This window comes from Thermobia domestica, chromosome 13, assembly GCF_964235325.1.
Source record: "Thermobia domestica chromosome 13, izTheDome1.hap1.1, whole genome shotgun sequence".
Taxonomy (NCBI): domain Eukaryota; kingdom Metazoa; phylum Arthropoda; class Insecta; order Zygentoma; family Lepismatidae; genus Thermobia; species Thermobia domestica.
This window is the reverse complement of record NC_137466.1, coordinates 141,614,475-141,686,563: the sequence shown is the minus strand read 5'-3', so window position 1 is coordinate 141,686,563 and position 72,089 is coordinate 141,614,475. Positions and strand designations below refer to the sequence as shown.

Here is a 72,089-nt window from a genome sequence, read left to right as displayed (position 1 = left end):
CATCGTTTGAAAACTAGGAAGTGGTTACTGTATAACGCTCAATTACAGCTTTTGACCCTTCTACAAAGCCCAGATGTCTTTCTTATCGAGCATTTGCGGGATTTCTGAGCAAAACATGTACAGAAACTCCATTCTTCGAGCAAGGAAGCACTACAAAAAATAATAAGAAGCTTTTGAACGGATGGTCTAAGATTCCCCCGACCGCTCTTTCGGTATATCCCAAGGCGTCGCGAGGCAATTTGTGTTAAAGGTATGCACATAAAATATTACAATCTTGTTTTTTTTTTTAGTACAGATTGTTAGAATTCGTTAAGATTTGTAGTTCATGTTGCTGTGTGAATACTTTTTAGTTAAGAAAGAACATTTATTTACTTTTGCCACCTAAAAATTTCTTATTTTCATATATTTTTTTTACGAACAAACATAGTAAATTATGCACGTTTTCACATGATTGTAACATCGTTTTTATTTAACCTTTATATGTAATCCTACCTCAAAAACTTTCTGTGTATGAATACTTTTTTGAGTCACTGTATTTGAAGAGATTTCGTAACGAAACCGTTTTGGAAAAAAAAAACTTTTCCAACCTATGTACCTTTATTGTTCTTTATGTGAACTAATTACTGTATCTGATATTAAGATAGTTTGGATGTACTGTCTGTTGGTTATTACTATTAGAGCGACATCCAAAATAAAGATGTTTACGATACTGTGATATGTTTAATTTGTAACACAAAATAACAAATGTTTTATTGTGGGAGTAAATTCCCGTTAAACATGTAAATGTGAAATCTATATTATAATTGAAAGTGACTATGTTTGTGACTCTTAATCTCTGGAACCGCCCGACCGATCTCGATCAAATTTTTGACATAGATTCAGCTCTCTCCTGGGATGTTTTTAGCTATTCATTTTGACAATTTAACTTAGGGGAGGGGCGAGGCGGAGATATAAAAAATAAATAAAACTTAATAACTCTTGAAGCACTAGACTGATCTCGACCAAATTTTCAACATAGATGAGGTTCGAAAGTGGGATGGATTTTATCATTTCATTTTGACGGAACAACGTAGGGACAGGGGAAGTGGGTAGAAAAATGTTTAAAAAAAATAAAAGTGATGTCTTTGTGAGTTCATCACTCTTGAACCACCAAAACGATATCAATCAAATTTTCAACATAGATGATGTTCAGACCTGGGATGATTTTGTCATTTTACTTTGGCGGTACAACTTAGAGGAGGGGGAGGGGGAGAAAATGTAAAAAAATAAATAAGTGACTGTTTATGTGACTTCATCACTCTTGAACTACCCGACCGATCTCAATCAAATTTTCAACATGGATAAGGTTTGCACCTGGGGTGGTTTTCATCATATCATTTTGACACTTGAACTTAAAGGGTGGGGAATAGAAAGGGGATATATATATATATATATATATATATATATATATATATATATATATATATATAACCTAATAACTCTTGAACCACCCGACTGATCTCAATCAAATTTTCAACATAGATGAGATTCATTATGTTTCCATTTTGACGGTAGAATCTAGGTGAGGAAGGGGTATATATATATATATATATATATATATATATATATATATATATATATATATATGTGTGTGTGTGTGTGTGTGTGTGTGTGTGTGTGTGTAATCAATTAAAACTTAATATCTTGAAACACCCAAAAAAATCTTGATTAAATTTTTAACATAGGCGATGTTCCGGTCTGAAATCTATTTTTTATTATTTTACTTTGCCAGTGAAACTTAGGGGAGGGGTGGGGGGAGATATATGTGTAAAAATAATAAAAATGAAACTTATTTTTTGTGACTTTTTTTTATGAAATGAAATTTTGAATGAATGATGAAATTTTCGTCATAGATGTGGTTCAGAGCTAAGATTGTTTCATCGTATCACTTTTACCGTGCAACACAGGGGTGAACGGAGGGGGAGGAACATTTATAAATGATCGAAAACGATCGATATTAGTGTCGAATCTATAGTTTTCGGGGTAGCTAATTGTAGTATAAAATATATCTTACTCTCTCTCTCTCTCTCTCTCTCTCTCTATATATATATATATATATATATATATATATATATATATATTTACGCCTCTACTAAGTAGTATCACTAATACTACTTCGGCAGAAAAAACTTTTAATTCCTCTCTATCCCACAGTCTTCCTCAAACTGAACTGTAAGAACAATATACTACATAAATAAAAAACAGAATAAAAGATTGTCTAATCAATCTTCTTCACTGGCTCCTCTCAAAAAACTTAATTGTCTAGGGTATGATTAATATTATTCTTATTACATCCGGGCACAGGGAAATTTTTGTTTTAAAGAACGAAACATTACTTAGGCTTTTATAATATTTTATTCGTAGACTAGATATGAGCAAATAAGTAAAATTTTCTATACGAGAAGCAGCAAAGGAGTTCTCTTTCAGGACTCTGAAAACTCTACCCGTGAGGGATCGAACTCTGAACCCATCACTACCTACTTAGATACGAATACATGCTAGTTTATGCTCTAATTTATAAGGGTCCTGTGGCATAAGTTTTTCTGCTCTCTCTAGCGGAAACAGCTCCACTCTGCCTTCACTTTAAAAGCAATTCCTTGAATCAAAAAAATGCTTGGCCTATCTACACAGGTCTCCAGAACTCTAGAGAACCTGCGAAAAGAAAACCCTGGCTAAACAACAATACAAGGTAAGAGGTTAAGTTAAGGTAACAAACAAGTCTCTTTCATGAGACTATAAACTGGCCCTTAATATGGACCTTGCCCTAGCCAAGTCTCTCTCTTTGAGACAATAAAATGGCCACCAAAATTTAGGCCTTGCCCTAATAAAGGTCTCGCTCTAAAAAAAGACCAGAAACTTATCTTTTTTACAAGAGATAATCACTAACACAGGATTAGGATCAGGAAACCAAAAAGGAAAACAATAAACTTTAACTTGAGAAACAAAGTTCTCATTCCAGAGGGGCCTCGAACCCAAAACCATTGGAGTTCGAAATTAGAATTCTTTAATAGACCTATCCAAAAGATTAAAACGTATCTCAAAATATAAAAACCTATTTAACCCTACAACGGCCAACCTATTTTCCTAACATAAACAGCCGAGGTGAGCCCAATGGACTCACACTGTTCACAATGGGTTATCAGACCTTATATTGTGATACGAAGTGTAATTCCGTATAGTATTTTTAAGTGTATTTGACGGAATATGTAAGTAAAGCAATCACGTATCTCTAAAGTTTTTACAAGCTCGTCAGTGTTGCCATCTGATGTAAAATTTTGGTGGAAATTTAAATTATTTTTCTTGTATTGTATAAAAGATAGTTCAATTCTAAATTTTAGTAGGGACAACTTTTGAAAACTAACGATTTTCAAGAAACTTCTCTTTCAAAATACTGTAAGTTATTAGAAACAATGTAAATAATGCAATTGTTTGTTTGGAATGTTCTCATAATCTTTTAGAACTACTGAAGAACATGCTTCGTTTTTCTTCTTTGTTGATTTACATTTTTTACAGTATCTAAGTACAGCCGAATGTTCAGAAAACACATGCTTTCTGCAGGTCATGCATGTTTGCCTTTGCATTCGTCCTTTTCGCGCATCAAACAAGTAAAAAAGTCTTTTTTTCTTTCTTTCTCCAACTTTACGTTGGTAACATCACTATTGTTGAACTCAGCAGCCGCAGACTAGATTGATTTGTGAAGACCTACAGCACGTCTATTATCAATATGTGGCTGGATAACACTTTCTGCTATTGCAGTAAGAAAATCCTTACTGGACATCTTCCGATCATGATGTAATATACTCCAGACGAAATAGGCTGCAACATCGCATACATCAGGCATATTCCTGAAAAAAGTAAATGGTCATATGTTGCTCTTTCTTTGGCATGAATATTCATGGGCCAATTGGTCTAACATGTCAACACCTTTAGTCTCATTATAATTCAATATTTTCTCTGGTTTGGTTGCTTTTCCTACGTCAATGTCTCCAGAATTATGCATGCTTCAGAGAAGAATTACAGATCTGTTTCTCTCAGGGACATAAGACACAAGTGTAAAATCTTTCTGGAAGCCAAACATTGGTGACTTTTCTTCGTTCTTTCTGTTTGGTAAGAATTCGGGTGGAACGTTGGTTTTTCACTGTTCCTGTTAGTGTAAGACCATTGCGAAGAAATGTTTTGGCTTGATAAAAATCTGTGAAATAATTATCACATTCGATATATCTTTTACTTCCAAATTTTCCCCAGGGTCATAGTGATTTTTGAAGCATTGGTTCTTTCTTTCCCAAAGTTTACGTATTAGCGCCAGTTTATCGTTGTTTCTTCTGTCACTTTTTGTTGTTTTTTCATCAAATTGGATAAATATGCACAAATAATTGAACTTGTTTTTACCCATCGAACCGCGAAATATTGATGGTCCATACTGTTTGTCCCATAGCAGTTTTATGTTCAGATCTTTGGTTTTGAGACGACCAGTAGTATACACAATTCCAAGTAAACACTTCAATTCTTTCTCATCGACCGGCTTCCACCGTTTCTGCATGTTGAGTTTTCTGTGTTCACATACTGCATCTTCATGGGTGTAGCGAACAATAGTCTTCAATACATCCTCTTGAGTAAAAATAACAGAGCCTCTAAGGGAGGATTTGTATTTGGAGAAAAGAACCTTATTGACTCTCGTCTGATGATGATCTGAGATTTCGTCTTCTGTTGTCGAGGAGGTTCATTATATCATGTGCTTCCGTCCTTTACATAGGCATCTTTTCATTACTTTGGTACCTATTCCCATCATCTTCAATCTCAGAATTACTAATCCTATCAGAAACTTCTAATGTTTCAGTTTCCCAATCACTTCCGCTATCTTCAAGTTCACTACACATAATGTCTTCGTCTTCATCCTCCAAAAACTGGCGAATTTCTTACATAATGTTCAAAGAAGCTGCCATTGCTGCACTTACGTTGGTAGTAGCATACACTAACAGTTCTACTACCTCCACCACAACAAGAATCAACTGACACAAACGTGTCATATACTGTAATTAATAATTTAATGACAAATGTACCGATATTTCCACTGGGAACTTAAATATATGATGCAAAGTAGCAGTGAGTCCATTGGACTCATGTTGGCCTTTTGTGTTACGAAATTAGAAAAATAATTTTAAAACATACCCTAATGTATATTTTTTCAATTCCGAATTGTATTCACACTTTACATTACCTACCTATAGCATATCTAGAAAGAGACATATATTGAGCAAGAAATAAATTGCAGCTAGATAACAATTATACGCGATGAGTCCATTGGACTCACGTTGGCCGTTTAAGGGTTAATAGATATCCTCACGTCCTCGGCGTGATTAAAATTGACCTATTAAACAAAAAAGAATTCTCCCCAGAAAACTATTCTTTAGTTATTTACGAAAGAAAAACCTATTCCCTATCCTTGGTCATTCCGAGAGACCATCCTAACCTGCCAGCCTTAAACAGCATAGCTTAAAAAAAAAAAAAAAAAATGGTTGATCCAACAGACATTAGGACCGTCGGTCGAACGTAACCATGTGGTCCAGAGCGTCAGAAGAACTCCTACCAAGCAAAACAGCTCGGTATATATACGATTCGGCTCACACGTGGCAGCATCCAAAAACGAAAAGATCTCCAGCTAAAATAAAGAAAGTTCGTTGCAACTTTGAAAAAACCGACGCTACCTACCCCCCCCCCCCTTGAAGTTCTAACAGTTAACAAGCACGTATCCGATCCTAAGACTATGGAAGCAAATGCAACAGTGTATCTATCTAAGCAGAAAGTCTTCAAAGGCAATCTCTCTAATGCTATATAAAAAAATATGATAAATATGATACAAATTATATGCAGATAAGTTATACAAATTATATAAACATTATAAACTATATAAATATATAAGCACCTAAATAATTATCCAGGCCTGGAATTTAATGAACTTAAAAACTATTAGATTATATATATCTATATTTAAACCAGCTATTCTTACACAGTTAATTTATTACAAGTAAGTGGATCGAAAATATCCACTTACACTAATATGAAAAGTAATACTTTCGATACCGTTTATTCCAAGTTCAGCCCCGCATCTTGGAAGAGGAGAGAAGGGAAATACATTAAACTGATCAATCACTAACTCATATTCTTATCGAATCCAAAGTTTTCGGGGTCGCTGTGATGAACGGTGATATTTCCGATGACGTGCACCGCAATATGGAGTAGGGGAAGGGGAAATATATATATAACAATAATCGAAAATGGCACATGTTAGTGTCTAATCCATAGTTTTTGGAATCGCTGAGATTAAAAGTGAAACTTCCGATCTCGTTTAAAACCAAATTCAGCCCCGCAACTTGGGGAAGGAGATTTATATCAAAATGACCAAAAATGACTGATATTAGTGTCGAATTCATAGTTTTCGCGGTCGGTGATATGAACAGTGATCTTTCTGATGCCGTTTAAATCGATACCACTAGAAATGGAAGCAACACATTTCACGGATACTAAACACATGAGCTACGGTGTTGTGCATTTGAATGTTCATTTTAACCAAGTGAAACGGGTAATCGATGCTAGTCTATATTATAAAATTGAAAGTGACTATGTCTGTAACTCTTGATCTCTTGAACCGCCCGACCGATCAAATGTTTGATGTAGACGCAGTTCCGCTCTGAGAGTGTTTTAGCTATTCACTTTGACGGTAGAACATAGGACAGGGGATGAAGGACCAAATAAAATAAAATAAATAAAACTTAATAACTCTTGAACCATCAGCTCGATCTCGATCAAATTTTCAACATAGATAGGGTTTGGGACTTGGAAAGATTTTATCATTTCACTTTGGCTAAACAACGTAGGGATGGGGAAGGAGGGGAAGATATATAAAAATCAATATAAATAAAAATAGAAGTGACTAGGTTTGTCACTTAATAACTGATGAACCATCCAACCAACCTCAATCAAATTATCAACATGGATGAGGTTCGGAACTAGAAAGTTTTTTTTATAACTTCACCTTAACGGTAGTTTGATGACAACGTAGGGCAGGGGGAGGGGGATATATATGTAAAAAAAAATGAAAATGAAAGTGACTGTCTTTCTGACTTTATCACTCTAGAACCACCAGACCGATCTCAATCAAATTTTCAGCGTCGATGGTGTTTGAATCTGGGATGGTTTTTATCCCATCACTTTGACGGTAGAACTTAGGGTCGGGGGAGGTGAGGGAGAAATATATAAAAATTAATAAAACCTAATAACTCTTGAATTACTCGACCGATCTCGATAAAATTTTTGATCATTGATAAGGTTCTGGCCTGGAAGTGTTTTTTTTTTTAATTTATTTTGAATGTGGAACTTACTGGGTGAGGTGAGGTATAAAATAAATAAAACTTAATAACTCTTGAACCAAAGGACCAAACCTAATATAATTTTGAACATAGATGAGGATCGTCTCTGGGATGTTTTTTTATCAAGTCACTTTAATGAAGCAACGTAGGGTAGGGGATTAGGGGAGGTATACAAAAATCGATGTAAATAAAAATAAAATTGACTATGTTCGTCACCTAATAACTTTTGAACCACCCTACCGATCTGAATCAAATTTTCCAAATGGATGAGATACGAGGCTGGGAAGTTTTTTTTTATCATTTAACTTTGACGGGAGAACTTAGGGGAGGTGGAGGATATATATATATATATATATATATATATATATATATATATATATATATATATATATATATATATAAATGAGTAAGACTTAATAACTCTTGAACCACCAGACCGTTCTGTATCAAAATTTCAACATGGATAAGGTTTGGGCCTGGAACATTTTTTTTCATTTCAGTTTGACGGTGCAACTTAGGGTAGAGAGAGGACGGAGATATATGCAAAAATAAAATAAAAATCTGACTGTTTTCGTGCCTTCATCACTCTTGAACTACTAGACTGATCTCAATCAGATTTTCAACATAGATGAGGTTTGGACCTGGTATAGTTTTTATCATATCACTTTGATGGTGCAACTTAGAGGAGGGGGAGGAGGGGCGGAGGGGAGGAGAAGAGACATTTAAAAACTATCAAAAATGACCGATATTAGTGTCGAGTCCATAGTTTTCTGGGTTGCTAAGTTGAATAGTGACACTTCGGAATAGTGATAGTGACACTCAAATCCGTGGTTTTCTGGGTTGCTGTAATAAACAGTGACACTTCCGATGCCGTTTAAATCTAAATTCAGCCACGCAACATGTGGAGAGAAATACAGAAATGATCGAAAATGACCGATATCAGAGTGTACTTTAGTAGTAGTAAAAAGGTACTGACTAACGGAATATATTTACTACTTTTTCTTAATTTAACCCAGCGAAACGGGTAATTGATGCTAGTATATAATAATTTGATGTAACTTTATTTGAAAATAAAACTTTATTTTGGGCTGACAACACTGTTAACCTGGTGGATGTATGTTAAAATTTGTAAGGACGACTTAATATAAACGGTGTACCCTACATATCTATTAACTCCAATGAATGCTACTATCAATAATTAACTTAAAATAAGGAAAAACTTTTTTCTTAAATATTATAATAGCTATAATATTGTAAACCATTTTATACACATAATATATTGTAAGTTATATGTCTCTTTTCTTTTAGTTTTTATTCGGATTAGAGTTACAGGTCACTTTATAGACATACATATGTTTATTTGTTTAATATATTTTCTATAATACGTTTCTGTTTTGGTCCATTACTATGTCTTCATGACAACGCAAAATGAACATTATACATACACGTACTTACATATACATTGTATGTTTTGAGGGCATTTGATTAATTTTACAGCCCAAATTACTTATGCATCGTACACACAGTATAGAAACATATTTAATAATCTCCTGCTGAGTCGTTATGTGTTCGTAAGGATCCATTACATTAATCCATAGTTTCAACCCTTTTCATACATATAAAAAAGAATTGTTTTGTTTGTTTTATATATGTATATATGAACTATATGAAAAGAAGAAAGACATGTTACTTCATAAATATTTTTATTCCTTCCAAAGTCTTTAACTTGTATTATTACGCTTCTTCATTAATACTAATGCGCTTTATTATAGTATATTTACTAATACGAGTACGAAATTTACGAATATGAGGAGGATTAGAAAAGACGTTGAACAGATTTGTGGAAAATAAATGAAACTGTATAAGTAGAACACTACAATATGAAGTGTCACAGATACAACTCACAATTCTTTAATATAGTCGCTAAGTCCCCGTAAGCAACGGTTTAAATGTTCCACCAATCATTTAATGCGCTGTCGGTAGAAATATGTTCCTCGATCGGGAAGCAACTGTTGAACTACCGATTAAAATTGTTCGTCATGGCAATTGATTATTTACCTTTCTTATTGTTCTTGAAACTTATTGAAAGCTTAAAAATCTCATTCAACCGGATCTGAACTGTAGGACGAAGGCTGTAATACTAATAATCTAAACCGTTAACACAAAGTCGAATTTCGTGAGGGAGAATGATCTCTTATTCAACTTACCTTGATGACCACACCTCTTCATGCTAGTGGCAGTTCGTAATCACAGACTAGAATACATACAGACGAGCAACTTCCTATATACGCTATTGAAATCAATTTGGATCGTCTGCACAGAGAAAGAACCAATCAACGCTCTCAGTGAGCGGGATCAGTGTCGTCGTGTGTGGATGGCGCTGCCATCGGTGTTGTCATCGTAACCGACAGATTGTTTTCGTCTGCATCGCATCTCAGTGTTAGATGTAGTGCAGAAAGATGAGATAAGCTAATGTTCACTTTTTCTTGTACTGTCTCTGGACTGGACATTCCTTTCCAACTTTTTTATATTAACAGATTTTTCTTTCTTTTAAAGAGTTCACTTTGAAAATATCTAAGTTCCGCGAAGTACGTCAACACAAAAAGCTGTTTCCCCAAATGCAACCGAAGGAACGAAAGAGTGATAGTTACTTTCGAAGTTTCCATGTAGGTGACGTCAGATCGACTGGTTAGTTCCGTCGTCGCGTGTTTGAGGCGCTACTCTCGCCAAGTTTCCAGCTTTTCGCTGAGTTTGCGGTCTGTATATTCTAGTCTGTGTTCGTAATGATCATAATCGTTGTGAATCTCTGCACAAACTCTGTGTAAAACAACCTTCCATATTCGAAGAAAGCAGTGGTCAAGAGATTCCCCTCCGAATGATCAATTTTACTTTTCTTCCGTATAGGTGTGTTTTATCCCATAGAGGTTCTCTTTGGTTTTCGGTGTCCCGACGTGAACTCGTCTTATCATCTGTAATGATAAAGTACAGGAACTCCTTCCCTTCTACAGAGTGACACGGCAAGAATTTCACAGAAGCCATTAATCTACCGCTTTTATGTCCGAGTATAAATGCAGGAGGAATCAGAAAAATGAAATGAAATCTTTGAATTTTACGTCTCACTTCTATGCCGGCTAGGCTAAAGGAGACGATGATGATGAGAAATGAATGAAATGGTGGAATGAAGAAATTGGAAAGAAACAGGAGAACCTTGAGGAAACCCACACACACGGTGTTTGTACACCACAGAGTTCACTTGGCGGGACCTGGTATTGAACCAGGGACTCCGTGCACCAGAGTTGAACTCTCTACCACTGAGTCACCGCGACCCTCAACATGCAGGGGGAATCGAGTACACGTACCGCTTCCCATGCTACAGGTCGCCTCCTGCAATGGTATTATCACTGTTCACTGAAATAAGTCCACCTGGTAGCTTCTATGATAATTACTCTGGGACTGGCACGAGTCATTTCTTCCAATTTCCTGATGATTCCGTTTGTGGTCATCGAGTATAGCTTAACCTCCCGATCAGTGCTCTGCAGATTTCTGAGGTTTCATTCAAATCATTGGAACCATTTTACTAGAGCAAGAAGATGCAACGTTGCGTTTGGTCCATATACAGCTGACAGTTTAGTGCAAACTTCTGTGCTAAGCCATTTTGCCCACGGAAAGCTTATTGTTTTGCGCACTTCCGATAGGAGTACGTTTTCAGTTGCTACATTCTTACATTACGATGCAACCCTGACGAATATGAAAGTACAGCTATATGTTCAGTCCGCACAGCTCTTACTTTTGTCTTACGATGCAACGGTCGTGTTTCACAATACACTTTGGTTCTGGAAACGTGTACACCATTTTTTTTTAAATCTCGTATTAGGTTTTATCTCTATTATACTATATAAAAAGAATTATAACCCAAACAACAGAATAACCAAAATAGTGGATTTTTATTCAGTCAGAAATCCTTTTTATTCTTTTCGTTTTACGTTTTCTTATTCACTGTTGTCGCAAGTATGAGACACTGCTTTGTGTAACGAAATTTACAGCAAATATTATTAACTAAATTTAATGACTTTTATTTCTTGGTTTTATGTTTCCAGTTCTTCTGACTAATCTAAACCAAGGATCTTCCTTAGGAGCAGCAAACAGACCTTTTGGATTGAGCTTAAACTCTTCTGGAGTACGATTGCAAGGATGAAGCTCAAAATGTGCCAGGATGTATATAAGCGCAACTTTAATTTCCATTAAAGCTAATGCTTGACCTGTAATAGTAAAATCTTATTAGTGACTTTGATGTTAAAAGTAAATATAATCTTTTATGAATTTTATTATTTACGAAACTTAGAGACAGTTAGAAATTTTGATTGACTACCGGAATTACATATTTTATAGTTCTATGAAACATTTCTTTAAGTTTGAGGCATCTCGAGAAATGTTCGAAAGAATGTAATACAGTAGTATTTGCGTCACCTGAGGACACTTTTTGGCCCCTGGGTCCCTGCCTCAGGACCCATGGTCCCTGGCCCAGGGTCAATGACCTAGGGGTACCTAGGACCACCCCCTCAAAATTTTGGCAGGGGTAGCATGGCCCACCCCCTAAATTTTGGCAGGGGTACATAGGACCACCCCCCTTAAATTTTGGAAATTGCCAAATCTAAAAATTTGATGTGGTAGCCTAGGACCATAGTATGTACCGCTATCAGTATTGGGTGTCTATGTCGTTCCCTTTCATGGGTAAAAAATTGCCAAAAATTCAAAATTCGGGGCTTTTTGACCTAATTTATCCCCTTTGATGAGGTATTATTACCCTATATAGTTATATGGGCGTATACAGGGGTCCATTACCTTTCAAAACATATGGGTATATTAATGCACCCCTTGAAAAATTTGGGAGGGGTACCTTGGCCCACCCCTTAAATTTTGGAAATTGACCAATTTAAACATTGGGTATTATAGTACAGGACCCTAATATGTATAATGATAAATTTGGGTGGTCCACCTCGTTCCCTTCTAGGGGTACAAAATTGCCAAAATATAAACGTAAGCAATACGTAGTACAACGTGTTTGGTTTTTGGTCGATTTTATCCCCTTTGATGAGGTGTTATTATCCTATATAGTTATATGGTCATGTATAGGGGTCCATTACCATTCATAAGATATGGGTATATTTGTGCACTCCTTTAAAAATTTGGGAGGGGTACTTTGGCCCACCCCTTAAATTTTGGAAATTGCCCAAGTTAAACATTTGGTATTATAGAACCGGACCCTAACATGTATTATGATAAATTTGGGTGGTCCACCTCGTTCCCTTTTAGGGGTACAAAATTGTCAAAATATAAACGTAAGCAATACGTTGTACCACGTGTTTGGTCTTTTGGCCCAATTTATCCTCTTGGATGAGGTTCTATTACCTTATATGGTTATGTATAGGGGTCTATTCCCTATCATAAGACATAGGTACATTTGTGCACTCTTTTAAAAATTTGGGAGGGGTACTTTGGCCCACCCCTTAAATTTTAGAAATTGCTCATTTTATATATTTGATATTATAGTACTGGACCCTAACATGTATTATGATAAATTTGGGTGGTTCACCTCGTTCCCTTTTAGGGGTACGAAATTGCCAAATTTTAGTACAACCACGTGTTTGTTTTTTCTCAATTTATCCCCTTGGATGAGGTCCTATTACCTTATATGATTATATGGTTATGTGTATTGGTCCATTCCCTATTATGAGACATGGGTATATTGATGCACCCTTTAAAAATTTGGGAGGGGTACCTTGGCCCACCTCTTTATTTTGGAAATTGCCCAATTTAAACATTTGGTATAATAGTATAAGACCCTAATATATATATATTACTATAAATTTGGGTGGTCCATCTCGTTCCCTTTCATGGGTACGAAATTGCCAAATTTTAGTACAACCACGTGTTTCGTTTTTGACCTAATTTATTCACTTGGATGAGGTCCTATTACCTAATATGATTATATGGTCATGTATAGGGGTCCATTTTCTATCATAAGACATAGGTACATTGATGCACCCCGGGATGGGTACCATAGCCAATCACTTAAATTTTGGAAATTTTTCAATTTAAGCATTCGCTATCATAGTACATGACCTCAATATGTATCATGATAAATTTGGGTGGTCCACCTTGTTCCCTTTCATGGGTAAAAAAAATGCCAAAAAATAAACATAAGCAATATGTTGTATCACGTGTTTGGTTTTTGGCCCAATTTATCCCATTTGAAGCGGTCTTATACCGTATATGGTCATATGGTCATGTATATAGGTTCATTTCTTATCATAAGACATGAGTACATTGATGCACCCTTTAAAAAAATTTGGGAGGGGTATCTTGACTCATCCACTCAGTTTTAGAAATTGTTTAATATAAGCATTTGGTATCTTCGTACAGGTCTTCAATATGTACCACTATAAATTTGGATGGTCCACATTGTTCCCTTTCATGGGTAAAGAACTACCAAAAATCAAATTTCGGAGGTTATTGACCCCTATTTAATACGTTATATGGTTTATTACCTTTATATGTTTATGTTCTCTTTTAAATTTGGGAATTATAAAATAACATAATTTGGTAAACGTTTTCTAGGACCCATTGGTGTTCCTCTTATGGCCAAATATTCAAAATTGAAAGGTTATTGACCGGCTTTATTATTGAATAAGTACAGGATTTATTACTTTTTCATAAGACACAGGTGTATTTGTGTACCAATCTTAAATTTTGGGAGGGGTACATTTCTTATTGTCATATCAATAATTGGTAATTGTTCTTTGGGTAAATCATTGTGAAATATTAGTATGATCACGTGATCAGTTATTGACCTATGATAAGAATAGGAGTCCAGGACATTGGTACATTTAAACTTTGTAGGATAATTTGAGAATGCGTCATTGGTTTTGATTATTACAGCCAAATATAAACGTAAGCAATACGATGTACCATGTGATTGACCTTGATGAGGTAGTGTACAGGGATACATAGCTAACCTTATTGAATCTTATGACTCATAGTCTTAAGGGAATACATGCTACAACACTGGCAAAGTTATTGTTGATGCAATTTGATTGGTTGATCACTATCTTTCGTGCAATCTGATTGGTTGCTGATTTTCAAATCTTCGCTGCAATCAGTTTTAAGTTTTGTTTAACATTTAAAAAAGTTTTTGAAATTTTTGTTTGAAACTTTGGTTTGACATTTGTTTTCGTTTGATATTTTTAGTTTGAAAATTTTTGTTTCGAAATATTTGTTTGAAATTTTTTTTCAAAATTGTTTGTTTGAAACTTCGGTAAAAAATTTTTGTTTCGAAATTTTTTGTTTGAAAAATTTTTTTCAAAATTTTGTTTCAATTTTTTGTTTCAGAATTTTGTTTGAAATTTTTGTTTGAAAATATTTTGTTTAAAAATTTTTTGTTTGTAAATTTTTGTTTCAATTTTTTTGTTTAAAATTTTTTCGTTTCCAAAATTTGTTTTTCTGTTTCAAGATTTTTGTTTGAAAAAATTTTTCGTTTCCAAATTTTGTTTCAAATTTTTTGTTTGAAAAATTTTTTGTTTGAAAATTTTTTGTTTGAAATTTTTTGTTTGACATTATTAAAAGTTTGTGCACTCATTAGTAAAGAACCGGAACTGTTTAGAACTAAAACCTCTGGCAACATTATGGTGCAATAGTACACGTTAGAACATGATAATGCAACGTCATCAGTTTTGCATCATATATAAGTATCGTTCGAGTTATTATTCATGATAACATCATCATGGCTACTTGTCTGCAGTTTCTAAACACACGTGATGTGATGAAATCATTTACCAAGATTACTGATTTACAACAGAATGTACCTTATAGAATCTTAGCTAGCCAAATGATCCCTACAAAGTTTGGATTAAGAATCGTAGTGAAGCTTGAAAATGATAAGAATATAATTTTACCAGCAAGATATTTACCCATGGAAGCATCAAAACAAGAAGAACTGCTGTGTTTCTTAAATACTGTATCTGTATCTTTATGTTACAAAGGATTATTGGGTCGAAGTCATCAATTTGAATTTAGTACACAGCCAGATTCGTCAGCAATTGTGATGAAATCATGAATTCAAACGTTAGCACATTCCTTTGACGTCAGACGTAGCTGGTATACTGAATGCGATCTATGAATTTGGTTGGTCAGCATGACGTAAGCAACTGTGATGAAATCATGAATTCAAATGTCAGCACATTCCTTTCCTATGACATCAGTAATAACTATAAATCAACGAATACACTGTCATCCCACGAAATCATTTGAGCAAGTGCGTTTCAGCAGGAAAGGTGTGTACTTCTAACGATAAAGAGTTCATCTTCGCAAGCTATTATCCAATAAATATATTTCAAACAAAACATGTGATGATTGGTATCAGTTCTAGAACATTTGAACCTGTGATTCGATTGGGCAAAGCAGAACAATTTGGTGTACAACTGACCTGTGAAGAGTGGCAAATATTATGTTCACGAATCGACCAAATGAACGATTATTTTCATGATGAGCTAAATGTGACCATAGTCAAATCATTAGGCTCAAATCATGAAGTGGTGCTGCGTACAGTCCTCGAAGAGAAGATGGTGCTGTTACGTAAAAAAAGTACATTTCATGCCCCTCGCAACATGGTGTATCTAACACAAACTGAATGGAACAAATTCAACAGCGTATTTCAGTGTGTGAAACATGCAGTGGAAGTGTGCAACAAAACAAGTATATTCCTGAAAAAGTAATATTTTGAAAAATGTGTTATGCATATTGTACAACATGTATCTAGATATTGTGATGGTTGTCAACATCGTTCGTGGGTGCATACCTGTATTGATAAACAGTTTATTTGTGATCAAATGGACATTGAGTTTCCACCAATTGATATTGCAATAGACCTTAAAAGACTTCAATTGGAATTAAAATTATATGCTAAAGACAAACTAGTGCAAGAAGTTCAAAATACATTGCATCGACAATATCCAGATCATATATCTGGTATGGATGTATGTGGAGTGTAATAAAATGATCCATTTCAATGAATTGTGTTTTTTTCATTTCAAGTACATCCCCATGTTCTGACGTGTACTATTGCACCACAATGTTGCCAGAGGTTCTTGTTCTAAACAGTTCCGGTTCTTTACTAATGACTGCACAAACTTTTAAAAATGTCAAACCAAACTTTGAAACAAAATTTTTGAAACGAAAAAATTTGGAAACGAAAAATTCAAACAACATTTTGAAACGAAAAAAAATTTTCAAACAAAATTTTGAATAAAAATTCGTAACAAAAAAATTTTAAACAAAAAATTTGGAAACGAAAAATTTCAAAACAAAAATTTCGAACAAAAAATTAAACAAAAAATTTTCAAACCAAAAAATTTGAAACAAATTTCAAACAAAATTCTGAAACAAAAAAATTCAAACACAAATTTGAAACAAGAGTTTTCAAACAAAAAAAATTTACGTTTCACGGTTAACCGTCAAACTTTATCCGGTTTTTAACTATTCGATTAACAAATAAACGGTTTTGATCATATTTATCAGTGAGTGCAAAATGTTGAACGAAACCAAGATTTTTAAATGTTAAACAAAACTTAAAACTGAATGCAGCAAAGATTTGAAAATCAGCAACCAATCAGATTGCACGAAAGATAGTGATCAGCCAATCAGATTGCACGGAAGATAGTGATCAACCAATCAAATTGCATCAACAATAACTTTGCCAGTGTTGTAGCATGTATTCCCTTAAGACTATGAGTCATAAGATTCAATAAGGTTAGCTATGTATCCCTGTACACTACCTCATCAAGGTCAATCACGTGGTACATCGTATTGCTTACGTTTATATTTGGCTGTAATAATCAATACCAATGACGCATTCTCAAATTATCCTACAAAGTTTAAATGTACACTCCGCATCAAAAAAATTGCGACACCTAACGCCGTGCAGCTAGGCCAGCCAATATACACCTTCTTATCCCATAATTGTGTCTGGTAGAGAGACCCCCTCTCTCTCCTCCTTTCTTCTCTCCCATACAAAAATTACCTAACAACATGAACGCAATTCTAATTTCAAACTACACATGTATTAGTATCGATAAAATGAAATAACAAAACCGAGACGAAACAAGATTCATAAGTTGATTTAGGGAGAAACTGAAACACATATAATGAAAAATTGAAACCAATGGATGTCTATTACACAGAGGTTCAGAAACGAGGCAGAGAGAGAGAGGGAGAGAGAAAATGCGAGAGAAGAAGAAAAAGAAAAGGGAGAACAGATAAAAATGTGGAATTTTAAACGCAGTAAGAAAACAATCTAACATTATAAAGTTCCGTTACCAGAAATCCAACAGTCATGTAGAAATAACGTTTGTTTTTATACATTTTTCTCATGACTATTCTGATATATAGAGGATGATTGAAACATTCATTAAGTCTTTTCATAAAGGATAGCATACTCAATTTCCAGTAGAACTGTAGATCTCACAGACACATCTAAGATAATGTCAAAAGTTTAACACATGCTTTGTTTCCACGTGGTTCAGTTGTAAATTAAGTAGTGTTCATTGGACGTACTGATGTAAACCACATTCTAATAAACCCAGTAGGTAGCGTAGGTTACATCTTCCATTCCAGACTACTAATGCAAAGTGAACAACAAAGAAAAAAACGAAAAGAAAAAGGAAGAAAGAAAAAAATATAAAATTGAATGAGTGCTATTTTACTGGTAATTTTTTATCAGAAATATGCTATATTAAAAGTCGAAACTGTATCATAATGAAAAATTACAAATGTTCAGATGGAAAATTGGATGTTCCTTATAGATGTAGCAGAAATTGCATGTTTCAAATTTCAACATGAATAAATCACATTGAATTATATTAGGATGGAAACAAATTTGTGTGGAACTAGTATGAATAAAATTTTGATTTTAAATAACCAAAGAGGTTGCCATTTTCTAGTCTTTTCCGAAGATTTATCTGTTCCGAACATCCAGCATCACTTTCTTCTCTTGTGGATATAACGTTGTAATTTGCACAGATAGAATGAACACGCTAGAGCTTAAACGGATCATAGTGTCTGTCGGATGATGTTGGTTAGCTTATGGACCACCACTTGGTCGAGGATTCAAAGCTATAGTGACCTGTTAATTCGACTGAGACTCGGTAACCCAGATGATAAAAAAGATATTTTGCTTATTCCCTTGCGTTTAAGCAGTATTTCTTTCAGAGGGGACCAGGATGGAGATATTATCCCCAGAGCACAAAAACTCGACGCTGAAGTTGCCAGTTAATTACATTTTCCAGACCAGGTCTATCGGTCTCTTGCTCCGTTTTAACTTTGGAACATGCACACGCACATCAACTGTGTGTGTGTGAGAGAGAGAGAGGTGGGAGAAGTGAAAGATGCAGAGACAGGATAGGGAAACTCAAGAAAGAGAGGAGAGAGAGACGAATATAAATACCAAACACACTTATCATTACAGTATATGATGAAGAACGCACACACTGTTTATTCCAATTCTCGCCAGGGATGCTTTGTACGTTCTCCAACAGAAGATAAATCTCTGTCTGCAGCATTTATTTTATGCGAAAAAGTTATACTACCCGACGGGGAATCGAACCCCGATTTTCCGCTTAGGAGTCTGGTACTTTACCACTACACCACCGATTGCTTTACATAAACTTCGTCCAGCAAATGCTGTAATATTTCTTTCTAAGAACGATAGCACGAAAAATGTTTACTGCAGATTAATGAAGTGTTTCGAATGGCTGGTAAATCCCTTGCCCTTTCCCAACCAACAGTCGTAAATCGTCTCTATCATGATAAAGGTGTTTGCTTCCACATTCTTAAGCATTACACGTCTAATATGAGAAATCGATTCTTCACTATCACTTTGTAAAAAATGGAGCTTTGACCTGAACAAGATTTGAACCCATGCTGGACAGCTTTATTAATCGTAACTTCATTACGTTACCGCTACACTGCCTCGCCAGCTGAATCTAAAAGCCAAATATTACTTACTTCAACTTTGATCTTCAGAACGATCAAGCTTCTTCCTGTAAGCTTATTTGCACCTAAGTGCAAAACGAAATTCATTTATTCAATGACCTGGAGAGAAATTAGTGCCCACTCGTAAAGGAAACAACATACAATCTACTAAAAATTACAGAAATAAAAACATATTATGCAGTAATTTCGCCGTGCTTATTCAAAAGTACGCGAATAATAATAATAATAATAATAACCTAAAGATATTTAAAATTAACTAAAACTTAATAGTTCTTGAACTGCGTGACCTATCTAGATCAAATTTTTAACAGATGAGGTTTCTGCCTGATATGTTTTTTTATTATTTCACTTTGACGCTAGAAATGAGAGAAGGGAAATGGTAAAGGGATATATATATATAATCCATATATAAAATATAATAAGTCTTGAACCACCGTACCAATCTCGATAAAATTTTCAATCTAGATGAAGTTCGAACCGGGGATGGTTTTCCTCATATAATTTAGATGGTGTAACTAAAGGAAAGGGGAAGGATAGCAATATTTAAAAGAGAACGAAGAATGACTTATATTAGTATCAAATCTATGATTTTTGGAGTCGCTGAGATAAACACTGACACATCTGATGCCGTTCAAAATCCAAATTCAGCGCGCAACATGGAGGAGGGGCAGATATAAAAAATGATCAAAATAACCAATATCATTGTCGAACTCATAATTTTCCGGGTGGATGAGATGAACAATGACACTGAAGATGCAGTGCTCCACAACGTGAGAAATGAAAAACTTATCGAAAAATGACCGATATCAAAGAGTGCTTTAGTAATAGAAAAAGTGACTGAATAACGGAGCATATTATTATTTTTTCTCAATTTAGCCCAGCAAAGCGACCAATTGTTGCTAGTAATAATAAAAATACTAATACTAATGGTAATAATAATAATAATAATAATAATAATAATAATAATAATAATAATAATAATAATAATAATAATAATTATTATTATTATTATTATTATTATTATTATTATTATTATTATTATTATTATTATTATTATTCGCGTACTTTTGAATAAGCACGGCGAAATTACTGCATAATATGTTTTTATTTCTGTAATTTTTAGTAGATTGTATGTTGTTTCCTTTACGAGTGGGCACTAATTTCTTTCCAGGTCATTAAATAAATGAATTTCGTTGTGCACTTAGGTGCAAATAAGCTTACAGGAAGAAGCTTGATCGTTCTGAAGATCAAGGTTGAAGTAAGTAATATTTGGCTTTCAGATTCAGCTGGCGAGATAGTGTAGCGGTAACGTAATGGAGTTACGATTAATAAAGATGTCCAGCCTGGGTTCAAATCTTGTTCAGGTCAAAGCTCCATTTTTTACCAAGTGATAGTGAAGAATCGATTTCTCATATTAGACGTGTAATGCTTAAGAATGTGGAAGCAAACATCTTTATCATGATAGAGGCGATTTAGGAATGCTGGTTGGGAAAGGGCAAAAGATTTACCAGACATTCGAAACACTTCATTAATCTGCAGTAAACACTTTTCGTGTTATCGTTCTCAGAAAGAAATATTACAGTATTTGTTGGACATAGTTTGGGTAAGGCAATCGGTGGTGTAGTGGTAAAGTACCAGACTTCCAAGCGGAAAATCGGGGTCCGATTCCCCGTCGGGTAGTATAACTTTTTCGCATAAAATAAATGCTGCAGACAGAGATTTATCTTCTGTTGGAGAACTTACAAAACATCCCTGGCGAGAATTGGAATAAACAGTGTGTGCGTTCTTCATCATACACTGTAATGATAAGTATGTTTGATATTTATATTCGTCTATCTCTTTCTTGACGTTTCCCTATCCTGTCTCTGCATCTTTCACTTCTCCCACCTCTCTCTCTCTCACACACACACAGTTGATGTGCGTGTGCATGTTCCAAAGTTAAAACGGAGCAAGAGACCGATAGACCTGGTCTGGAAAATGTAATTAACTGGCAACTTCAGCGTCGAGTTTTTGTGCTCTGGGGATAACATCTCCATCCTGGTCCCCTCTGAAAGAAATACTGTTTAAACGCAAGGGAATAAGCAAAATATCTTTTTTATCATCTGGGTTACCGAGTCTCAGTCGAATTAACGGGTCACTATAGCTTTGAATCCTCGACCAAGTGGTGGTCCATAAGCTAACCAACATCATCCGACAGACACTATGATCCGTTTAAGCTCTAGCGTGTTCATTCTATCTGTGCAAATTACAACGTTATATCCACAAGAGAAGAAAGTGATGCTGGATGTTCGGAACAGATAAATCTTCGGAAAAGACTAGAAAATGGCAACCTCTTTGGTTATTTAAAAACAAAATTTTATTCATACTAGTTCCACACAAATTTGTTTCCATCCTATAATTCAATGCGATTTATTCATGTTGAAATTTGATACATGCAATTTCTGCTACATCTATAAGGAACATCCAATTTTCCATTTGAACATTTGTAATTTTTCATTATGATACGGTTTGGACTTTTAATATAGCATATTTCTGATAAAAAAAATACCAGTAAAATAGCACTCATTCAATTTTATATTTCTTTCTTTCTTCCTTTTTCTTTCCGTTTTTTCTTTTTTTGTTCACTTTGCGTTAGTAGTCTGGAATGGAAGATGTAACCTACGCTACCTACTGGGTTTATTAGAATGTGGTTTACATCAGTACGTCCAATGAACACTACTTAATTTACAACTGAACCACGTGGAAACAAAGCATGTGTTAAACTTTTGACATTATCTTAGATGTGTCTGTGAGATCTACAGTTCTACTGGAAATTGAGTATGCTATCCTTTATGAAAAGACTTAATGAATGTTTCAATCATCCTCTATATATCAGAATAGTCATGAGACAAATATATAAAAACAAACGTTATTTCTATATTACTGTTGGATTTCTGGTAACGGAACTTTATAATGTTAGGTTGTTTTCTTACTAAGTATAAAATTCCACATTTTTGTCTGTTTTCCCTGTTCTTTTTCTTCTCTCTCCTCTTCTCTCTCTCTGCCTCATTTCTGAACCTATGTGCAATATACATTCATTGGTTTCAATTTTTCTTTGTATGTGTTTCTGTTTCTCCCTAAATCAACTTATGAATCTTGTTTCGTCTCGGTTTTGTTATTTCATTTTATTGATACTAATACAAGTGAAGTTTGAAATTAGAATTGCGTTCATGTTATTAGGTAATTTTAGTATAGGAGAGAAGAAAGAAGGAGAGAGAGGGGGTCTCTTTACCAGACACAATTATAGGATAAGAAGGTGTATATTGGGTGGCCTAGCTGCACTGCGTTAGGTGTCGCAATTTTTTTGATGCGGAGTGTACCAATGTCCTGGACTCCTATTCCCATCATAGGTCAATAACTGATCACGTGATCATACTAATATTTCACAATGATTTACCCAAAGAACAATTACCAATTATTGATATGACAATAAGAAATGTACCCCTCCCAAAATTTAAGATTGGTACACAAATACTCCTGTGTCTTATGAAAAATTAGTAAATCCTGTACTTATTCAATAATAAAGCCGGTCATTAATCTTTAAATTTTGAATATTTGGCCATAAGAGGAACACCAATGGGTCCTAGAAAACGTTTACCGATTTTTTTTTTATTTTATAATTCCCAAATTTAAAAGAGAACATAAACATATAGAGGTAATAAACCATATAACGTGTTAAATAGGGGTCAATAACCTCCGAAATTTAATTTTGGTAGTTCTTTACCCAAAATGGAACGAGGTGGAGCACCCAAATTTATTATAATACATATTAGGATCCTGTACTCTAATACCCAATGTTTAAATTGGTCAATTTCCAAAATTTAAGGGGTGGGCCAAGGTACCCCTCCCAAATTTTTCAAGGTGTGCACAAATATACCCATGTCTTATGAAAGGTAATAGACCCCTGTATACGCCCAATATAATTATATAGGGAAATAATACCTCATCCAAGGGGATAAATTAGGTCAAAAACCAAACACGTGGTATAACGTATTGCTTACGTTTATATTTTTGGCAATTTCGTACTCATGAAAGGGAACGAGGTTATAGTAATACATGTTAGGGTCCTAACTATAATACCAAATATATAAAATGGGTACTTTCCAAAATTAAAGGGGTGGCCCAAGGTACCCCTCACAAATTTTTAAAGGAGTGCACAAATGTACCTATTTCTTATGATAGGTAATGGACCCCTATACATAACCATATAACCATATAAGGTAGTAGGACCTCATCCAAGAGGATAAATTGGGCCAAAAGAACAAACACGTGGTACAACGTATTGCTTACGTTTATATTTAGGCAAATTTGTACCCCTAGAAGGGAACAAGGTGGATCACCCAAATTTATCAAAATACATGTTAGGATCCAGTACTATAATACCAAATGCTTAAATTGCGCAATTTCTAAAATTTAAGGGGTGATCCAAGGTAACCCTCCCAAATTTTTAAAGGGGTGCACAAATATACCCATCTCTTATGAAAGGTAATGGACCCCTATACATGACCATATAACTATATAGGATAATAACACCTCATCAAAGGGGATAAAATCGACCAAAAACCAAACACGTGGTTGTACTAAAATTTGGCAATTTTGTACCCCTAGAAGGAACGAGGTGGACCACCCAAATTTATCATAATACATATTAGGGTCCTGTACTATAATACCCAATGTTTAAATTGGTCAATTTCCAAAATTTAAGGGGTAGGCCAAGGTACCCCTCCCAAATTTTTCAAGGGATGCATTAATATATCCACGTCTTATGAAAGGTAATGGACCCCTATACATGACCATTTAACTATATAGGATAATAACACCTCATCCAAGGCGATAAATTAGGTCAAAAAACTCCGAAATTTGAATTTTTGGCAATTTCGTACTCATGAAAGGGAACGAGGTGAACCAACGAAATTTATAGTAATCTCTATTAGGGTCCTATACTATAATACCAAATATATAAAATGGGTAATTTCCAAAATTAAAGGGGTGGCCCAAGGTACTCCTCCAAATTTTTAAAGGGGTGCACAAATGTACCTATTTCTTATGATAGGTAAAGGACCCCTATACATAACCATATAACCATATAAGGTAGTAGGACCTCATCCAAGAGGATAAATTGGGCCAAAAAACAAATACGTGGTACAACGTATTGCTTACGTTTATATTTTGGCAAATTTGTACCCCTAGAAGGGAACGAGGTGGACCACCCAAATTTATCATAATACATGTTAGGATCCAGTACTATAATAACAAATGTTTAAATTGGGCAATTTCTAAAATTTAAGGGGTGGGCCAAGGTAACCCTCCCAAATTTTTCAAGGGGTGCATTAATATATCCACGTCTTATGAAAGGTAATGGACCCCTATACATGACCATATAACTATATAGGATAATAACACCTCATCCAAGGGGATAAATTAGGTCAAAAAACCCCGAAATTTGAATTTTTGGCAATGTTTTACCCATGATAGGGAACGACATAAACACCCAATACTGATAGAGGTACATACTATGGTCCTAGGCTACCACACCAGGGTCCTGTACTATAATACCCAATGTTTAAATTGGTCAATTTCCAAAATTTAGGTGGTGGGCCAAGGTACCCCTGCCAAAATTTAGAGGGGGTGGTCCTAAGTACCCCTAGGTCATTGACACCAGCCAGAGACCATGGGTCCTGAGGCAGGGACCCAGGCGCCAAAAAGTGTCCTCAGGTCATGCCATTACTACTAATACTCTTTATGTGGGGTCTCTGTATGAGTTGGCATCCTCGTTACTATACTAATAGTAAATGCTAGTATGCTAGTCTGGGATATTGAATAGATCAAAGAGTGAAGTTATCAGAAATTGAACAACAATATGACAATTAATTACATCATGACAGATTATAAAATTAGCTACATATAAATTTAAGGTAGACTTGTATCAACTTATACTCCATCATTAGCATAAAATTCTAAGTACTCCATCATTAGCATAAAAGTCAGCTCAAAATAAGGGCCTTACAACTGTTTATCGATGTGCAATAAAGATAAGACAAAGTACGTTTAACAATTGAAATATTGTAAGTTAAATTTATCTCAAAATAAATTCAGAAAATAGTTGGTATATCTAGAATGAAAGAGGAGATAATCAAGTAAGTGAGAAGGTGGATTATGGAAGAGGAGGAAACTATATTAAGTAATGCTCGTGTATATGCCTGTCTTCCTAGTCGAACAGTCTGAGACATTACTCTGATGATCATGAGACTTATCCCATTAGGGGTTTGAACTCCCAGTAGTAGCATAAGTGGATTCATAACTGTCCTGGATAAGTTTATGCTAGTGTTTCTTTCCACTTCGGTAAAGTTGCAAAGACTATATAAGAGAAAACGTATAGTCCTTATAAATCATAAATGGTTGAAGACAAAAAGATAAAACGAAAAGTGAGATAGGAAAATGCGGGAAAGTTTTCGTCACAGGGTCACCCATCAAGGGTCATTGGGAGTCACTTGAGAATTGTAAATAGTATATATAACCTGAGATTTCGTGCATCGAAGACGCGCGCTCATGCCACACTAAAATAATCTTATATATATTCGATGCACGAGATCTCAGGTTCTATTGCCAAAGGTAAAGTATTTAAATGTTAACGTATTATGGTTACTTGGATTCAACTTTAAACTATTTCCGTCTCATATTGCCTTGATGTTAAAAGACATGCTAAACTCCGATCCAGGTAATCAATATTCGTGTACGTGTAAGTGAAAGAATTGTGAAATTAGGTGAATAGTTTTAGTTTAATAATCCAAGATTATGACCTTCTGGCTAAAGGATGTGGGCAATTAATGAAAGTGAAGTGAATAATTAGAACGAAAAATTTATTTATTGTTATCTTTTCGTTTAACGTTATTAATATTGGTGATGAGTCCGTAGTGAACATCTTGAACATTGATTCATTGAAAAAGCTTAATTTTAACATCGAAATTTTCGTTGAATAAAAGTTATGAAAACATATGTATCATATGATACATTGTGTTTTGTCTCCACAAATAAGTAAAAACAATCCTTAGGAAAATCGAATTCATATGACTGATAATTTGAATCAATACTCTACATTCAGTTACATACATTTTGTTTCTGTGAAAAGGCTCAAAATGATACATTAACTATGGAGATATGAGACGGTTGATGTACAAATAGGTAGTAGAAGGTTGTTATTCACCAGATAACTAGATAATAATAATAATAATAATAATAATAATAATAATAATAATAATAATAATAATAATACCCAGTGAAGTGTTTAAAGATTTCCTGAAGGTTACAGAAGGCCCAAGACAATGCAAAATACCCAAAATTTTTCGGTTGTAGTTTGCTATACGCTTTTATTCATGACATATTGAAGAGTAGCGAAAAATAGCGTGCAACCGCAAACTTCGATATGAAACTGAAGAAAAAGTTGATGAAAGCATATGTACGGTGTATGACGTTGTATGGGTGTGAAGTATGGAAAAGAGGAAAAGTGGGACATAAAATATTTAGATATTGAGTGTTAAGGAAGAATGTGTAAAATTAGCTAGGGGGCAAAATAACAAATAAAAAGTTGTTGAAAATCGTAGGTGACAAAGACGTATACTGAAGGATACTTCTAAAATAAAAGATACGAGGAGACTGAAGGAATCTCTATGATCTATAGACGATGCCAGGAGGAAAATCACCTACAGAATGGTTGTTATTAAAGCGTACAAACCAAATGTATTAAGGTGTAGAGAAGTAAAGCTGCATAGAAATGATAAACTCTCACTCAGGATAGGGAATAGTAGACAGCTCTTCGAATCAATAGAAATATTTCTAATCCGAGAAGAAGTGAAAGTAGATAGTACTGATCGAATTATTCCAGTTAATAGGTTTTATGCATTTTTCTTTTCATGACAATTATAAAGTTTTCGATAGATCGCAATATTTAAAACTTTCGATTACTAATGAAAGAAATTACTAAATGCCGTACATCGGACTTACCAATGCAGACCCTTGGACCTGCTCCGAACGGCATATAGACATCTTTGGAAATTTTAGTTTTATTTTCGTCACTGAATCTTTCTGGATCGAATTTGTCTGGATTAGGGAAGTAATCTGGATCCCTGTGTAAGCCATGTACGGAAATAAATACCAAAGTCCCTTTCTCAATTGTAATGTTCTTCCCTGGTACCTTATAATCTTGGTTACAAATCCTCGAAATGAAATTCACTGTAGGATATTTTCGAAGAACTTCTGGAATGAAAATATAAATATTTTAATTATGTGCAGTAATAAAAATAGTATCTAAAAAACTCGTATTATTAATCTTCTGCTTCATGATTCTTTTACAAAACCAGGTCTCTAATCGCAAGATTTTCTATTACAGAAGGATCTAACGTAAATATTATATTAAATTGTCTAAAAGCTAATGGGTCTTCGGAGGTCAAGATTGAGAACACACTTGTGGTTACTTGAAAATAACATAACGAAACCACATAAGAACCATTTTGAAAGCTTTAAGTTTTACGTCTCACGATTATGCTGGCTAGGCTAAAGGAGACGGTGATGATAAGAAATGAATTACATGGTGAAATCAAGAAATTGGGTAGAAACGGGATGACCCGAGAAAACCCAAGCACATAGTATTTGTCCACCACAAAATTCATTTATGAACCATTTTGTTCAACGACCTTTTGCCTCTTTTCCGGTAACACAATAATGCGATCCGACTTTGTTAGTCCGATCTTTTCGCACCAAAATGTCGAGTTTCTTTTTGTAGCCGTCTTTCTCCAAAAGGCTTAACACTGTTTGGTAATGGCTTTTTAGGTCATTAGCGATGTCATGTCAGTTTCTCTCGATTTTTGTCACAATATCATCCATGTTTGCTGTGATTGGCCATCAAAAGCAAATAACATCTTGTACACCCTGCATGAAAAAAATTGCGACAGCTAACGCCGTGCAGTTAGGTCACCCAATATACACCCTCTTATCCCATAATCGTGTCAGGTAAAGAGACCCTCTCTCCCTCCTCCTTTCTTCTCACCCATATTAAAATTAGCTAACACCATGATTGCAATTCTTATTTCAAACTACACTTGTATTGGTTTCGATAAAAATGAAATAAAAAAACTGAGACGAAACAAGATTCATAAGTTGATGTAGGGAGAAACTGAAACAGACACAATGAAAAATTCAAACCAATGGATATCTATTATACAGAGATTCATAAATGAGTCATAGACAGAGAGAGAGAGAAAGAGAGAGAGAGAGAGGAGAAAAGAAGAAAACTAAAAGGGAGAACAGATAAAACTGTGGAATTCAAACGTAGTAAGAAAAGAACCTAACTTTATAAAGTTCCGTTTCCAGAAACCCAACAATAATATAGAAATAACGTTTGTTTTTACATATATTTTTAGAAATATTTAAATATATAGGGGATGGTTTAAACATTCATTATGTCACTTTCATAATGGATAGCATACTCAATTTCAAGTAGAACTGTAGATCTACGACACACGTCTGTTATAATGTCAAAAGTTTAACACACATGCTTTGTTTACGCGGGGTTCGATTTCAAATTCAGTAGTGTTCATTGGACGTACTGTTCAAAAATACATTCTAATAAACCCAGTAGATAGCGTTGGTCATATCCTCCATTTCAAACTACTAATCCAAACTGAACAAAAAAGCAAAAAAAAAAAAAGAAAAAGAAAAAGAAAAAAGAAAAGAGAAGGAAAGAAAGAAAAAATTGAAGAAATCAATTTTACTGCTAAATTTCTATCAGAAATACCCTATATTAAAAGTTCAAACTGTATCGTAACGAAAAGTTACAAATGTTGGAAAGGAAAAGTTTATGTTCCTCATAGATATAGCATGTTTCAAATTTCAACGTGAAAAAAGAAACACATTGAATAATAGGATGGCAGCAAATTTTGTGTCGAACTACTATAAATGAAATTTTCTTTTCAAATAACCAAACAGTTACCATTTTCTAGCCTTTACTGAAGATTTATCTGTTCCGAACATCCAGCATTAATTTAATCTCTTCCGGATATAACGTAATTTGCACAGATAGAATGAACACGCTAAGAGTTCAAACGGATCATCGTGCCAGTCGGATGATGTTGGTTAGGTTATAGACCACCACTGGGTCGAGGATTCAAATCCGTAGTGACCCGGGAATTCTATTGAGACTCGGTAACCCAGAGGATATAAAAGAGATTTTGCTTATTCTCTTGCGTTTAAATAGTATTTCTGTCAGAAATGACCAGGACTGGAAATGTTATCCCCAGAGCACGAAAAACATGACGCCGAAGTTAACAGTTAATTAGATTATCCAGACCAGGTATATCGGGCTCTAGTTCAACTCATGTTTAACTTTGGAACATGAATTGCGTGTGTGTGTGAGTGGGGGGAAGAAATGAAAGATGTAAAGACAAGACAGGAAAACGTCAAGACAGAGAGAGAGGGGGACGAATATAAATATGAAACATACTTATCATTACAGTGTATGATATAGAACGCACACACTGTTTATTGGAATTATCGCCAGTGATGCCTTGTAAGTTCTTTGTCAGAAGATAAATCTCTGCAGCCATTATTTTATGCAAAAAAATCATACCACCTGATGGGGAATCGAAACTAAGTTTTCCATTTAGAATTCTGGCACGTTACCACTACACCACCGATTGCTTTAGCCAAACATTGTTTAACAAATGGTGTAGTGCTTCTTTCTGAGAACGATTACACGAAAAGTGTACACTGCAGATCAATGATGTCTATGGAAAGTCCTGTTAATTCCCTTGCTGATGGTTTCTGTCATATCACTTTGACGGGGTAACTTAAGAGATGGGGAGGGGGAGCGACATTTAAAAAAGATCGAAAAATTACCGGTATAAGTGGCGACTCTATAATTTTTGGAATCGCTGAGATTAACAGTGACACATCTGATGCTGTTTAAATCCAAATTCAGCTCCTGAGCTTGGAGAAGGGGAGACATATAAAAATGATCGAAATAACCAATATCAGTGTCGAATTCATAGTTTTCCGGCTCGCTGTGATCAACAATGACACTGCAGATGCCATGCCCAACAACATAGGGTGTGGAGGGGATATGCTCTGTATAAAACACATCGAATATGACCGATTACAAAGAGCGCTTTAGTAATCCTAAACAGTGACTGAATAACGGAACATATCACTATTTTTTCTCAATTCAACCCAACGAAGCGAATAATTGATGTTAATAATAATACTAATAATGATAATAATAATAATAGACTACTATACTGTGAATGTGAGCAATTATTATTATTATTATTATTATTATTATTATTATTATTATTATTATTATTATTATTATTATTATTATTATTCACGTACTTTTGAACTTGCACGACGAAATTACTGAAAAATATATTTTGTTTCTGTGATTTTCCCTTGATTGTATGCTTTTCCTTTATTAGTGGGCAATAATGTCTCTCTAGGTCGTCCAATAAATCAATTTCGCTGTGTACTTTGGTTCGTTCCAGAGATCAGTTCTAAAGTAAATAATATTTGGCTTGTAATTTCAGGTGTCATAATAGTGTAGGGGTAGCGTAATGGCCTTATCAATAATACAGCTATCGAACGTAGTTTCAAATCCTGGTCATGACAATGTCATTTATTTTTACAAAGTGATTTTGAGGAATCGACTATTCATACTCGACAAGTAATACATAAGAATGTGGAAGCAAACACCTGTATTATGATAGAGACGATTTACGAATGCTGGTTGGGAAACGGCAAGGGAATTACTAGGACATTGGAAAGATATCATTGATCTGCAGTATACACCTTTCTTGTTATCGTTTCCAGAAAGAAACTCTACACCATCTGTTAAACAAAGTTTGGCTAAAGCAATCGGTAGTGTAGTGGTAACGTACCAGACTTCCAAACGGAAAATCTTGGTCCGATTCCCCATCAGGTAGTATGATTTTTCGCATAAAATAATGGTTGCAGAGATTTATCTTCTGATGGAGAAATTACAAATATCACTGGCGATAGTTCGAGTAAAAGTGTGTGTGTGCTACACCATACAATGTAATGCTAATTATGTGTTATATTTATATTTGTCCTCCTTTCTCTCTTTCTTGACGTTTCCCTATCCTGTCTTTGCATCTTTCACTGCTCCCCCTCTCTCATTCTCTCACACACACGCACTTCATGTTCCAAAGTTAAACATGAGTTGAACTAGAGCCCGATATACCTGGTCTGGAGAATCTAATTAACTGTTAACTTCGGCGTCGTGTTTTTCGTGCTCTGGGGATAACATCTCCAGTCCTGACCATCTCTGACAGGAATACTGTTTAAACGCAAGGGAATAAGCAAAATCTCTTTTTTATCCTCTGGGTTACCGAGTCTCGGTCGAATTACTGCGTTACTACAGATTTCAATTCTCGACCCAGTGGTGGTCTATAATCTAACCAACATCATCCGAATATACAATGATCGTTTGAGCTCTTAGTGTGTTCATTTTATCTGTGCAAATTATGTTATATCCGGAAGATATTAAATCAATGCTAGATCTTCGGAAGAGATAAATCTTCGGAAGAGACTAGAAAATGGTAACCTCTTTGGTTATTTGAAAACAAAATTTTATTTATACTAGTTCGACACAAAATTTGTTCCCATCCTATAATTAAATGTGTTTTTCACTTTGAAATTTGAAACATGCTACATCTATGAGGAACATAAACTTTTCTTTTCCAACATTTGTAACTTTTCATTACGATACACTTTGGATTTTTAATATAGGGTATTTCTGATAGAAATTTAGCAGTAAAATAGAACTCTTCTCTTTTCTCTTTCTTCTTTTCACTTTTTTTCCTTTTCGCTTTTATTTTTTTTATTTTTTGTTCAGTTTGCATTAGTGGTCTGAAATGGAGGATATGATCAACGTATGTACTGGTTTAATAGAATATATTTTGTAACAGTACGTCCAATTAAAATCTACCGAATTTGCAATCGAACCAAAGCATACGGAAACAAAGAATGTGCGTTAAACTTCTGACATTATCCTATATGTGTGTCGTAGATTTACAGTTCTACTTGAAATTGAGTATGCTACCAATTATGAAACTGACATAATGAATGTTTAAAGCATCCTCTATATATTCGAATAGTTCTGAAAAAATATGTAAAAACAAACGTTATTTCTATATTACTGTTGAATTTCTGGAAACGGAAATTTATAGTGTTAGGTACTTTTCTTACTACGTTTGAATTCCACAGTTTTATCTGTTCTCCCTTTTCTTTTTCTTCTTCTCTCCTATTCTCTCTCTCTCTCTCCGCCTTATTTCTGAATCTCTGTGTAATAGACATCCATTGTGTGTTCAATTTTACATTGTGTGTTTCAGTTTCTCCCTACATAAACGTATGAATCTTGGTTCGCCTCGGTTTTGTTATTTCATTTTGTCGAAACTAATACATGTGTAGTTTGAAATAAGAATTGCGTTCATGTTGTTAACTAATTTTACTATAGGAGAGAAGAAATAAGGAGAGAGAGGGGTCTGTTTAGCTGACACGATTATGGGATAAGAAGGTGTATATTGGGAGGCCTAACTGCAAGGCGTTAGCTGTCGCAATTTTTTTTTATGCGGAGTGTACATCAAAACTTTCAAAACGAAAGCTACTAAACTGTAATTTGACTTATACTTTGAATAACGCATCTTGTCAATGGTACAAATATGTTTGGAGTCCTATGCAAGCTCGCTTTTGTTGCTAAAGGTTGTAAAATGTAACGTAGATTCGGGGAATGTAGTTTACCTATCCTTAAGACTGGTTCATAATATTCCAACTTTTTTCGTAAATCTACTACATTCAACTGTCAGCTGTCCAATGATATTAGGTTTCACTCATTGCGACTGATACCGTAACGCCATTTCGTAAGGAAAAGGTTAATACTTCTTGGACAACCTGATAGCTTCCATCTTATTATGCTAATCTTAGAACTGCCATAAGTTGCAGGATAATAATTATGATGAAATAAGTTTTCTATTGTATCTTCCTATGTGTCTAAGTAATGGTGGTCCAGAAGTGTGTAAACACCTTAATAACTGCAAAATATAAAAAAGTATCAAAATAGCGGGCAGGTGCTGGAATCTTTTGATGATATTCGACCCTTTGAGTTCCCAGATGAATTCAAAATTTCAGTCAGAAAGCCTATATATAAAAAAAAGGGATCGAAAAATGACGTAAAAATTATAGACCAATTTCAATACTCAGTAAATTGTACCAACATATTTGAAATATAAATATCAAAATAGAACAATTGTTTTAATGAGAAAAGTAGCATTTTTGTTTCAGCAAAGCAGTATGCCTTCCGAAGTGCTAGAAAAATATCAAATGTTATACAAAAATTAAGAGAATTTACTAGTAAAAGCATGAACAAAAAAAAAATACATGTTTTCAGACCCAGCTAAAACATTTGACACATCACACAAAATTCAGCTGTGCAAATTTGAGATAGGTGAAATACAAGGAGTAGCGTTATCTTGATTTGGTACATATTTAACTAACAGAAATCAAATTGTCCAAATTGGAAACTTTCGAAGTGAATGTAAAACTATACAGTATGGCATGCCACAAGAAACATTTCTATTTTTAATATGTATATTAATGATTTGTGAAAGCTAAAAATATGCATAAACAAACAAATATAATTTTTCGCTAATGATACGTCCCTTATTGTTACTGGGAACATATGAGACAAAAACACTCTTATAAGTCAAATTAGAGCTGTTAAAGTTATGATTACTATTATTCTGTTAGTACTGAATGCTGATAAAACTTGATACTTGATCACATTATGGTAAGGTCACACATAATAGAATTACTTTCATATTCTTCGTACATTGCGTGGTCTGATTAAGTCGTTTTCTATTCATTAGGCGAGCTTCCTCATGTCTATGTGATTAGTAGAAGATCGAGATTCAATTACCAGTTGAGAGATTATGTCATGTTTGGCTACCACATTAAGATATTAGTCCACGTTTCATATAGCCTCAGTGTTCGAAGGAACTCTAATTTCCAATTCAACTAACCAACTTCCCAAAGCTCATTAGGCGGGAATGATCGTATTGAATACCCAACACAGAGACTCAAGAACTCGACTAGAGCTCCTTCGTGGCTAAGTGGTTAGCATACGCGATTTTGCGCAGGAGTTGCACGTTCGATTCCCAGCAGGAGTTCATGTGGTTCGGATTCCACGTTAATCAGTAAGTTCCGCCTCATATAGACTTACTACTGAAAGGGACGTTAAATTCAAAACCACCTCACCTCACCTCAAGACCTCGACTAATCTCTTTGTTCACTTTCGTTGAGTTCTGCCATGGTGAGGTAAGTATTTTGTCACGTATTTGAGACAAGTTGTTTCTGTTCCCACCGACCAGGATAATTCCTGATTTCTAGATAACTTCAAGTTATTATCTTTTCCTTTGTAGGTTAAAGAAAGACAATTATTTTATCTCTACTTAATAAATACTTCTACTGCAAATATTGTTTACATGTCGCACATCCGTTGGAAGACTGTTACAAGTCAAAAATACACATTTGTGGGAACATGACTTTTAATGTTTGTTATTCTATCAAAATCGCTCCCTAGCGTACTGGTATTTCTTCCATCTAGGGGTTAATTTGTTTAGTTATGTTTATCCGAAAATACCACCAGATGGAGCTTGCTTCTCTCTTTCTACTCTCTTTTGAGCGATGATAACTCAAAATTTCCATTTTTTTAAAAATTTTAATACTCTTCCACCAAGTGTGTGTTATATTCGTGGAGATAAACATACCTGAGACTACTTTTTGAAGTTCTTGTAGACTCTGTACTCCTTCATATGTCAAAACACCTTCATTGCTTTCTAGATAATTATCTATCTCTTGTCGGAGAGTCTCCTGAACATGTCTGTTAATTGCCATCTCATGAAAGGCAAACATTAAAGCGTTAGATGTTGTTTCAAAGCCAGCAACTAGAAAACCTCCAACAATACCAAGAATAACATAATCTGGTTGCTCTAGGAAAAACAAAAAATATTGTAAGAAAATGGTCTTAAATTAATTTATATGAACCATAGAGAGAAAAGTAACATTTTGGTCGAAATTTAGATAAATTCACAAATGAAAACTATAAAGCAGAAACTTCGTGTGACAAAGAAATCTAAACACAACAATGTTATCTGCCACGTATATAATTATTTCTAATCACACATTCATTAAGAAAGATGTGGATTCACCAAACTTTGAATGTGTGTTACTCAGAAACAAAATGTACATATGTGCTAATACCAATATGTTTTACATGCAATCAAGAATACAAAAATACAGACAATACGGCAAACATGGTACTTTCATACAAGAACATAGGGCCTAATTATTTATTTGAAATTTATTTTTCCGAGGATTGTTCTTGAGCAAGAGAACAGTATCGGTGAATTAGTTAAAGGCAGTTTTTAAGCACACAATCGCTATCAAGCAGGTGTTCGACCTTAAATACCAGACAAACTGCAAGTAAGAGCTTGAACAGGCTTGAGAACCGTCCCGATTCTGTCGGGCTGTACCGATTTCTGACTTATTTGTCCTGCGTTCCGACCGGACACTCGTCGGGACGCATATTGTCCCGATTTATCAATTGCAAAGTTAATTAATATTTTACTGGAACATTTTTTACAAAGGAATAACTTATTCTTTCACACGCACAGTTCTATGTATAGAATGAATTTAACAAATTTGTGTTTTACTTTGACTCATGAAAAATAGTTAGCAGCACTTCTTTAATTTATAATTATTCCCTAATGGTTCTGAGTTGATACTCCAGTCGATTATGATGATAGTATATTCCATGCAGCGCTAAATATATTGTTTTTGCAATATAAAAGCGACTGCTACCACAATGGCAGTAACACTTGCGCTCGCTTCAGCGGGTGGCCGTCACGCTAACTATAACTCATTTGTTTGTGATAAAAAAAAACCAAACATTCTATATAGTTTTCTTTTTAAACGTTGTTTATGTTAAATAAATTACAATTGCTTTAGTTTGAATTTGTTGAATGGTGATAGCAAAAAAAAAAAAAAAAAAAAAACAATTTTAGTAATACTTTATGTCAGTAATTCCTTAACAATGTTATGCATTCATTTGTCATAAAAAATTATATAGCCTATAGCTTTGTCTCTAAACTTTGTGTATATTAAATAAATTGCAGTTGTTTTGGTTTGAATTTGTTGCATATATTTATTGCTTATATATCGTGATGAGCAGTGGGTGGGAAAATTAAAAAAAAAAAAAAATAGGTGGTGCATTCATTCAGGTTTGTGTTATTCACATGATTATTTACATTGTTTTCAACTACTCGCCGTGTGTATAGTCGTCTCCGCGGAAAGGGGGCGCTCCAACACTGATCGTTCCCTCCCGATTTTTCTTAAGGAAAGTTGGCAACCCTGAGCTTGGGGTAGGTCAAGGGGAAAAAGTGCTGATAAGGAAAGTATCAGTACACTTGCATAATCAGAGCTTCGATAAGCAACCTGTTTGTGGAAATAATGATAAGTGAGAGTTCCCGGTTCTTGCCTCGTAATGAGTTGTTCTAACTTTAATACATTCTAAGACAAAAAAAAAGTCAATGCTGGGTCTACTGTAATAGTTGTACTGTTAATAAAATATCGGCTTGCAATGGACAACAAGATGTAGATCTTCTTTTGTTTTTGTTAGTGGTATACAGAATTGTAAAATGACGTAAATTTACGATGGAGTTACGTTAATCGCAGCTTTCATTAAGGCAAATGGATTACTATTATTTTGGTTCGAAGTTACGTGCCCTTTTTGAAGATGTGCATACATATAGAAAAGAAATTAAATTCATATAGTCAGTGCAAAACAGTGCAAAACTCACTATTCTGTCAAGACAATAGTAATTCTTTGGTTATGCATGAACAAGAGATGTTTTACATATTGCTCATATGTTACTTCTTATTCGAGGAATAGATAAAAACTATAAAGTTTACTAAGAGCTTCTCTGCATTCATAACATTCACGATACTTTTAATTGAGTTGAAAACGTTACTCAGAAAAACAATTTTAATCGATATCACTACTAGTAGTGGCAAAAACATGATAGTGGTTCAAAAAAGTTAATCGTACATTGCATCATTCATAAAGTCTTTGTGCGGAAAATATTTTGATTTTTGGATATCTTAGAAGTTTAAAAGCTAGTCATGTCAGCAGTTGATATCAGATCAGATCAGATCAGATGCGCACAATAATCTCAATTCCGCAAGTTTGTTGAAGAAATTGAAAAGAATGACTTATCGTATTATACTGCAGTAGGCCTATACTGTCACAACTGCGGAAAAGATGTAATGCAATTTCTTAGCTGCAAGCAATAAAATAAATTTTCTTAAATGAAATGTATTTTCTGGCTAGGTTACACAACAATGAGTGGTTATGGAAGTTAGCATTTTATACAGATTTAACTAAACATATTAGTGATCTTAATTTAAAATTGAAGGAGAAAAGCAGATTCTGTCTGATTTACACACTCACATTCTATCCTTTCGACTCTTTTTTTTCAATCCCTATTGTAAGAAGATTAATGGATTTTAATACATGGCAAACATTCAGTGAACAAACTGATACTTCATTTCCAGTAGATTTTGCAACTGAAGCTCTTTAAAAATAAATATTCCTGCTGATTGTTTTAAAAATTAATTTTCAGACTTTAATGGAATTGCAAACGACATCAAGATTTTCCAAGATCCTTTTAACACTGACATAGAAGCACTAGTGGCAGAACTTCTAATGAAAGTGAATGATTGCAGTGTAACGACATTTTTTAAGAAAAAAATTTAAATTCATCATTGTTGGAATTTCTTAAGAGTCTTCCACTCACACAATTTGAAAAGTTGCATAAATGTGCTCGTAGAATTATTTCCATTTTCGAAACTATTTATCTGTATGAGAAAACATTTCCCAAAATGAAATATACAAAAATATTTGCAGATCCAAGTTAACTGATGAGCATTTGAAGTACCTGCTGATAATATCCACTAATAAACTTTATCCACAACAAGTTTCAGCTACATAAACCTCATTAATCATGATTATAACTTTTAATTTCATTACGTAAATCATGGGCGGCGATTAGGGGGGCAAAGAAGGGCAGTTGCCCCCGCACTTTTTTGAAGTAACCCATTAATGTATATAGTTTCATTTAGAAATGTAAAGTTTTTGTATCTATTATTGGTTCATAGATAAAATGGTGCCATATATTTGCCGTTCCGTGAGTTCGTATTGGTTATCTTCCCGTGGAGTAAAGAAAACAACAGGAATTGCGATGGCAACGAACATGTTTCGGGAAGCTGCAAAAGCAAATATTTTTTAAATGTCGTAGCATATGCTTGTAGTATTTACTGTCTTTCATTTTCTAAGAGTAATAACATACACTTAATAGCATGTGTGGAATTAAAAATTAAGTTGTTCATTAATCCCTGTTTCAATATTACTTCTGCAAAACAAACATCATTATTTATTACTATGATTAATATTATCCTTTCTATTTATTTGTTTTGCAAATTTGTTATTCAATAATCTGATCACACAGTTTTCCAGACAGAATTTTAAGATGTTCATGAGCAAGGAATCAAATCTCGTCTTACACATTTGTTGTTTAAGAGTACAAAGGGCTAATGCCTACTGGCGTCGCTCTTGTCAATTTACTTAATAAAATATGAAATACAATATACGGTATTTTAACTGAAAAACATAATATCCTATTAGTTATACAACCCTTCGTCAAACAAAATATTAGAAACAAGCAGGAAAATTAACAATTATATGCGAATATTCAGATCATGTCATGCCCCTCCACTTTTAACGTCCAACTGCCGCCACTGATGTAAATTAATAGCGTATGTCACTCATTTAGGATAAATCTCATATAATTAATTACGGTTAAAATGTTCAATTTAATTACGTATACCATTAATTGTGATTCTTAGCTGATATAAAAACATTGATTTTTATATTGGCCGGTGTTGGCCCGCGGACAGTAGTTTGCAGACCCCTGGTTTAAACCCACACCTGATCCTTTTTTTAAAGTTAATGAATACATGACATAAACATAAGGAAATATATATAGTTATTTTTTTAGAAAAAATATTAATTTTTTGCATTTTTCTTATTTTGACCTATTTCATTTTTCATATTTACTTATTTATGTCCTTTTAATTATAACGGATAAATAATAGATGATTTAGAAAATTAAAATAGTAAAAATGATTGCAGGAGTACATACCTACTGACATTTCGCTTCTCTTCTCCATATGATTGCCCTGAATTTGCTTTATTTTCAGTTTGTTTTCTCTGAGTAAGTTCATGATCAGTGGAATAGCATTATTGCTTCCTGCTATCTCATTTCTCTCATGCATGTCCCGCACTTGACACACTACACGCCACAAAACGTCCTCCACATGTTTCTCAAGTAACTTAATGTTTGGTATTCTCAATAAAAATGGACAGAACAACATCAGAAAGAAAATTGAAATTTTCCGGAACGTTTTAGCAGTCACTTCTCTAATCAGTTCAAAATAGCCCAGCTTCTGAATTTGACGCCCAACAAGACTAAAAGCAAACGAAATAATGGCGTCCACTGGATAACACTCAGTTATATCTTTAATGTTAATTATGTCATTAGTAGGAGAAAGAAATGTCTCAATTTCTTCCATCATATTGGCTGCACAATTACATATTAACTGCATAGATGACTTCACTCTGTTAACACTGAATGAGGAAGAAAACAATTTGCGATGAAATTTCCAACGATCGTCCATCATGAAGAAAAGTGTATTTGAAGCAAGAGGGTCCGCTTTGCTGTTAGGTCGATATCCCCAATTTCTAAAATATTCAAAATCTTTTATTAAAATACTTTTGATAAGTTCTGTATCTCTTACTAAGAGAGCAGGTCGAACTCCAAGAAAAAATCCACCAATCTTGTGATCTTTCAATTGGGCGTAAATGTCAGCGAACTGTTGTCCCAAACTTACCTTCATCAACATTAAATTAAGACAATTACCAAATAGAGGAAGTGGTTTCAAGTATGGAATATTTCTGTTTTTCCAGTAATTCAATTGTCTTGTAACGTATAAGTAGACGAGACTTAAAAGCACCATTAATAATATCAGAGTTGCCATGCTTTAACTTCAAATGAATTTTACTAAGAGTCGTTTCGATGTTAAGAAAAATCAGTTTTATTACCTGGAAAAAATATATTATATCATTAGAGCTCAAATTTATATATGTTAAAAACTCCCAAAATAAATGTGCAAATATACACTAAACTTTAGTAAACATTCACAATAATTAAAATAATATGGAATTAAGAAACAGCTTATTGCATTCATATTCCCTTGTGCATTCATATTCCCATTCATATAATATTTACTGTGCGTGAAATTAATTTCCACATTACTTTACTATAAGCTTTGTTTTTAATTTTGTCTATCAAATTTGGTCTATTTTCTTTCTATTCATAAACAAAAGTGGGCCTATTGACGTGATCGGACACAGTAATATACATACGAATTCATCAAGTGTAATCTGGTCAGCATTCAACCCCATATTTTTTCAGGAAACTCACAATTATCATAATATGTTGTTGAACCCGAAATCCCACCTTTGGATACGCCACTGACTACACAATATTTATCCAATGATGTAGGAAGTACGGAACATTCAGTGGGAGAAAATTACTAATTCTGTGCATTTATTAGTAGATCTATGCTAATCCTGGGTTGAAGCTAAGAATCTTATCAAACTTCTCTACAACGTTCTCTTCCAGTTTTGCCTACGTTAGAACTACGTTCTTAACTAGCTTTAGTGATCATAGAATTGCGCTTTCAGTTTCTAAACGCTTAATTGTTTCAACAATTGTCGAAAGAGGTATGAAATGAATATTTCCAGTTCCCAGCGGTAGGAAAATATCTTCTTAATGGACGTTTAATATACACGAACGTACCTATTCAGGATTTTAAGAATGTTAAAATGATTCGTAACTTCAAATAGGTGCACAAATTTGCGAATATCCTTAGATTATGTACTAACCTTCAAAATATGCATTTGAGACTGTTCACCTGCATTTTTAGAAATCCAGGCCCTATTTGTCTGATTATCCGTTTGAAGGAAGCCTCTCTTGTTATCTTTGTAAATACGTTTATGTAATCAGTTTACCACTTATATATCATGTACAAAGAATACGAAAAATCTATACTACCTTCCGATTGCGCTCAATAAAAATGACATAATATAAAAACAGCAAACTGAAAATGAGGCACTATGTCTGAGTGAACATGAAAAGCAATATGGCAAAATACGCACCGAAAACTGACAGTTACACACTTTGGTTTGCTTCGTCAGGAAATAATTACATTCTTATTCCAGCCTATGCATTACACTTTATTTTGGTTTACTAATAGAAGAAAATATCATGATATTTTATGATAAAAAATTAACTGAGCGTAGAATTTTTATGAATGTGCTGTTAAGAAACATACTTCACTATTGTAATTACATTTGTCATGGCATGACGCATGAAGCAAGACATCAAGCTAAATTGCCGTAATTATCAATTTATGGTGTGAACTTGAGGGTCATTGGGTGCTGTAAGGTGGTAATTGTATGATGTTAGAAATCACAAGGTGATGTGAAACTGACGCTAATGCCAGGATGTGACTAAGAAAGAATTAAGTGACGTCTAGCCAAGGGAAAACTAAACTCTATACGGTTGACAGTTTCGTAGTAGTACAATATCTTGTTGGTATATACATTGAAATTTAGGTATTAGACAAATTGATTACATCTAATTATAATGTTATTTTAATATTTTAGTCAGTTTCGGTTGGAGTAAATTTTATACTTGGTTTATGAGTATCCTAGAAGTGAATATTTCGATTAAAGTAAGAACTAAGTAAACACATAAGAAATGCAATTGCATGTTACACCGAAGTGCACCAATAGAGGGTAAATGGATTGCCCGCAAATGATTTCCTGTTCCCTCAAATGAACTTAGTCAGATATGTCCTATTATACTTATTTGATACTTATAACAAATGCAGAATGTCCATAATAGAACATAAAATAAAAATGTTTAAAACACACCTATGTGTGTTAAAATGATTAGCACAAATTAAATTTATAATATTTTTTAAATCTGATTCCAATGAAATCAGACAGTGGCGAAATTATTATTATAGAATCGTAGGGCAGCAACAAAGTTAAAATATTTTATTTATTTTACCGTTTATACCCATAGCTCTATAAATACAAACAAATTGACTCCCATAAACCATTTTCGTTTCCTTCCTGTTAATATCACATCAATATGTCACATAAGACGTACCTACAAGTTCAAAAATAGCCCCATCAGCATCGATGACTTTCTGCCAACGTTCTGGACGGTCATGGATTTCATTGCGGTAAAACGTGATGGGCCGTGAAGGGAAGAAGGTATCAAGTACATTTTGCACCTCTACTAGGGATTTGAACTGGCGTTCTCTAAGGTGATTATCCAGGGAATAAGACATGTGATAGTTGGACAGTCCAATATCCGAGGAGTATGGCAGATACCATAGTGTTTCCCATCCAAGGCGTAGAATGGTGTCACCTGTCATACTAGCCACGTGGGGCTTAGCGTTGTCCTTTAACATGAGGACCCGTTTGCCATTCAGAAGAGCTGGTCTCCAGTTTTGCGTTTTTCTTGAACACGGCTCAACTGCTGACACTACACAGTCGTATTTATGCTCTGACCAGCTGGTAGCAGTGTCCTATGCACGATGTCTTAGAACAATATTCTGGTTACACCATTGACTTTACAGTCAGAAAAATAGTAATATTCTATTAAATAATATTCCAATTTTATATTCATTTGATCTAAAATTTGAAGAGCTCGCATCAAGTTGGGTTTGTGATGGACAAATAGTCTGTGCGTGACCTACCGTTTTCTCCCCACGTTCTTCATTCCACTATTTGTTTCATTATCATGAGCGTCTCCTTTAACCTCAGAGTATAATTGAAGCACGATAAACTATAAACAGTGGTTTGTTCAATAACAAAAATATCATTTCCCTTTTATGAAATTAAATAAATACCGCTATTGACCAATGGTTCAATTATTTAGTTTCAAAATTTCAGAGACACTCAAACTACTTTGCCTAATTATTTTAAATTCATGGTATGTTAATGTACACTCATGTCCAAAATGATTGTCGCATATCTATATATAGAATGTCTTCTTGTGAGAATATAATTTGATCATGATTTTGCAGGGTACATTTAATACTGATATGTATATAATTGGGAAATGTATATTTGTGATAAATTTCATAGGAAAAGAATTATAAATACGAAAATTAGAATGAGTAAAACAAAATATTGCTAAACGGACAAGAAAGTTTTATTTTCGTTTTATTGTTCTTATTTACTGCTCTTTTGACATGAAATTTGCTACATACATGTCTTTGCCGATTATACACATACTAACATTATAAAAGATACCAGGCGAATTCGTTATCAAATTACATTCCTACAACAACATATTTATAGACACGCGACAATAATTTTGGACATGAGTGTACTTAGAATCAATTATGATTTCGAACAAAATGATAAGAAATGTGTCAAGATTCTTAAACTCGAGGTTTAGGGACAGGAACCAATAGCCGCGATGATGACGTTCCAATTAAATCTTAATCAATCAATCAATCAATCAACTAAATTCGTGGTTAAAAAACTTGATTGATTTATCAGCGCGAAAGGTGCCTCGTAAAATATTTCATGTACTTTATACAACTGTTTAGTTTCATTGTAATACAGTTAGCAATCACCTTTAGCCTCACCGGCATAACCGTGGGACGTAAAACTCAAAAAAAAATCTTTAGTTACCTACCCCTAACCGCACAGGATCATCTTCGGTAGAATGAAAAATGCTACGTGATATTCGAATCATGAAGGGGTAGAGGATGCTGTAAATATATTTCTTATTAATTTGTCTGCCCACCTTATCAGAAGTTACTTTCTGTTCTGAAGGTACTGAAATGAGATCGGCAAAATAAAACATCGTGCCCCCTCTTACATCGTTGCTTAAATTATTACTAAAGAAATCATTTTAAATAAGATGTCTAAGGCTACTACATTATGTAAGAATGGCATATTCATTATTATTATTATTATTATTATTATTATTATTATTATTATTATTATTATTATTATTATTATTATTATTATTATTATTATTATTAATATTATTATTATATGAATGTCTTTGGAGCGCCGAAATTTGTGAGACGAACCGTGGTATGTAGAGGTTTAAGATGGATGGTCATAGGAGAGGAAAAACCAGGACTGTCTAACGTAAAGATTATGTGCTGAAAGTAAGAAGCATCATCATTCTACAATAGGTTGCTTTTACGTAGAATATCAGCTACTTCAGTTCTCCTCCTTCGGGCTACTTACCTCATGTGGTAAATTCAAAACAATTTCAATTTAAGACAAATACATTGTAAAACTTTTCCGTAATTGTGCATCTAGGCAAAATTAAACATTTAATAGGGAAATCTTTTATCGAAATGTCCAAACAAGTAGATAGAAGAAAATTTAATGATATACATTGTGAAACCTTATAAAATTCTCCGAATTAGAATTAACATTTACTAGAAAACATTTGTTATGAAACAGCGAGCATGTAGTGAGCAGTAAGCACAGGGGAAAAGATTACGAAACTGTTTACAAACAAAATTAGGGACACTAACGCAAGTGCGACAACGACATTTTTTTCTTTTCGTAGTATCGTCTTGAGTTTTACACATACACAGTATGTTACAATTTGATTCTTTCCCACATAAAAATAAATAAACTAACACTACTGATAAGAATGACAAATTCACTTTTATGGGATTCGAACCAACTATATCCGGCATATAGACTCGTTGCTTTAACTAACTGAGCTATTTGTTTTCTTACCTGTTCTACGGTAAAGACGATTTTTCATTACAATCGTGCTACCAATTAGTCCTTTTCCATAGGTAATTTTCACTATTTGCTCTATCTATACGTTAATACTTGGCATAGATTCATATATTTGGAATTTGAAAATAATGCACGTAATAAGAATATTAGAAATGTTTCGTTAAAAGTTTCGTTTGTAGATGTAATCCACATTTTTCTCAATGACATAAATGTCGCTGCTTCGTGTTGAACTGCAGAATTCCCTCGCATTCTTGAAAATTTCCCATTTTAGCAGAGATGGTAATTCTCGTAATTTCGGTCGATTTAGTTTTTTTGCTTCTAATTTATTTGTTTTAAGCTAATATCTAACACAAGTATTAACAACGGGTTTGTTATTAACTTTTCCTGCTGGGCAAACCTTCCAAAATTTCGAACATATAAAGAAAACGTAGATATTTTAAAAAAAACTTAAAAATAAAGAGACGTGTCATTTATTTTGCTCATAGTGGTACAATAGCCTTTCGCAGGTCAAACTATAGTTCCGCAGGTAAAATATCCTCATTCGGATCTACAAGTGGGGGATGGCTTGGGAGGGACTATTGGACGAGAAAGTAGTAATAGGAGGAAGACAGACAAAGAAAGAAAGACAGGCAAGAGCAAAAGGTTTAGGATAGCGATATGGAAAATACGTACTGTGTTACAGGAGCGAAAATTAGAAAATCTTAAAGAAGAAATGAAACAAAATAATCTAGATTAGATAGGAGTTTGTAAAGTTGAATGGAAAGGGTAATGGGGTGTTGAAAAGCGAAGGATATAGAATGTTTTGTTGAGGTAATGAAAAAGGCAGTCATAATGAAGTAGGAATAATTCTTGGAAATAGCTTAAAGAAGAAGGTAGTGAAAGTAGAATTTATTGATAATTGAGTTATGGTGTTAGGACTTACAGGGAAAACGAAAGATCTAGTGGTGATAACAGACATGTGCACCGACGACTTCGTATGAAGCTGAAGAAGTAGAGGAAAATTATGAGAAAATAGAAGAAATTGTAGACAGGGAGAAGAGGGGTGCATGCGTAATTTTAATGGGAGATTTCAATGCAGTTGTAGGGGAAAAACAGGAAGATAGTATCGTAGGCAAATATGGTTTAGGCAAAAGAATTGAAAGCGGAGAGAGACTGTGAATTTCTGTAGACAGAATTCACTAGTAATTCGTAACACTTGGTTCAATCAGCACAAGAGAGGAAGATGTATACATGGAAATTACCAATAGACGGCGGAAGATATCAGATAAACTAAATTTTGATTCAGGACAGATATCGCAATAGCTTAAAGAATGCGATGACCCTTCTCTGATCATACTCTTGAGCTGGCCGAAATAGATATTCAACTGAAAAATGTAGGCAGAAGAAAAATCGATAACAAAGTGTTGAATACTGAAAAGTTGAAGAACGAGGAAGTAAGAAATCTTTTCGTTTAAAACTTCGAAGAAAAATATTCAAACGAAGAAAACATAGGCGCAGGTAGTGACGCACGGTGGGAACATATTAAAGTTTGCTTACAGCAGTCTACAGAGGAAGCAGTAGGTTGCCGTGAACACAAAACGGCTAAGAAACCATAGGTGACAGAGCAGATGTTGCAGGAAATGTGGGAAAGGAAGACGTGGAAAAAGGTTGATACAGAAGGGGGCAGGAAGATGTACAGAAAGTTAAATAATCAATTACGAGGGGAAACACACAAAGTTTCACAAAACAAAATGCGAGAACATAGATAAATCAGAACTAATTGGGAAATATGAGAAAATGTACAAATAGGTGAAATCTATGTAATTTCGGAGGAAACAAAGGGGTATTACGATGGCAGTAGAAAATAAGAATAGGAAGGTAGTCAACGAGAGAAATTAGGTCATAGGAAGGCGGAAAGAGAATCTTGAATACTTATATGAGAGTAAGGATAGATCGTGTAGCCTAAATGTTGAAGTAGAAAATCAAGTATGCGAGGATGATCAAGGATTTAGTATTCTTCGAGATGAGTTTGAAAAGGCTGTATCCGAGATTACGAACGGAAAGGCAACAGGGGTAAATACTATACCAATCGAATTCATTAAAAATATGGGAGGAAAAGAAAGAATTGCTCCGACTATGCAATGAAATATATAAAATAGGAGACCGGTGAAAATACTTCCTGAAGACGATCATGATACCGATGGCTAAGAAATAAAACCAATGAGAAGTGAGGATTATAGAACTATTAGCCTCATATCTCATACATCTAAAGTTCTGCTCCGAATACTGAACACAAGGTTATAAGGAAGAACAAATAAAGAAGTTGAGAAGGAGCAGTTCGGGTTCAGGAAAGGTAAGAGCACAAGAGATACTATTGGATTATTAAGGGCGATCAGTGAAATATTTGTAGAAAAGGGCTATTATATATAGGTTGTATTTATTGATGTAGGAAAGGCTTTTGATGGCGTGAATGGGGAATTGTTGTTGGGAGTTTTAAAGAAGATTGGGTTGGAATGGAAAGATCGATGACTCATTAGAAACTTACATATGAACCAACAAGTAAGTGTTAGGATAGGGGAAGAACTGACGGAGGAGAGTGCAATTGAAAGGAGAGTTTGACAAGGATGCTGTCACTCACAATACTATTTAATATCTATCTAGAAGAGATAGTGAGAAAGAGCCTACATGATCAAGATGACATTTCAGTAGGAAGTAGAATGATTAGATGCCTAAGATTTGCAGATGATATGGGGCTTGTTGCAGAATCTGAAAATAAAATCAATAAGATGTTAGAAAACCTTAGATTGGGCTTTGAAGAATATGGGTGAAAATAAATGTTAGAAAAACAAAAGCCATGGTGATTGGAACGAAGCAGTCTGTGTCAAATATAAAAGTGGGAGGGGAGAAAATAGAACAAATTATTAGTTTTTGATATCTGGGTAGTATTCTCAGTAATGACATGAAGTACGAACGTGAAATAATAGCAAGAATAGAAACGGCAAAAGAAGCCTTTAGAAATAAGAAAAATATGTTTTGTGAGACCTTGAATAAAAAGTTGAGGAAAAGACTTATGAAATGCTTCGTGTGGAATGTTGTATTATACGAGAGACGGAAACATAGACATTACCTAAACGTGATGAAAAAAGACTGGAAGCCTTAGAGGTGTGGAGAAAAATGGAAAGAACTGGTTTGCTAGAGCAGGAAACGAATTGGAAGGTGTTAAAAATGGCGGGGTAGAAAAGGACACTTTTAGATATTATTGAGTAAAGGAAGAGAAACTGGTTGGGACATTGCCTGAAAAGAAATTGTATAATGAAGGACGTGCTAGAGGGTATAGTGGCAGGAAAGAGAGAGAGGGGACGAAGGAGACTCCAATTAACGGATGATATCAAACAGAAGGATCATACGTAAAGACGAAGAGGTTAGAGGGAGACAATGGAGCATGGAAGCTACTCAGCTGCGGCAAGTGACATGTCAATAAGGGCAAAATGCCTATTATTATTATTATTATTATTATTATTATTATTATTATTATTATTATTATTATTATTATTATTATTATTATTATTATTATTATTATTATTACACTAGACTCTCGCTAATCCGGCCCTCAGTAATCCGGCGCACGTATCTATTTAATTGGTGCATTAACTATGAGTGTGGTTGTCAATATTGCTATTGCTTTAGCTGGTCCAACCAAAAACACGTGCACAATAAATTATCGTGCGAATCCACAACAATGCTTAGTTAAACAATGCTTTATATACTGTACGTAATCGAAATTGTAACATTCTTTATAGTTCGGAATCATGTCTTCTAAAAGAATTACTCAAGGACTAAGTTTTCTTTAAAAATTAATGTATATTTGGTTTTAATAAAGTATATCCTCTATGTTTTAAAATTATATCATTCGAATTCATAAAATACAGTTCAATATATCCCTTATGTTTTGAAAATAAATAAAGAAGAGATAAATAAATAAATCAACTAAATATCAGACACTCAATAATCCGGCACTTCCGCTAATCCGGCACCCATATGTACCAGGAATGGCCGGATTAGCAAGCGTCTAGTGTATTATTATTATTATTATTATTATTATTATTATTATTATTATTATTATTATTATTATTATTATTATATTTGTGTTATGTATTTTGAACCGAACTCAAATTTTTGCTTATACGAGTATTTTTTATTTTATTGAAAATAACTGCACAATAAATAATACTATTCACTTTATGGGTGATATGAATTTGCCAAAAATAGTTGGTTCAAATTTTGATTTTCTACAATCAACTAATAAATTTCAGAGTTTCTATCATTTTATGTTATATCATGACACAGAATCACTCAATGGTGTTACAAATGACTTAAGGAGAACATTAGATTTAGTAATAAATAATCTTTCAATTGTAATAGAAGTGAGAAAACCATCCCAATTAATTATAGAGGATAATTACCACCTACCCCCTTTGTATGAGTTTTCCACATGTTAAACCATTTAGACTAAAAAGACGAAAGAAGCATATTTCAAATTCAATTTTAAGAAACAAAACTATATAAATGTTTATAATAAATTAGTGAGAGTATACTGGTAATATACAACCAAATGTATGGATCCGAATCAAGCAGTAGAAGAAATCTATAAATTAATTTTTATGACATATTTGAGAAGTGCATTCCCTTGAAAAGACCGACACCAGAAAGCTTTCCTTGACGGTTTACTAAAAGTATAATGCAAAAAATAAAAGTTAATGGGAATATCATATAAAACCGGTTCAGAAGAAGGTACGACTAATCACCAATATCATTATAACAAGTACTGCAAACTACATAGAGAAGTGCAGCGTGTAATTGCAATAACACATAACGACTATGCAGAAAATAATATAGTTCAAGGTCCGCAACATTTCTGGACCGGTATTAAAAATAAAACCCAACATCGTTCTTCTGGATCCAAGAATGGTGAAATTGCGAAAGCTTTTGCTAAGTAGTTCCAGTATATTTACAATAAACCATCATCGGTAACTAAATATAGTATAAACTTACATGACAAAAATAACTACATGGGGAACATCAGAACTTATTCCATATCATGCAGATTAATACATAGATATTGAGAATGCAGTAAAGAAACTAAAACCGAATAAGGCAAGTGGGGTCTAACAATATACCATCTTATATTGTGATAGATTGTAGTAACATTTTGAAATATCCGCTATATACGTTATTTAACCTCTCAACAAGGACATTTTTTTTACATATGGAAAGATACAATAAAATATTATAGAAAACCATTATCCTATAGCTACGTATATTACCAAAGGTATATAAAAATGACATTTATGATCAGGCCATGCATTATGTTAAAAGTACAATTTCGTTATAGTAACATGGCTTCCTAGAGAAGAGATCCACGATGAATAATTTGACTATCATTTACGATTTCCTAACTTCCTCCTTGGATAATAATGGACAGATACATGTTATATGTATGCGTTTTTAATAAAGCACTTAATACTGTGGATCGTGGTATACTAATTCGAAAACTTGCCACGTTCAATTTTAGTCCTCTTTTGATATTTTTTTTCTGTCTTACTTGCATAAACTAGGCAATCCGTTCTCTATAAAGAATATAAAACAAAAAGCTTTTGGGTAAATTCTGGAGTCCCTCAGGGATCTAATCCTGGGCCTTTTCGGCTTTTATTATTTATAAATGATATCCCACTTTATATTCATTAGTCTCATAAAGTATTCATTGCAGATGATTTGAAAACATCGTAATTGTGAAATTTATAGATGACTGTCTACTCTTACAACAAGAACTGACCAATATACTAAAATTGTGTACTAGCAATAGACTTGTAAAAACATATGACTTTTTCACTTACTCATCAATGGGATAAGTTTATAAAAATTAAGTACAGATAATATATTAACCTTTTCGTATCATGTGGCTAATATCACCAAGGATGAATATAGAAACCTTGGGTTTCTTGTCAGAACAACCAAAGAATTTTTTAATGGTATTACTTTAAAAGTACTTTTCTTACGTAATATCCAAACTAAAATATGTCTCACTGATTTGGAACACTTCTGTCAAAATATTTAATCAAACAATCGAGTGGATACAAAATAAATTCTTACGTTTTCTCAGATACAAAAGGACAGAATTTTACCCAAAATTTGAACCATATGATAATTTACTTGGTAAGTTTACACTTCAGACACCTGAACAAAGACGGATTTTGAAGGACCTCCTTTTCTCACACAGACGTTTGCACAATGAAACAGACTGTACAGTCATAATTGCAAAAATAATGATCAAGGTTCCATCTCTCAAAACACGCAAGGGAAATACTGGCCTGTTCTATTGTAGGAAGTTACGCTCAAATACACTGTTTATATCACCTACATGGACAATTAGTACTACATACAATAAAGTCAGTAAAGGTTATAAAGATGTAAACATGTTTAATTGTTGTGAAAAGTCCTTCAAAAAGTAATTATGTTGTAAAAAGAACTTTTAAGGAAAATTTATTATTATAACGTAATATTCTATATTTGAGTAGACCCTATCAGTATAATTATAATTTAATAGTTTGTAGTGAAGTATTAGTCTTAAGATTGTGTATTCAAGTATCACATGTAGACACCGTAATTGGGCAGCAATTCCTGTTGTGTCGATAAATAAATTAATAAAATCTGCTTTCTAAATGGGGAGCTGCATTAATCAGTGGTCACAGTAGAGAGGCAAGGGGGAGTTTCGCTTTGCTAAGCCTGCCACCCAACTGCTCCACAGATATGTATTTCAGTCTAGTTCAAGTAATAAATAATTATTCTTGTAGATAAACAAAAAAGTCTCCCAAATTTTCTGCCTCCGCTTACCGCGTTAAGAAATTAAAGGATTCACTGCTTCAGATCCTAACCCACTAGGAAAGTCATCTTCTTTTTATAGTGCATCTAGTTTCTTAGAAATCCACCAGGTGGCAGAGAAGAAAAAGCTACTTCCTATAACAGACAACAAAGTGTCTGTCCTATATTATCTGTGAAGATAACTACTAGCACAACTTTTCACAAATTTGTATCACTTCCTTTTCTGAGGTACCAGTACTGCGAAATAAAAAATGATGCAGAATTACGCATGCCTACAATACTAATTGTATAAAGTTAACAACTAAACAATTGATTTATAAAAAAATCTTATATATACGACACAGTGCTCTTATTCACCTGAATGATGACTAGCAGTGAACGAGTTGTTTATACTACTTCAAAGTGCTCATATAGGGTCAGACTACAGTAGTGCTTACGACATAAACATATGACACAATAATCGTATTCACATGAATAAGGACTAAAAGAGAGCAAAATGTGTAGCTTATTGTCCCTCATACCAGAATACCAGTTGAGTATCCTAAATGAGAGGGCAACAATGCTCTGCATTTTTCGTTCACCTGCAGTCTCTAAACACATACACGGTCATTGCGGTTTCATTACTATAGCATTGCATTCGTAGCGTCAGTGCCGTCTCTTGAAACACCACCAGGTGGCAGCTAAGATGTTAGAAGTAACTTTTGCCAGAGCAACAGGATTCCTCATGTCCCAAACCACGGACTACATGAGTCGTAGTCTGCGAAACCTAATGCCATTTGACAGCTGACCATTGAAGGTAGTTAGTAGATGTGCAAAAGTTGTTTCAATTTTTATAATCAGATGTAGAATATTGCACCGTAAAAGTGACTAAATTTTCCACGAAACTGAGCAACATTTTACGATTATATTTCGGTAAAATCTCAAATGCGACTCAGGCCACTGAAAAAAGTTGTGATGTTTATGGGAAAGCAACAGTCAAAAGATGATTCAGTCGCTTTTATTCTGGAACTTTCGATATCCAAAATGCTCTTTGCGGTGTGTGATCAATCACAGATAAATCAGCTGATATTCTGCGAAAACTTGAACAAAAGTTTGATGTATGCAGTCATGGCATCGCCAACTACCTAAACATTCATCATCAAACAGCGATAAACCATTTGGAGAAAGTTGTCTATAAAAAGAAACTCGACGTCCGGGTGGCATATGACCTGCTACGCTCAAAGAAAACGAACTCGAGTTCTAAAGCGGTTGATTAGAAGTATTGAAAAGTGGATAACTTACGACAACAATGTACGAATAAGATTCTGGTCGAAGCGTGGGAAACCTTCGCAAAGCGAACACTGACGCTCAGGACGGTTACGTGCGATTCTTGAAATTAGAAGAGCATCGTGAACTGGGAGCTGCTACCGCTAGATAGCACGATAGATTTCGACCTGTACTATCGACAATTAGTACCAGTCAACTTACCAACTCGAAAGAAACGGTCGGAGCTGGTCAAACGGAAAAGCTGCCATTCACCAGACTGACAACGTCAGATTGTATACATGGTTAGCAATTCACCAGAAATTAAGAAAACTTGGCTGGGATATTTTGATGTATTCACCGTGTAGCACGGACCTAGCTCTGTAGAACTATTATTGGTTTTGATCTATGTAGAACTCCCTGATTGATGTTAAGTTAGTTTCAAAAGAGGTCTGTGGAAATCACGTTTCACATTCTTTTTTTTTTTTTTACCAGAAACCACACTTATGAGTTTTTTTGTGTTCCCTGAAAATAGTGCACATGGCCTATATAGATTCTTCTTTTATCATTTTCTTATCAATGGCTCAATACTTTTCAGACATCATAATATGAGACTTTCACAAAATATAGTTTAACTTTGGTATTCGTTTATTATAATTGCTTTATATATATACAGATGTTACAGTACTCATTAAGTACCAGTTTTGTAAAGTGGGAAGCCATAGTAGTACAGCTTTCGTGAAAAAGTAGATTTTTCCTCAAAATTACATGAAAGAAAAAAGCTGAGATCTAAGCAGAAGGCTTTCAACGAAATAAACAATGATAGTGTAATATCTACATCGCCACTATACATACACACTGCTGTTTGCAACAATCACATCAACAATTTCTTTTAAACTAATAAGAATTCGTTTTATGTTTTTGGTTTGATACTGTTCTTCCTCCTTACGAATGTAATCCATGGATCTTCCTTAGGGGTAGCAAAGAGCCCTTTTGGATTGAGGCCTAGCTCTTCTGGAATATTCTTGCAAGGCTGGAGTTCAAAATGAGCCAGAATGTAAATAAGAGCAATTTTTAACTCCATCACGGCAAGTTGACGACCTGTCAAATAACAACAATAAAAGTATGTTATTATAAAATAAGTGAGACAATAGTACATTTTCATTTCGTTAGAAGTTTTCGTATACAAATATTATAAAGGTAAAGTGTCTTCTCTGACTATTGCAATTAAACTTATAATTCTGTTGAAACAGTTTCTAGCATATTTTTAGTGTACCTAGTGAAGCCAGAAAGCAAATGATGAAACATAAGATGATTTTGCATTTTTTGTTGCTTCTGGTTCATTAAAGTATTTCACAATCACGGTATATGTTGTAGCATTTCACATTTATAATAAAATTCATAGACACTTCTTATAGTAAAAGACATAATGTAAAACGTAATATATGTGAGGAGTATTGTGAAGTAAAAGTCGTTTTGCAATACTTCTGAACAGAACAAGTTTCTTTCGGTTTCCACACACGCATGCCAATCACTAGCATGTCTTGCATACAGCCAGGCTCCAGACTGCAGTTTATTCCTGCAGTTCAATATGTTATTAATTTACTAATGGTTTTCAGACTTATGAGCATAAATAAGTATGCTAGTCTAGTTTTACGAAATTTGCCGTTTCAAACAATGTTAAAATTTGCTTTACAGCCGGTCTACACTACAGTCTACTTAGCCAATTCAGAAATTCCGCCCTGGCTACAAAGATACTCTGTAATATGAGTGCATCGTATCGCTACCCTGATTTGAAAAAAATATATGCGAAAATCACCCCACAAACAACATATTTTAATTTGCCTTATTCATCTGCAGAATTATTCTGTATGAAATTTCATTTATGGGCGTTGTTATTGCAACATAGAATATTATATAAATGTTAAAAAAATAAAGAGAAAACATATTCAGATAATTCACATTTGATACACAAAAGAAAAATGTAGGCTAGCAAAAGACTTAATTTAATGCATATACAATAGGGTGGGCCGAAAACGGCCGAATTTTTTTTTTTTTTTTTTTTTTTTTTTTTTTTTTTTTTAGAAAATAAAGACTGAGTACCGTGCAAAAGTTGTATAATGTTATATTATGTTTCCTCACCAAAACAGAGCCGGATTAAAAGATATTTAACCGGGCCCCGGGGGCCCCAAAAAACGTTAATTTTTTTTAAAAAAAAAAGTAGCCAGCAATGAAAAATTATTAAAATATATTTTTTAGAAAGTTAAGTTGAAGTACCATGCAAAAGTTGTATAATATTACGTAATGTTTCTTCACCAAAATAGAGCCGGATAAAAAGATATTTAATCGGGCCCCGGGGGCCCGAAAGAACGCTAATCTTGAAAAAAAAGTAGCAAGCAATGAAAATATTATTAAAATATATTTTTAGAAAGTTAAGTTTCAGTACCGTGCAAAAGTTGTATTATGTTATATTATGTTTCTTCACCAAAACAGAGCCGGATTAAAAGATATTTAACCGGGCCCCGGGGGCCCCAAAGAACGTTACTTTTGAAAAAAAAATAGTTGCGAGTAGTGAAAATATTGAAATATTTTTTTTAGAAAGTTAAGTTTGAGTACCATGCAAAAGTTGTATAATATTATGTTTCTTCACTAAAATAGAGCCGAATAAAAACATATTTAACCGCGCCCCGGGAGCCCAAAAGAACGTTAATGCTGAAAAAATATGGCTGTGAGTAGTGAAACTATTATTATTATTTTTGTTTTCAGAAAATTAAGTTTGAGTACCGTGCAAAAGTTGTATAATGCTATGTTTCTTCCCCAAAACAGAGACAGATAAAAATATTTCACCATTCCCTGCGGGTCCGAAAAGTGTTTTTTTTTTAATATATATATATATATATATATATATATATATATATATATATATATATATATATATATATATATATATATATATATATATATATATATATATACCATTATTTTAAGTATGCATAGAAAATTAGTTAAGATTCCTAATACTTTAACTTGACCCCACGCTTTTAAATGTTCTGATCTGATGTGCAGCTCTTCGCCTGATTGGTGTTTAGTAGATATAATAGTACGGACACAAATACATAAGGTAAGATTGAAAAATTGTCCATCATACACCAAACCAGCCCAGAACTCACCACGTGGAGATGGCTACACAGCGAGTTCCTCCCACCTACCCTCCTCTTACTTAAAGCTCCTTAGTTGAATCTTGGAACAAAATATTGAGTATTATGTTCGAAGTTTGGTAGATACTTTCGTGCTTCCAGTTTTGCGCGAATATAACCGTCTCGTGGTGCAACACTACCGCATACTTCTGAAGATGATTCCGTTACTACCTTTACACACCTCTCCAAAGCCTGTGTGTGGAAAGGGAACGTGACAAACTGTGAAACCTCCTCTTTCCACAATCATTTTGGTTAGTTCTTCTGTTGATATGTTAGCCGAAATTGGAGGTTTCGTTACTATTACTTCTGACCAATCGGTCAAATCGATATAATCCCCATATTCTTCAGTGCTTTGCCTACTGCAATTGTCAATTAGAACTATAGTTTGGTAATTTCGGCCATCAAAATAGACCCTTAAAATTAGTAGGTTTACAATGTCGACTGTTTCTTTTTTTCTCTTTCTTTTTCATTTTTTGCTAGTTTCTTACGGATTTTGTTTTTATCTACTACCTTGTCTTGGTTAGTTTTGTTCAGTAAATTCATACCTTCTAAAACAGCGGATACAATTTTAGCAGCCGACCTATTCGAGACACCTGTTAAATCTTTTGCGGTACTCATTTGTTTAGGGCTCACTATTGTTTATTTAGGTTTATTTTAGATTTTATTCTCTAAACGATATCTCCATGCGAACTCTTCATCGTCTGAATTCGGGGTGGAAGCGCTTAATGTATGTTCCAAGTACGGGATTGAGGCTAACGATTGTAACCCTCTTGTAATTGGTACCGCAGCATCATAATCGATCTGTGTGTCATGCTTTATTTTGAGCATATGGGCTTCTGCTTCATCTACATTGCAATTCGTCATTTGTCTCTGATTTCTCTGATCTAATATGAGCTCCCACTCCAAAAGCGGTATATAATTTGACTTACCACACTTACAGGTTAATCTATCGCAGCATTTGCAAGAGAAAATATGATATAACTTCTGAGCACCGTTCTTAAATTTCTTTAATTTGGCTCTTAATGGGGTATATCTCATTTCTTAATGGGGTTAACGATCGTTTTGCATTTTGAGTTGTAATTCAAAATCATATGCTTAATTCGAAGGCAAGACAATACAGGAAGAGAGGCTCGCAGCCATATTGTTTCTAGTTTATTTGAATTCAACAATGTAAGCGCCGCCTTCGGAAAGCCAGTGTTATGTATTTTGCATCCAGATGCGAAAAAGTGATATTATCTTAAAGTTTGAGAGTTCTGAGGTGGGCTCAACACAAAGGTTTTTTGTGTGTTAATATGGTAGTTATGAAAGTTAGTTAAGCTCTTAATAGTTATTTGCGTATATTGAAACCATGTATTTCATGTTTTGTGTATTAATAGTATAGTCTGGTAAAGTGTTATTATTACCTAAAACCATTTTATTTGAACAAAAAAATTAGGAACTTTAGGGCCACGGGGGCCCGGTTAAATATTGTTTTAAAATCAACATATTTGACATGGCTTCATTTCGTACCAATGCACAACTTTTGATAACTACTCAATCCTGAATATCTGAAAAAAAGTTTTTCGGCCCACCCTAATATACAATTCTACCTTCAAGCCTCGAGTGCTGCATTGAACATTCGTGTTTCATAGTCCATAGAGTTGGTTAGTGAATAATGAGAACGTTTAATTGAACATGACTTAAACCTATAGTGTAAACAGTTCGATGACTCGGATGCAACAGCTACATCACTATTTTTAAGAGGAGAATTTATATTGCTTATTATACGCTAGGTACGGCGCATTCAGTTCATAAGGGAATCATGTTCATTGTGATCATTTTGGACATGTTTGATCTCTAACTTAAAATTTCCACCTGAAGCTCCTTTCAGAGAATAAAAGATTTAGAGTCCAGATGTTATAAATATTTCTTATATTGTAAAAAATATATATTGTGTGAACTTTAACAATATACTTAAACGTAACATACAACCTTTTTCTCTCTTTTTTCAAATTTGCAGTAATTGAACTTGATCCTATTGTGCTCTGAACACCCGAAATGAACATTATTATACTTTTTGAGCATTATAATAAATGATTTAAGAAACATCGTAACTAATAAATACGTCATAAAGTATCACAATACATATTTCACAGTTAGTTCTAAATGTATAGGTTACCACATATTGCAGAGTTCACTTCTTAATGTTGCATTGTAATATAAACACATCAAAATAACGTATAAAATACAGCTTTTTAATACATTCGTAGTTTATTTTAATTTACTATTTGTACCCATAAAAGTCATAAATATACAGAACTTCATAAAACTGATAAATGAATGTACCACTTCTTAAATTTGTTCCCATATTGAAGACATGATGGACACGTGTCGAAATGTCTGAAGGATACATAAATAAGTGGCATATAATGTTTCTTAAATAACCTTTTTACAATACTCGTATTGTCTTAGACCAGTATACCATAATTTTTCTTTCTTGAATTTTCTGATTTAGAAGCATTAGAATTAATTGAATTTGTTTTTAAGTGCAAGACGATGTTTCCATAACATTGTTAGTGAACTAGAAGAACCTGTCATGGTATTATTTCATTTACAAAAGATAAAAAGAATGATGCATTGAAGTGATGTATTAAAATTACTCCGAAATAGATCTTCTTTGTCGATAATTAGATAGACATCTTACAATAATTTCATATGGAATTTTATATATTCACTGCAATTATATCCTTCTCATTTACATCCTAAAACAAATCGACAATATCAAAACAACTTAATAGTTCAAACAAAATGTGAACAAACAATGATATTAAGTAGTTAATCGGAAACATGTAACGTAAGTAATTAATAGAAATACCAGCGGGAATTGTGATCATACCTACCTACTGGCTATTACGATTCGTTTGGGTGTGATTGAACCAGGATTTGATTTTCCTTAAGACTACAGAGACTTTTTCAATTTTCGATCGTGGTTGGTCATCAACTAAATACTTCAAACGTTACTTGAATAATTGAATCAGTCATTTGAGAAATGTGAATAATTCAGGAAAGTCCATTTTCATTTGATGTGTACGATTTAAATAGCATCGACAAGAGAAAATGTAGTAATATCGAAAAAAACTTGATTTGTGCGTTGTACAAAACTGCAAGTAATGGATAACAAAAGTCAGAAACCAATAGAAAGCCGACTATTGTTCAGGACATGAAACTAGTTTTCCATTTTAAAGAAAGTAGAATTTTATGAAAAAATCTATTTCTCAAATGACTGATTATATTTTGTATCACTGAACTTTAATTGTTTAGTCAGCCAGCCATTTAAAGGTATTAACAGTAAGGAGTTTAATTTTGTATCAAAAGAAATTAGACGCGTAACAATTCCTACAAAGTTCCAGAATGAGTCTGAAACGAAGTAGATTTAAATTTCTATTCCATATACTTTCTTCAATATATCTTCGTATACATTATTGTATCTCAATCTATTCATACACTCCTTTACGTATACACGGAACTTACCAAGACACTTTCGTGGACCAGCTCCGAATGGCAAATAAACATCACGGTTAAGTGTTGCTTTGTTTTCTTCACTGAACCTTTCTGGGTCGAATTTCTCTGGATCAGGAAAGTTATCAGGGTCCCTATGTAAGCCATGAACCGAAATAAATACCAGAGTCCCTTTCTCAATAGTCACTTTCTCTCCTGGAATCTGGTATGTTTGGGTGCATATTCTAGGAAAGAAGGAAACAGCTGGGTACTTTCGAAGAACCTCTATAAAGAAATATTATGTATGTTATTAGGTTCAACCTGTAATTAATAACAATGCTGTAAATAAAAAAAAATACCGCAAAGCAGTGATAACAGGTAGCCAATGAAGAAAAGAGAGGGACATGACAGCAATAAATCTCATCACTTCAAGAAACCCTTTTCTTGTCGCATTCTTCACTGGAGAATTAGCAGGAAAACACACTTAGTAGACAAAACTCACGAGATGAAATACATTGTCTGGAAAGTAGTGCTGCTTTAGATGTATATCATTCAACAGTTTCTAAATGCATTTCTGTGTCTCAGTTGGACCATGTGTATTCAACGTAAGTGCACATGACGTCGATACTGAAAAGGTAAAGTGAAGACTAATAGAAATTTAGCAAGACAAGAATTAGTGCCAGAGTAATAGGAACATTCACATGTCAATAATTGATTACACACGGGGAGTACAGTGTACAACCTTGGTGCTAAATGGTCACGGTCAACAACATTTTGTTAGAGTTGTCAGAGTCAATTAATGAGTCGCACTATCTTTGTTGGCACCAGAAATCAATATCGCAGATACCTGACACGTATCCAATATGAGGTATTCTTAGCGTCTATGTGATATGGAAGCATATAATCAAACACGTCTTTCAATTAGTAAAGTCAGAGAAAACACTACCTGACTATGATGTTGTTACTGGTCCATGGGGTACTGCGAACATGTCATATAATCTGACAAGTCTACGGTCAAGTTTTAGAGGCAATAGTGAGATTCATGTATGGTGACGACTCCATTAAATCATAGCTCCCAGTAGCCAGCAAAGCATATTGACGTTTACTGCTGACTTCGCTGCATGGAATGGGTTCTTGTAACAGGAACTGGGAGCAATTCCCTACCTAAATTGATTAGTGAATGGTGACCTGTATATCCACTGTTTTAAGGCTATTTCCATATCTAAGTAGAGAGCAGACGACCATGATATGACCTAAATATCATATGAGTTTTTACTGTATGTATTAAAATAATTATTCCCGTTTTAATATGTAGGTGTGAACGTTGGAAGTAGAGAATAAAAAGCTGAAAGCCTGAAAATGTTTTGAAGATTTATTTGTTTTAGAAGTTAATAATAGAACTTATTAATGTACATGGTTCAATAATAGCATATTCACAAGACAAAAAGCATCGCTTATCTTGACTGAGAACGCAACATTCATCATCCATTCAGAAGAATTCACCTATGAAGTTTGAAAATACTTGCAGCATTTTTCTTTTCATTGCATGCAGCTATTGCTGATCAGTAAGATTAACCTAACGACAAATATTGGGTCTATTAAGATTTTGTGAAGTCCTAAAGCTTTCATTTCTTAAAAAAAGGTAACTATGAATTTATAAAGGATATTTTATTATTATTATTATTATGTTAATGCATATATTTGGATCATATATAAGGATAAATTATATTCAAATTAGTGTATCAAATGATCAAAGAAACATTTGATGAACTAGTTATTTTCAAGTTAAATATGATAAATGTAAAGAAAAATGTAATATAATCTGACACTAATTGAAACCAGTATGAAAAATGTATATCCTAATGTCTACTAAGAAAGGAACAGTTAAATTCCCAAACAGAAATCACAATTACACTTTCAAAACTGAGAGGATCCATTTAAAGAATTAGTAAATTGAAAATATTAGAATTATCTCTGATATTATTGAAAAATTAATACTGAATTAATTGGAAGTGTAGAGGCTGTTACCTAACATTTCGATATTTAATTTTAGGATATGGCGTACAAATATGAGCGGTATAATTATTTTAATAGTAACAACGAATACAAAGCAAAATATTATCCTTCAGGAAATCCTACAAACAAAACCTTTTCATTGTAAATACCTTTCCACTAGTGACAAGCATCGGATACCTAATCACAAATTAAAATTTAAACCAAATGTTCTTTTCAACATCCGCCGAATCACATAGCGACTGCTGCTTTATGAGTTAAATATTAATTAACTGAGTCAAATGTTTTTCTAGAACAACGAGGCGAGACGGAAACTAGCATTTAAATTTGTATTGGAATAAGGATTTTCTTCAAATAATACTTTATCAGGAATAGAACCTGGGATCATACTTAACAATACGTGTTATCTATATGGCCAGAAAGAAACATTTCAAAGCACTTCTTAATAGTGTTTAATGATAATTTACAAGAAAATCAGCAATAAACTAGTGTGCAAACTTTGAAGACGAAAGTAATTTTCCATGCTCTTCACTGTCAAATGGTACAGACTGATAAAACTTCAACCATACATACAAAGTAGTGGTAAGGTATGATACAGAAAGCGACAGAAACAAACACGTGATTAGAAGAACAAAAATGACACTTTCATAGAGGAAAAATAACTTAAGCTGAAAGCACTGCACCTGCGATGCCGTCCTGACAATGCTCCCGCTGTTTGATGTCGATTCGTTCTTGACTGTTTACTAATTTAGTGGTCACTCCTGTAGATGATCGTGGGCGACCATCGTTCCTTTTTTTTTCGTGCAGCATCAGTTGTGCTTTGGTTGCTCCTCATACACGTGAAACAGTGCTGTGAACAATAACTTCTGGAGCACAACCATCACACTTCATCCTTCTTCCAGTTTCCTGAGGCGATGCTTCCGCATGTAAAGTCACCCCAATATCTCTGGGTCATGTTGTTGTGAGCATGACTCAGATGCAGTACGATGCACTTTAGCAACTCTATGACTGACACATAATGTCTCATCACTTGCATTCAACTGCTTCGTGCTAAGGTAGCAGACTCATTCGGATTTACGATCAAATTGACGTCAAGCTATGCAGCACCATGCACATGTCGGAGACCACTGATAACATGCTACCGGACTTTCTTTCATTATCATCAACTACGCAATAGTTTAGGTTACTTTATTTATCTTGTACTTAAGTTCTGTATACCGATATACTTTGTGATTTTTCATTCTAGACCTCTTCTGTTCAAATAAAATTTATCCTAACGTAATTTTCATGCAGAGATTGATGTGAAAATGAATGAAATTGAGATACGTTCTCAATTCACTTCCATTGCTAGAAATCCCTTCCCTTGCTAGGAATTCTGAGGAAGATAACTCGTGAGGTTCCTCTTGAATAGATTTAAAAAATTATAAAACTGTAGGTCTGAATAAAACACAAGAGTACGACTGTAATGTTTTTTTTTTCTTTTTACAATAGTAGTTTATTATGCGCTGTTACTCTGATTATAAGTTAGGATATAATTCTACTCTCCTTTAGCTTCATAATGAAATATCTTTATCGTGATATTGAGGGCCATCAATACTATGACAATGGTCTAATGAACAAGATGTAACATTTTCACGCATAGCTTCGTCATGTCATAAAACAAAAACATTAAGCAAATTGTGAAGTATCCGCAAAAGATCAACTATGGCTATTTTCACTATAACTCTCCGCTCACCTCCCTGTTAATTTAGGGAAAGAGCTTATTCAGAATTGAAGGATACAAGTGAGTAGAAGTCAAGGGCAGAGTGGAAGTCATTGATAGTGTACAAAACGTTGGAATGTGCAAGCCAGGTTCGAGTAAGAGATCAAGAACACATTTGAATACAGATTGAGAGGGCGAGTGTTAGAATAAGTTTACTTCGGATTGTCAAAATACGTGTTAATAGTAATCGGGGATGAAATTATTAAACTTGAAGAACAAGAAGCAATTCGAAATAAAGAGTAGAATGAGTGAAAGTAAACTATGAATTAGGAGTTGAACAGTAAGGTAGATGATGTGCTCTTATGGTCAGTTTGGAGCTGAAAGTAAAGGACAAAAGTTGAATATGTTGTGGTAGGAGCGAAAAAGAGTGTACAAAAATATATCCTGATGGTAGAGCTCGCCTATTTGATCAGCATTATGAGATATATATGCTACAAAATTACGGTGGCTACAAAATCCGAATGAAATAACTACACAAAATTTCGCAGATATCAGGCGGGAAACTTCCAAAACTTTTAGAACAAAGAAACGGGATTTTTTGAAAGCTAAAATTAAGGAACTTGAAGATAATAGTAAAAATAAAAATATTCGGGACATGTATAAGGGGATCAGCGAATTTAAGAAAGGCTATCAACCTCGTGCTTATATATTAAAGAAATCTGACGGAACAGTTCTCACTGATACGGATAGCCTCTTAAATAGATGGAAAGATTTCTTTAACGATTTGCTGAACACGCAGCCAAAAACTAATGTGCGTGGAGAAAAGGAGATACACACCGCAGAACCGTATATTCCAGAACCCAATCGAATAGAAGTGGAAGCCGCGATAAAGAAATTAAAGAAACACAAATCTCCGGGTGTTGATGAAATTCCGGCTGAGTTAATTTTAGCTGGAGGCGAAAAATTGTGGAACAAGATACACAAACTCATTCTCCTTATCTGGAACAAGGAAGAATTGCCACAAGAGTGGAAAGAGTCAATCATTGTTCCAATTTACAAGAAAGGCGACAAAACTGACTGTAATAATTATCGAGGCATTTCTCTTCTGTCAACATCCTATAAAATCCTTTCAAATATTCTGTTAGCAAGATTGACCCCATACGCAGATGAAATTATTGGAGATTATCAGTGCGGATTTAGACGAAATCGATCAACTATCGACCAAATATTTACCATTCGCCAAATACTCGAAAAGAAGTGGGAATACAATACCCCGGTACATCAACTATTTATTGATTTCAGAAAGGCTTACGACTCGGTTAGGAGAGAAACATTATACAACGTTCTTACAGAGCTTGGAATACCGAGAAAGCTAATTAGATTAATTAAGATATGTTTAAGTGAATCCCAAAGTAAAGTCCGGGTAGGAAAATTTTTGTCCACGAGCTTCCACGTCGAAAATGGCCTGAAACAAGGAGATGCGTTGTCGCCATTATTATTTAACTTTGTGCTGGAATACGCCATAAGGAAAATCAAAGATAGCAACCAGGGCCTAGAGTTGAACGGCATTCACCAGGTTATGGCATATGCTGATGATGTAAATTTAATAGGGGATGATAGGAGAACAGTAGAAATAAATGCAGAGATCTTATTAAACGCTTGCAGGGACATGGGTTTACAAGTAAATGCAGAGAAAACTAAATACATGGAAGTGCGTCGGGACCGTAATACGGCAAATTATGAATTGGTTGAAATATTAAATAATACTTTTGATAAAGTGGATACTTTCAAATATTTAGGATCAATATTAACAGACGAAAATCATATTCACGAAGAAATTAAATGTCGACTAAAAGCAGGGAATTCGTGTTACTATTCGGTTCAAAATCTCTTGTCGTCGCGAATTCTGTCGAGGAATTTGAAGCTTAAAATATATAAAACGATAATCATGCCTGTTGTTCTGTATGGTTGCGAAACATGGTCGCTTACTCTGAGGGAAGAACATAGACTGAAAGTATTTGAGAACAGGATCCTGAGAAGAATATTCGGACCCAAGAGGAACGAGAATGGGGAATGGCGGAAGCTTCATAACGAGGTACTACATAGTCTATACAATTTACCCAACATTGTTAGGGTCGTCAAGTCTAGGAGGCTTAGGTGGGCAGGTCATGTAGCTAGAATGGAAGAAAGTAGAAACGCTTTCAAAGTCTTGACTGGTAGACCCATAGGAAAACGACCATTAGGAAGACCTAGGCGCAGATGGGAGGATAATATTAAGATGGATCTCGCAGAGATAGGAATACAAAGTAGAAACTGGATCCAATTAGCTAAGGATAGAAGTCAGTGGAGAGCTTTTGTGAACGCGGCACTGAACCTCCGGGTTCCATAGGCCATAGAGTTAGTTTAGTTAGTTAGTTATGAGATATATATAGTTTACTGTGGTACGAGAGAAGACTGGTACCAAAACCTATTAAAGTGACTGTTTATTATCAGGATTACCTTGCCATAGAGCTTAAGATGTTTGATATATTATTACGATTATTAATAGTAGTGGCAGAGAATCGTGATGGAATAGTCAGTAAAATGTCTACCTCTTTCTGCATGACATGCATTCGATCACTGAAGTGGTGAGATTTATTTTTCGTTCTACTGTTCTAAAGCTGCGCAGCAGTTCATTAAGTTTCTGATTCATTAATATCTTTGAAACCTACTACCAAGTGTGGCCGGGGTGTGATGCTGGCAACATCTTGAGTATGTGCCTGAGACATGAAAATTTGTAGCCTTACTCCTACACAACCAATGACCCATTTTGGCCTCTCTCGTATGGAGTACCTCTTCCACTAATATAAGTAGCAGTGGTAATAATAGTAATAGTAGTGGTAGTATAAGTGATATATATATTTAAATATTGAAATTTGTTGTATAAATGTTCATAAATCTGAATGTAGAAACATGAAAGCAAACATTTTTATAAGCATATTTACTTTAAACGCACATAATTAATAACTTGATGTAACACTATATTAGAGATATTACCGCTTCTAAACTGAAATAAACACTTCTTACTATTGTTATATATTGGATTCAACAATTATTATTGTTTACAGTTCTTTAAGATGTACATACCTGATATTACTCTATCAAGTTTTTGAAGAGTTTGTACACCTTCATAGGTTATGTCACCTTCGTTTTTTCGAAGAAATTCATCTACTTCATGTCGAAGACTATCCTGAAACTCGCTGTATACTGCAAGTTGGTGACAGGCAAATATCAAGGTGTTACTTGTCGTTTCGAAACCACCGAAAAATATTCCAGCCAACGAACCAGCAAGAACATTATCTGACGTATCTAGAACAAATTTAAAAATGTATTTTTGGAATTTATTACACTTTAGTTGATTTTCGACTTTATAAGTTTAAATTTCGACTTCATATTCTGAAGTATTGAACAATTGAAGCGAGCGTTGTGAAACTTCTACAGTTCGATTAAATTTGCATTTGTGTGTCTGTTTATTTATCATTCTGTTCCACGATAGCTCTCGTAAACCTTATCTGATTTTGATTAAGCTTAGTATGTGCCTTTCTTACACTTGCAGGAATAACTATATTGTTTGCGGTGGCAGTCTATAAAGTATAATTGGATAAAAAAAAAAAGTAAAATCCGCCACATGTAGCACGTTTACTCGTATATACTGTATTTCCAGGTCAATTTTCGAATATAAACCAAGTAAAAAGAATTCAGCTATAAAAAAGACTTCCTGTACATTTCTATAATATTGATAATATCGCCACTGCTTAGAGTTAAAGCCTATCAAGAACAAAAATGTGAATTCAATCACTCAACCCATCACTGTAACTTCAAAAATATATTCTACGATAATTTTCGTTACAAAAATGTTCGATTATGACTAATATATCATACATCTTCACGCACCCCAATCATTCACTCTGCAGAGTGTGAAAATCAGTAAAGAATAAAAGTTGTGCATTTACTCTTTTATTCCCTCTCCAATTTCTTCCATGGAGAGTTCCATAATGAATTCTCTAAAATTCTTTCTGTGTTGGTACAATGAACGGTTTATTTTCATTGACACTTATCCGTGAGCCCCACCGTTTGAATTAAAATCAAGCAAGAATGAGCAGTGAATTCGATCCATTACAACGGTTTTGATGTAATATGCCGTACATTTTTTAAGACTTCACAACAATTAACTGTGCTTAGATCTGAAATCTGTAAATAATTAAGCTGTGGTACTAACAACGGAACACCTATTTTATCAGAGTTCTACAGTGACTTCTATAGAACTCATTCTGTTTTACGTACAAAAATATACATAAATATTATGTATATTTTTCTGAAACACACTCAGACTTTCACAAAATATTGTGTTTTATTGGACATTAGAGACTTGTTCATATTGTTTGCTTTTGAAATTAGGGATTGCTGCAAGAATGCAAACTTCACTAATATTTTCTATTAGTTGCTTAAAGTTAGTACCTACAAGATTTGAAGCTCAGGTAGGCACACATCTAATGGTATTTACCATGAAAATCACTTGAACTGTTTTCTTTTTATTAATAGCCATTAGCGTTGGGAATACATTTTCTACTTAAATAACAGGTATTTAAAGTCAGTGAATGAATTTTTATTTATGATCCAATGAAATCTGGTAACAGATATAGAGTTACAAATACAATTTATATCTATAGTAAAAGTTCCAATATTTCAATGAGCTTGCAATCCGTATTTTCTAACAATCCCCTGTCTATAAATGTGTTATTCAGAACAAACGTGATTTAATGACACTTCTCCGAGTAAACCGACTCGGTTAGTTCAAGATAGTGCCTAGAACTGCACCTAAAGTGTAGAGTACAACATATATAAATCCAAAATTATTATTTATTTTATTTTTTACATCAATGCAAGACAATTTGAGCAGTCATTTTTCTTATTATGTGGAAGTGCCTCTTGTTAATCCTAATTTATAATCCTTATTAGAAGCAGTTCGCATTATAGTGTTTTTGCTCCAGATGTTATAACAGAAAGTCGTTTCAGATTAATGGTAAAAATTTAGTTCCCTAACCAACTTAAGAAATATTACAACGGCTCTAGTGGCTGTTGTGCAAGCCCTGTCTATTAGCTATATCACACTATGCATCTCAATTTACACCGAAGGAGACTGGGTTAAAGCAGAGTTAGACTAACAAGACTATTTAATTCCTATTGACAAACTTCCCAAAAATTATTGAATGTGTGCGACTGTCGATACCCAGCACTCGTTTCAACAATGCGAACCCATAAATATTCATACACAATTCAACAGAGAGTTTTACAAAAATTTCTGTGAAAGAGAGTCCATGTATTATTGTTTCACGTGTCATCCCTCCATGTACGTCTAAGCTTACTTAGAAATATGATTTGACGTCTTGTCCCAAATGATGACAAGGCGAGATGTATCGCTGCCATATAGTTACAAAATATTTAGGCAGTATATTGACTCTAAAATGTTGGCCCGGGAATAAGAGACTTGTTCGATCTGCACATCAAATACAGTAGTAACCACCAGTAACTATAAAACCCCGTAGGAAACTTTCATCACATTCACGAACCATATCAGGACGTCGTCTGAAATTACAAGGACGAAAGAAGACGTCTTTCTTCGTGTTATTCGACACATACACATTTACCTAATGAAATGTCACTACAAAATTCTACCTGTCCCCTGCAAGATGCTATCCTTAAAGTTTTCTTCTGTACGTTTTCTCCTCACGATATGTGACGAAAGGAGCATATTAACTTGATCCTTGTGTTTCTTTGCGATATTTAACTCTTGCCCAATTTTGTGATTCACGGGTTTCGACGGAACGTTGTGATACTCTCACTGTCGTTTTTTGAGATAGAGGGTTCTCACGTTGCACCAAGGAGTACATATTTTGCATTACTTCGCGGCTATCCCTGGATCTCCGTTATCTAAGATAGCCAATATTACACGGCTCAGCTACAACAGGGATGTATATTTTGTTGCAATTCAATACGGCATTAATTGCAATCTTTGACGCACTGAAATCTTTTGTCTTAACTTGTTTACTGATTATACTTTAATTATAGCCCAAATAGCAAAATGTTGTTCTACCAAAAGACTGTAATTCAGTTAGTCATTTGGCCACACACGAAAATAAGAATCATTCCCCTTTCAAGTCAAGACACTGTACTCTGGAATTAGCCACAATAACTTCTCGGGAGTATACACACAATAACTTCTCGGGAGCTGCTGCCTACAGATCAAATTTGTTACCATAAATCTGAAATGACTTTTCTCGTTTGTATATTAGACATGGTTATCAGAAAACGAATAACAAGATTGATAATGTTACATTCAAAGGTTTTCTTTTGAAGTAAAAATTGCAAATTAGAATTTACTAATCTTGCCTAATCCTCTATACTTCTACGGAAGCACTTAGCTCAGTAGAAAAGGGGCTTCAAACCATAAAAATATACAAATTAAGCAATAGTGGCAAGAAAATTTATAAAAGAATCGGAAATCAATACTTACCCACTTCAGTTAGTGGTATTTGTTTGTTCCTTTCTTTAGCAACATCTTTATGATTTTCTCTCGCTTTAAGTTTTGTCTCATCGTGTAACTTCTTCATCAAAGTAAGCACATTTTTTCCTGATATTTCATTTCTTTCAACCATATCAAAAAATTTATACGTTAGTTCGATGAATACATTCTCTAAATATTTATCAACAAAGCGGATTCTGAGTATTCTCACAATAAAAGGTGCCAATATTATAAGGGAGAAAGTAATAATTCTCTTGAATGTCTTATCAGTTACTTTCATAGCAAGATCAAAATAGCCATTATCTTGAAACTGGCGTCCATTAACACCAAAAGCAAATCCTGCAATTATGTTCATGGGATATAATTCGCACACGTTTGTAAGCTCAATCCTACCATCAGGAAGAAGAGATTTCTCAATTTCTTTGATAATCTCAGTTGCACAATTACATATTGAGTGCATCATGTTCTTAACCCTGCTAGGACTAAATGCTGGAGATAACAATTTACGGTAAAATTTCCATCGCTCATCTAACATCCAGAAAAGTGCATTTGGAGATAATGAATCCGCGTAGTTTTCTGCACCATAACCCATGTTTCTAAAGTATTCAAAATCTTTTACCATTATATATTTGATTAATTCTGGATCCCGCACCAGAATTGCAGGTCGCATTCCTATGAAAAATCCACCATACCTATGCCCTTTAAGTTGCGCGTAGATATCGGCTAATTGTTGTCCCATACTGATCCTCAACATCATCATCCTTTGACAGCTTCCAAAAATTGGAAGTGGTTTTAAATACGGAATGCCTCTTATTTTCCAGTAGCTGAACTGCCATATGTAAAATAACAAAATTCCGATTAGAAATATTAGTAACACCAATGCTGACATTGTAACGGCTGTTTGCTGAATCCGCCTTAGATGTTAAATTTCAGAAGAAATTAGTTCCACTACCTGAAAAAAAAATCTTTGATCAATATAAAAAACCAAGCTTTATTTTAATATGTTCTTAAAAATAGTTACATTTTCTCTCATTTTCCTTTATCATATTCATTTCATCATCATTCATTTCTTTTATTAACATTTTTGTAGATAAATTATTAACATTCTTGTGATATAAGTGCAACAATCATGTTTGATTCATGGTGAAAATAACTGTTGCCCCAGTTCTGATTTCGTATTGAATCGTAGATTCGCACATCACATAGCTCATTTACTTTATGCAATGGAAAGGATAAATTGATCTGTGTCTATTATCGTTTGCAGTAGAGGTACAAGCTGGATTTTATAGTTTGTTTTATAGATTGAGTACATAATACTTTTAGGTAATTAGGTTATTCACTATGATTACAGGAATTCCTTGAGATTACAGTAATATATTGAACCTTACCCTCAAGAGGCAAGACTACTCACGATTGTATACCACATATCCTATTAACTTTAATAGAGTAAGTAACATGATGAATATTATGCCAGACCAAAGTAAATTTCATCATTACTCAGAAT

At 34.1% G+C, this 72,089-nt stretch overlaps 2 protein-coding genes across 2 annotated transcripts; both read right to left on the bottom strand.

The window, feature by feature from the left end:
* Window positions 1–11,468: 11,468 nt before the first annotated feature.
* On the bottom strand, window positions 11,469–40,706 carry LOC145667790 (cytochrome P450 6j1-like). Its single transcript, XM_081735228.1, has 4 exons — window positions 39,812–40,706; window positions 35,321–35,542; window positions 27,492–27,743; window positions 11,469–11,665 (listed from the first exon to the last, which is right to left on the bottom strand). Exons 1-4 carry the CDS (start codon window positions 40,704–40,706, stop codon window positions 11,469–11,471), a joined length of 1,566 nt encoding a protein of 521 aa, XP_081591354.1.
* Window positions 40,707–54,337: 13,631 nt separating this feature from the next.
* On the bottom strand, window positions 54,338–71,324 carry LOC145667789 (cytochrome P450 9e2-like). Its single transcript, XM_081735227.1, has 4 exons — window positions 70,577–71,324; window positions 67,150–67,371; window positions 60,342–60,593; window positions 54,338–54,735 (listed from the first exon to the last, which is right to left on the bottom strand). The coding sequence occupies exons 1-4, from the start codon at window positions 71,322–71,324 to the stop codon at window positions 54,548–54,550; spliced, it is 1,410 nt and encodes a 469-aa protein (XP_081591353.1). The 3' UTR covers window positions 54,338–54,547.
* Window positions 71,325–72,089: the final 765 nt, after the last annotated feature.

Coding starts and splice junctions, on each gene's coding strand:
- LOC145667789 (XM_081735227.1), bottom strand. CDS start 71,324: ATGGGACAACAATTAGCCGATATCTACGCGCAACTTAAAGGGCATAGG. Junction 67,372..70,576: donor AATACCACTAACTGAAGTGG/GTAAGTATTGAT, acceptor AATTTGTTCTAG/ATACGTCAGATAATGTTCTT. Junction 60,594..67,149: donor ACTTGATAGAGTAATATCAG/GTATGTACATCT, acceptor ATTTCTTTATAG/AGGTTCTTCGAAAGTACCCA.
- LOC145667790 (XM_081735228.1), bottom strand. CDS start 40,706: ATGGCAACTCTGATATTATTAATGGTGCTTTTAAGTCTCGTCTACTTA. Junction 35,543..39,811: donor GAGAAGCGAAATGTCAGTAG/GTATGTACTCCT, acceptor TGTTTTTCCTAG/AGCAACCAGATTATGTTATT. Junction 11,666..27,491: donor AGGTCCAAGGGTCTGCATTG/GTAAGTCCGATG, acceptor TTACTATTACAG/GTCAAGCATTAGCTTTAATG.